The sequence below is a fragment of the Protopterus annectens genome, chromosome 4.part0, assembly GCF_019279795.1.
Source record: "Protopterus annectens isolate FY-2018-M chromosome 4.part0, PAN1.0, whole genome shotgun sequence".
Classification (NCBI taxonomy): domain Eukaryota; kingdom Metazoa; phylum Chordata; order Ceratodontiformes; family Protopteridae; genus Protopterus; species Protopterus annectens.
The window spans coordinates 1958797605-1958869693 of record NC_056733.1 but is presented as its reverse complement, the minus strand read 5'-3'; positions in this window follow the sequence as shown (position 1 = coordinate 1958869693).

Here is a 72089-nt window from a genome sequence, read left to right as displayed (position 1 = left end):
TGCATTTTGTATCATTGTCCTTTAAATGTATGAGAATATTAAATGACAACAATATACAGTTTTCAACAAAGGCAAGGGAGTTTGGATATTAGTGAACAGAAACTGAGAAATATGTGCTGCTCACTTCCATTTCAAAGCTTGATACAATTACTTCTACACTTTGTAAGTGTAATACTGGATGACACACCCACTGCAGGTAAGGGAGTCTGAATTGTTATGTATTTCTTCTCCCTCCCACTAACCATTCACAGCTGCAATCCATTAGCATCAAACATACCTACACTATGTTTACATCTACTACACAAATCCAAATGTTTTGGGATTCACCAATTCTAATGAGTTCACACCTCATTTTTATTTTCACTGTACATGAGTCTACAGTATAACAATGTAACTGTGTAGCTAGGGAACTTGAAGCTGAGAGGATTTGAGTATTTGTAAAATACAGAGGATTGACATTCCTTTAGATTTGTCTGCACAGAAGGCTTCTGATGTGTCGAAGGTATGCTTGTATTTTTCAGGTACATTTTAGATTTGTTCACATGTTATGATGAGAACTGTTAAAATATATGCATTAGGGAATTAAACTGTTATCTGTATACATTTTTTATACTTCAACTCTTGGCACAGGCATTTTTGCCATGCATTGACTTTCACAGATAGACAGAATTATTAACTGTCATTCCAAACGATATTGTTAAAACTGATTACCTTACACTTTTTTTCTATATCATTCCATGGCAGTGTCAAGTACTATATTGTCAATGACACGGGGGTGTAATGCTTCTAAGATGGCCCATAGAAACTGCCAGGGGAGTGCTGGGCACAGTGAGAGGTGCATAGCAATGGTATACAATTTACTTTTGTGTTGTACATGTGTACACATTTTATGAAAATTATGTGGAAAGCATTCATAACAAGTGAATTATGTGTTAATCACTGGATTCTCCAAACTGCCATTTTCATGTTTTTTTTTTTTTTTTGGGTGAGGGAGCCAAGTACTAATTGTATGTTTACACATCCCAAGTTGGGATTCAAGAATTTTGCTCTTGCAATTGTGTAGTCATCCTGGTATTTCCATGGGTGTATGGGGAAACATGTATGTACTCAGTGGCATGTTGTTGCATAGCATTCATGAACTGATGTAGGATCCTGGATGCTGATGCTTGTGATATCCCCAGCATATACCATGTTGGCCTCTGAAAGGTTCCTGTAGCTAAAACTCTAAGTGCTACACATACCTTATTCTCCACAGGTATTGGTTCTCCTTGGTTTGCCCTTGCTCTGATTTGTGGATGACAGAGGTTGCAGATTTCCTATAGTGTGTCCCTATCCACCCAGTAGCACTCTCCAATTTCCACATCATGCAGATGGTGGTAAGTTAATAGGGGTCTAAGTACCCCTCTCCTTCTTGGCCATGATCTATTTGCAGCAGACGCAGCACCATATATTTGTGCCTGTTGCACAAACATATGCATAACAACAACTGCAGCCCCTAACAGTGTTTCTTTGTAAAGTACCTCCTATGGCTGTATTCCAATAGGTTGTGAAATTCGCAGAGCAAACCTACACTGAGTCTACACAATTGCTTTATAGCTCCTCCATCTTGAATTGGTCGATTAGCATAATGTGCAGCTGCTTATGCTGTAATTAAACTGTCACAATGTTTACCAAGTTTGCACTGAGCTACACACTGATTAGAGCTGCTTACTGAATACAAAACAGTGTGTTGCCATGTGTGCATCATGATGTGATGCACACACGGTCTTCGCTTACAGTGTAGGTTTTATTGAATCTGCACCAAAGTTAGAGATGACTACACAATTGACTAAAATGGTGCTTGGTAACCAATGATCAGACCAAAATCATAATACTGCAAACTTGCTGGTTACAGGCCTAAAAAACGTGCTGTATAGCATGAAATCAGCTTTGTGAAAATAAACTGCTATTCCATCAGGGAGTATACAAAGTCAAAACGATCTCTACAGAGAGAACATCAGTCTGAAGCAAAAATCTTTGCTAGTACTATTGAACTGTTTTTAGTGACTATAGTGATTGTAAATGCAGTCTAAGCTGTGAAGTAGGGCAACAGTTAACTTTGGTCTAAGAAGCTTTGGGTAAAGTGCATAGCAGTTGCACTGAAAGTGGATACTCATGTAGGATATAACATTATGGCAGAATCTGCTTTTAAACTGCTAATTTTATGTAGTAACTATACATGTCTGCATACATCTTATTGTTACATTATAGTCATAAACTCAAACCTTTTTAATCAAATGTTGTTGGAATCTATACAAAAATAAGCAACGCTAACTTCTGCTCCACAGTGACACTAAAAGGCCAGTTACATCAAATAAATAGTATTGCAGTTATATGTGTGTTATACATCACATGTTAAAGTGAATTTAGTGTAGTTCAGATGCAAAAAGAGTTAATATGTAACATAACATACAATGAAAATACAATGATTGTATACAGTCTTGATAATAGAAGTAGACTGAGACTGGATGCATGAATGTTATTGGAAAAAACATGGGAGGAACCAAAGAACAGTTGAGAAGGCAACCTTCATAAACGTTTGAATAATGCAGAAGTTAGTACAGAACAAAGGCAGTCCAAAGAGGAGTGTAAAGAGAGCATATTTCAGCAAATGGTGTATAAAATCATGTGTTTAGCAGCAAGCTACTCAGTGTGGCAAATGAAACCAATGAAAGTGTTACTATTCTTAGCACTTCTTTTCAAATCCAGAAACATAAGTCACAGACAACAGTGTGTACTGCACAAATGATATTCTGAAGTACTGTGGTCTGACTGTAGGCTTAAGTTGTGTGCTGGCAGAATATCATAGAAAGATTTTGCTTGAGGGAGCTCCTGTGATTTAAGCTCCTAGAAGGGTGCATGCTGTGCTTAACATTAGAACAGAGAAAGATTAATAGGAGTTCAAAGTCAAATAGATAGAAACTCAAGGGTGGATCAACATTTATGGCAGTACTTTTAGAGATCCCTACATGGGCATGGTATACTACACAAATTGTGCTATACTGTAGAACTAATACATCACTTTGCATTTGGCATGGTAGTATAATGCACACAAGGAATAAGGTTTGATTCTGACCACTGGTTACTGACTAGGCTTAAAATGACCTCTCTGGGAAGTTACCCAAGTATTTTCCTATGAACCAATGCATAATACATATACATCTCTCTTGTATCTAGGACTTTATTTTTGTCATGTTCTCTTTGTTCACTTAGTGAATATAGTTCCACTACATTCTTTGCACATATGTTACTCATTCAGCAGGGTATCTGTCACTGTACAGAGTTGTCAGTCTGTGTCCTTCCATCTATCACAACTCATCCTTTTCCATTCGGTTTGACAAAATTAATGGTCAGCTCCACTGAACTAGAAACCAAAACTTATAACATTAAGCTATGATATTAGGCAAGATGAGAAGGTCTTAGATGAACCACAAAACGGAACTTGCCACGTTGTGTCGTATAGAAATCTGTGCAACAGTGTTACAAAGTGTCAACATGTGCAGCATATGAAGATGCTGAAAAAAAAAAAAAAAAAAGTGTGGCACAGTGACTGCTAAGCCAAGGAATCACTCACTCTGCTTTTTGTGTTGTATCTTTGTATACTACTTGGTGTTACCTTTACCTGAAGATGGGTCATAGAAGAGAAACAATATTCTGACACTGAAGCATGTGGCCAAATCACAAAAGGTGCAATGCATAGTTTCTAAATCTAAAGCAGGCAGGCATAACTAAAACAGACAATTCTCCATGACAATTAATAATGAATTAAGGAACACATGCATATGTAATATTGTATAACATAGCCAATACATCTTAGAAAGAACCAGATTCCTGAAGATTCTCAGGAGAGTTCTAAAGAAGAGGTTTTAGGGAGTTATGTTTAAAGTATTACTGTAGGAGAAAGTGCCTTCACTAAAGTTGGGCAGGTAACATGGAATCAACTAAAAATACAACCAGCAGCAGTTCAAATAGAAATATCCAAAAAAACGACAGCAGGAATCAGATCCACAGTTAAAATTTATTAAACTGACTTAACGCCTCAGCCACAATAGCCTTCAAAGAGTACATGAACATGGAATCAACTACTTGCAGAAATATCTTCTGAAATAACATTGTATGGCTTCAAGATTAAACTGAAGGAATATCTACTACAACAAACTGTCGGCAATTGCTTTTGCAACAAGGCTTGTCAACTTACTGTAGGTGAAACATTTAAAAGTAGTACATATAAGTATCATTCTGATAATAGAACTCCACCTGCAAATAATAAAAATTAAGTATATAAATACAGGATGAAGGCAGTCTAGGAGGTGTCCCTGGAACCTGAGCTAAGAGTTATCTTGCAGTGAAGATGGTGGTGGTCTTGACCAGCCAGTATGATAATGTGTTGAAGGGAAAAGAATGTTATCTGCAAGTATTACTAACCAACTTTGTGGGGAAAATGTCTGATCTCTGTGAAGGAATATTGAAAACATGTTGCCTGATGAAAAGGAAACTTTGAACTTCACTTTTAAAAAAATGTAATTTCACTGCTGACTTGCTGAATGTTATGCATTCACATTTACAATACCATTTGCTAGAAAATTGTTTCTTGAAAGATACAAGAAGTGCATTTGTGACTGGATTTCTTTTCTGTGACTCCCCTTATGTTTTAAGAGAGTACTTATAAATAAACTGCATTTTAAAACAAAAAAAATTGTTTTAGACATGGCTTTAGTCCATGCAAGTGCAGCAAATACTTCAGCTTACATAGCACAGTGCAGGCGTTGTGTATTTTGAATCCAAAGGAAGGCAGCAGTCTGTCAGACTGTAGATGATGCTGTCTATAACATAAAAGGGTACTATATTAGTAGAAGACAGGCCATAATCCTAATTTGAACAGAAATGCAACAATATACTTTAGGGTGATTCTGACACCCGTGCCATGGCCCAGCAATCAAGGAGCCTCAATCCTCACCACTAACACCAGAGAGGGCATCTCATATATGAGAAAAGGATAACAAATGCACACAGTAAAGTGCAATTTCCCTTAAGAGCACACAGAGATCACAGTCAGTCTGGGGCTGGTCGCTCCCTTGCTCTCCAGGTCCCCGATGAGACTCTCCCACTGGCACAGTTATAGGGTCCAGATCTCAGCTTAGTGGGCAAGTTAAAACCTCTAGCACCCTCTCTGTCCAACCAGTGCTTTGTGTGTCTGCCCAAGTAGCTGGCACACACAATCACACACATGCACTTTGAGAAGAGTTTATACAACCACACAGACACTCCTGGGGAAGGCTCGCACAGTTTCTCCAGCTGTGCCCCTTTCTCACATACTATACAGTAGTTCCACTTGCCACCACCCACTAATATTTATCAGCTACTCAAAGGCCCTTAAAAGGTGTTCAATTACTACTGTGCAATATCATTATCCAGTTGGTTATTGTGACTAAACAGTCAAGGCTTATTAGAGTGACTTGGTACAGGACTCTTATATACATGCAATGTACTCTTAGAGCTTAACGTATCTCTACACAAAACAACCACAGCTGAAAGGTTTTAAAATATTTAATAAATAATTAAAAGCACAAGACTATACTTTCTACTACACAGTGCTAGTCAAGAGTTCAGAGATCACAGAGAAATACTTAAAATAATTCAGTAGTACAGTTCTGACATCACAGAAAAACACTTAGTCTAATCATTCTAGTTTCTAGCAAATTCTAGAAGAAAACACAAGTCTAAGATAACTTATGTAAGAAAACAGGCAGTGCTCTGAGTTGGATAGTCAAGATAAAAATGCTTGACTTAGCTTTCTTTACAGCAGAGGTCAATGTTGCTACATTGTTTTGAGTTTAACATTTCACAATATAATCTTTCATTTAAGAAAACAAGCCTGTAATTCAACATTTATATTTACAAATGACAGAATTATGTACCAAATTCTATTTGACTAGGCTGGCAGCCTTCACCCATCTTTGCTAGTCTTCACATCCCTTCCCACCCCCCCCCCCCCCGGAGAACTCAAGCTACTTTTTCAAGTGACCCTTGAGAAATGCTGCTTGAGAGAGTCAGGTCTATCTGAGTATACGTACCCTATTCCTTATCTTGAGAGCCCATCTGCATTGGCATTGCTACTTCCACTGCGATGCTGCACTTACATATATGTTTGCAACCCTAGGCTCCATCTTAGCAACTTGGCATTTTGCTGGCTGGCTTTGTTTAACCATTTTTGGGAGTTGCAATCTGTCATAACAGTGAATTTCCTTCCATACACATAAGGCTGAAGTTTCTGCAGTGCCCATACCATGGCTAGACATTCCTTTTCTACAGCTGCATAGCATTCCTCCCTGGGTTGTAGCCTATGACTGAGATAAACCACTGGGTGCTCTTCCCCCTCTGAAGAAATCTGGCTAAGTACAGCCCCTATCCCATGGTTTGAAGCATCCACCTGCACAACAAATTCTTTGCTGTAATCTGGACTGGCTAATACAGGGGGTCCTCCCAAAGCTTCTTTAAGCTTCTGGAATTCCTGCTCACATGCTGGGATCCACACTATCTTATATGGCTTGTTCTTCCTCGTCAGGTCCATGAGGGGGGCAGCTATGGTGCTATAACTGGGAACAAACTTTCTGTAGTACCTGGCTGTCCCTAAAAATGCCCTCACCTGCTTTTTGGTAACAGGTGCATGCCATGCCTGAATGGAAGATTCTGGCCTTATCTTACCACTCCCCACTCTATGTCCTAGGTAGGAGACCTCTGCCATACCCACCTGACATTCGCTGGCCTTAATTGTCAACTCTGCCCTCTGTAGTCTGCCCAGCACCTCCCTGACATGCTGAAGGTGCTCTGGCCAGGAATGGCTGTAGATGGCAATACCATCTAGGTAAGCAAGGGCAAACCCTACTGCTCATGCTAGGATATAATCTACCAGCCTCTGGAAAATTGCTGGGGCATTCTTAATCCCAAAGGGCATCTTTGTGAACTCATACAAGCTAAAAGGAGTCACTAAGGCTGACTTATCTCTAGCACTGGGAGTCAAGGGCACCTGCCAGTAACCCTTGGAAAGATCAGTGGTTGTACAATACTTAGCCCCACCCAGCTGCTCTAGGGCCTCCTCTGTCCTAGGCATGGGCTAAGCATCTGACTCTGTGTGACTATTTAATCTCCTGTAGTCCACACAAAACCTGGTGCTGCCATCCTTCTTTGGTATCAGCACCACTGGGGACACCCAGGGACTGTTGAACTCTTGAATTACCTCTAGTTCCAACTTCTCCTGTACCTCCTCCCTCAGTGTCTGTTTGACTCTCTCAGGCACTCTATAAGGGGCCTGCATAATAGGCCTTTGGGGTCATGTGTCCACCTGGTGCTGCACCAGGTGGGTACACCCTGGTTTCCCAGTGAACATGTCCCCAAATTATTGCAACACTGCTCAGATTTCATGAACCTGCGTAGAGATAGCTGCTGGGACATTGCTACCCCTTCCACTGAGGTGTCAGCTCAAGCCTCACTTAGGAGATTAGTCCCCAGGTCTCCCTCAGACTCCTCCTGCAGTCCACTGCAAATGCTCAGCACAAGGGCCTCCCGATCATGGTAAGGTTTCATCATGTTAACATGGTACAATTTGTGTCCCTGCCATCTGCCTAGCAGTTCCACCATGTAGTTAACATTACTTACCTTTCTTACCACCTTGTAGGGACCCTCTCAAGCTGCTTGTAGCTTGTTGTCTCTGACAGGAATGAGAACCATTACCTGCTGCCCCACAGCATACTCTCTAGCTCAAGCATTCCTGTCATACCACACCTTTTTCTGTTGTTGGGCTTCTGCCAGGTTCTCCTGGGCCAAGCCCATGAGTTTCCTGAGCCTTGTCCTGAGGTTTAGGATGTATGCCACAACAGACTTCTTGTGAGACTCACACTCACGTTTCCACTCATCTCAGATTAAATCTAGAGGTCCTCTCACCCTACGCACATACAGCAACTCAAAGGGTGAAAAACCTGTGTATTCCTAGGGAACCTCTCTTAAGCAAACAACAGATGGGACAAATATTTGTCCCACTCCCTCTTAAACTGATCTGCAAATTCCCGTAGCATGGACTTGATTGTAGAGTTTAACCTCTCAACAAGACCATTAGTCTGGGGATGGTAGGGGGTGGTCTTCACGTGCTTCAAACCACAGGACTTTCACAGACAAGCCAGCAGGTCTGACATGAAATTGGAACCTCTGTCAGTCAGTATTTCTTTTGGGAAACTTACCCTGCTGAAAACCACTAACAAAGCATTTTCCACCTTCTCTGCCTCAATGGAGGACAAAACCACAACCTCAGGGTATCATGTAGCATAATCCACTACCACTAGGATATACTTTTTCCCTGTGGAACTTGGGGTAATCAGAGGCCCCACAATATCCATAGCTACCCTCTGAAATTGCTTCTCAATCACAGGCAAAGGCATCAAAGGAGCTCTCGCATTGTCTCCTGCCTTGCCTACCTTTTGGCACTGCTCACAGGTCCTGCAGTACCCTGTTACATCTCTGGAAATTCCAGGCCAATATAAGTTCTGCATTATATGCCTCTTTGTATGTTTTATGCCCATATGACCTGCACAGGGAATATTAATGGATATGGCTAGAAGCACCAGATGGTAGACTCTAGGCACTACCAACTGCTGTACTCCCTCACCTTCTATCCCTCCTTCAAGGGTCCATTTTCTGTATAGTAATCTTTGTCCCAGTATACAGATTCCCCCTTTCCTTGAGAATCAGGTGCCTCCCTAGCTACCTGCCTCAGGCCTTGCAATGTAGGGTGTGAGAGCTGAGCCTGTCTCAACTCTCTCCTTGTAACCCTTTCCAGCTCCCTTTCCACAGGAAGTCTGTCATCCTCTGACAGTGGTACCTCACTGTCAGCCTGGGTACTACTACTCACCTCTACCTTTACAGTCACTCTGTCCAAGGGGCCATCAGTATCCACAAGCAGCTGTGGCTCACATTCAATCTCACTGCTACAGAGTAGCTCCCTCCCTGAAGTAACCATCTCAGCAGCCTGGCTGCAAGTATGCAGTCTGTCTGGGTCTCTCCCAGGCTACCAGACCCACATGCTTGTCTCCTAGCCTGACTGTGTGTAACTGCATATGCACATGGTACTGCCTCATCCAAATCCTTCCATCTCAGGACATCTGCAGGATGGTAGTTTAGTACCCCTGTTGTCTCAAGACAACATATTATTCGTATTTTGTCTTTCCCACTTACTGGCTCCCTCACCTTTTGTTCCCCACTTTGCCTCTGTGGACACCTGTATGCCACATGGCCCCCACTGGTTGCATTCAAAACATTTAACCCTAGCTCCTGGACATGTATCTGGACTAGTGGCTTCCCTTGCTACTGGCAGATTCTGTTTGGGCAGTCTGTGCTGCCCACCATGGGTTCCTTTAGACCCATGAGCAGTACTGGGGGTCCCCTTCCTTTGCAGGGCTGCCCTGCTTGCCAGGTATAGGTCTTCCTTCTTCCCCAACTCATCTGAAGTAGCACATTGTCTATCAGCTAACCAGATCCTCATGTCCTCAGGCAAAGTGCTAAGGGCTTGTTCCCTCACCAAAAGGTCTGCCAGTCCTTCAAAAGTGGTGATCTGGCATCCACTCACCCACTTATGGAAATAAGTGCTCCATTCAGCAACATATTCACACACACTTTCATCTGCCTTGCTTCTATGCTCACAAAACTTTTTCTTATACGTTTCAGGTGTTAGCTTAAAAAACTCAAATAGACAATTTTTTACAGCAGTATAATCAAAGCATGCAATGTCAGACATTTTAGATAATACAGTTACAGCATTACCATGGAGTAAGGAGGTCAGGAACCGTACCCAGAGCCCTTGGTCAACCTCATACTGTATACATACCCTCTCAAACATATGAATGAAACTATCAAAATGATCCCCCTCTTTCAACTGTGGAAGAAATTTACTGACCTTTTATGCTTCTGGGGTCCAGTTACTCATTTCCCCATTACCTCCATGACTCTGGCAAAGAGTCAGCATCACCTTTTCATGCTGCCTCTGCCTCTCTTTTTCTTTGGCTTTCAGGTGTAGCAGTTTCTCATTCTCCTCACTCTCTAGATGCCTCAGTCTCTCAGCTGCTTCTAATTCCACATGCCTGGCCTCCAACTCAAGCTTCTTTAGCTCCAGCTGGATTTTTAAGTCCACAACAGAAAGGTTGAGCTGTCCATTCTCCAAGGTTATTATATCTTCACTGCCAGTCTGATCATCCTCCTGGTTGCTGTTTCTGATGCAGCTGTAACCAAGGCTGCAATCAGGTTTGTCTTAGGTTTCCATACACCAGTCCTTTAGGCTGGCATATCTCTGCCAGCTGGCTCCTTGTCAGCTTACCATACTCCTATGCTGACATGCTGCCTAGTCACTCTGACTAACTAAGCTAACAAAAGAAATAAAACAATTATGATCTGAACTCTGAGTATTCACTGTGTGGCTGTTTTAGAGTACAAAACACCTTTAAAGCTCACTGTACACAAGCTACAGGATTCACTCTACCCACACCACTACAAGCCAATTAGTATTTGCCAACTAATTAATATGTGATGTGGATATCCCACCACTGCCACCACTTAATATGTGATGCCCGTGCCCTGGCCCAGCAATCAAGGAGCCTCAATCCTCACCACTAACACCAAAGAGGGCATCTCATATATGAGGAAATGATAACAAATACACACAGTAAAGTGCAGTTTCCCTTAAGAGCACACAGAGATCACAGTCAGTCCGGGGCTGGTCACTGCCTTGCTCTCCAGGTCCCCAATGAGACTCCCCAATGGCACAGCTATAGGGTCCAGATCTCAGCTTAGTGGGCAAGCTAAAACCTCTAGCAACCTATCTGTCCAACCAGTGCTTTGTGTCCCTGCCCAAGTAGCTGACACACACACACACACACACACACACACACACACACACACACACACACACACACACACACACACACATGCACTTTGAGAAGAGTTTATACAACCACACAGACACTCCTGGGGAAGGCTCGCACAGTTTCTCCAGCTGTGCCCCTTTCTCACAGACTATACAGTAGTTCCACTTGCCACCACTCACTAATATTTATCAGCTACTCAAAGGCCCTTAAAAGGTTGTCCAATTACTACTGTGCAATATTATTATTCAATTGGTAGTTGTGACTAAACAGCCAATGCTTATTAGAGTGACTTGGTACAGGATCCTTATATACATGCAATGTACTCTTAGAGCTTAACATCTCTACAGAAAACAGCCACAGTTGAAAGGTTTTAAAATATTTAATAATAAATAATTAAAAGCACAAGACAATACTTTCTACTACACGGTGCTAGTCAAGAGTTCAGAGATCACACAGAAATACTTAAAATAATTCAGTAGTACAGTTCTGACATCACAGAAAAACACTTAGTCTAATCTTTCTAGTTTCTAGCTATTTCTAGAAGAAAACACAAGTCTAAGATAACTTATGTAAGAAAACAGGCAGTGCTGTGAGTTGGATAGGCAAGACAAAAATGATTGACTTAGCTGTCTTTACAGCAGAGGGCAATGTTGCTACATTGTTTTGAGTTCAACATTTCACAGCATATTCTTTCATTTAAGAAAACAAGCCTCTAATTCATCATTTATATTTACAAATGACAGAATTATGTACCAAATTCTGTTTAACTAGGCTGGCAGCCTTTACCCATCTCTACCAGTCTTCTCAGTGATTTAGAGGCATTCATCTTTTTGAAGCCATCATTAATACGCATAATGTATGTCAAATGTGCATTAAAGTACCTTATTTTCAAACAAACTTTCAGTGTAGAAATATGTGTTGCAATTCTGCGATGGACTATGATAGAACATCTGCATTTTTGGTATGTTGAAATATATATCAAAGCAAGGAAAATTTAACAGTCAGTGCACAGTTACTTCAAGTTGCATTGCAGTGCACTTATATGTGCTGCGCCAGATGTGAATTATTAACAGCATTGCATCTCAGATCACAGATGTACTCAGAGAATGCAGCAAGGGTAGACTTAGAACAAAAGATGCATTAAAAGGGGATGCGGCTTCAGATGTTGGACCACTACTGCTACTACCATTGGTATACTTGTTGTCAGATACCAGAACTACACATGTTTTGTAGAAAATGTGGGGCATCACATTCCTCTGGGTAGAACACTCACAGATTAGTGATTCCTATGACAGGAACTTATACTGGAAACTCCTATATAAGGGAAATGTTCTGTTTGCTCTCTCTGTCTATACAGTGACAGTTCCTAGATACAAAATAGCACAGCAGGAATGCTGCTGTGCATTTTTACAGTGAGGTACATCATTGATGCAGTGAAAGCAGGCCCGTACTTAGTTCTTTCTGGAGGAATATACTGGTAACTGGATTATTCTGACTCACTGGTATATTGTACCTAAGTAAACACACATGGTCAAGCAGCTAAGAAAGGATGCAGGTGAGCTGACAAATTAGATGACAAGGAGTCTGGTTCTAATGCAGATTTTAAAAGGCATTGATTTATTCTGTTTACATGGATCAGAATGTACCCCAAGCTAGAATGATAAGTGAGAGAGGAGGTTGCCATTGTTAATATGGTTAGTGGCCATACGTATGTAGTTCAGACCTGCTATACATGTCTCACTGACTTGCAGGGCCACATTAGGAACCATTAATAGGTTAACATGATTGTCACTGTAGACTGTGAAGCCAGTGGCACTGTGCCAAGTCAAATACTTTACTCTCTTGACAAATGAAATATTCCTGGCTTCTGATGATGAGCTCACCCAGCTGGGTATCATACCTTGAGAAGCATGAGGTTGCTGATTCCAGTATCAGTGGTGATAAATCAGTATTGTATCTGGTTAAGTAGGTTTCAGTATTGCCAAATCAATTTCAGAGTTCACATCAGGTGACAGTCAGCCGATCAAAAAAGTGTTTAAAGTGAGTATAAGGTGGCACTAAGTCATGTTAGTATGGAACAATAATAATATGGGTAATTTTGCATGAATGTGTTTAATAGATATTTCATCAGATACTTTGGCCATTTCAGTGAGGTGGCAAGTGACACAGCTACATTCTCCAACTATCTTGCATTCTGCACATCAGGTCACTGCTGAGATGGTCACTGCTGAGATGTTCACTACAGGAAAGTTTATAGTAAGATAATGATAGACTTGTTAAGGCAAGTGGTTCTTAGACCAAAGATATGTGTGTAGATGCAAAACATATGTACTGCCTTCTAAGACTGGGCTCTTTATTTTATTTAAGTCTGCTGACTTCAATGACTCAGTTTTCCCATACAAACAGGAGCATCTGGAATACAGTGTAGACATGTCTGAAATGGCTAATATGTTTAGCAAGTTCTGCTATTCTCTGTGACACCTGCATTTAATGTAATATGATGACTTTCAGTCATCAAATTCAGCCTAAGAACACAGCCTCATAGAGAGTGGATTCAGTGCCTGTCTGCCTGAAGGAAGGTACATGACCGGCTGAAATTCTTTGAACTCAGTAAATTCAGTTTCCCTTCATGGCAAGGACAGGAAGTGAAACGGAAAATATCCATCCATTCTAGCATCTTTTTTTAGGCATCTTCAAATTCTTGAAAAACAATTATTGAAAAATACAGAAAATGAAAAAAAAAGTATAAGTGGAGAGAGAAGGGAAGTAGAAGGATGGGTGTTTTAGTGACCATAGACTCAGTCACCAAACAGGCTAAGAGCCTTGTTAAGGGAGGCATGAGACACTAGGTAACAGTTGCACTAGTCTTTGGCTTAGACTTAGTAATACATGGGAGGATGCAACCAAGATTATCATCTAAAAAGAAGAATGAACACGTGAAGTGCATATAATCAGCAATAATTTATGAGGGACAGTTGATGTTATTGAAAACATGATCAGATAGGAGTCAGAGAGATGCAAGAGATAGGTGTTTCAGAAGTGCTACCTTAGTGAGCATAACGATAAAACAGACCAAATTGTAATATAATGACTTCCTGTAGCAATAGGCAGGGAAGAGAGGTTTAGGAGGTTGCCCATCTCTGTGCTAAGGACACGTTACATATTGAACAAAAAGCTCAGTTTTTGGACTGATTGAAAATGTGCATTTCAGTGATGCAACAAAAAAAATTAGGAAAGTCTTATCACATAAGAAGACAGGGGTAGGTTAGTTACTTAGACAGTGGACAGAAGGAAAAACATTAACACAGAGCTTAGTAGATGTGCTTGAAAGATTTACTTTTGTACACAATAAATCCACAAAAGTTTCAAATTACCAAGATAAATTGCTTGCAGAATCATTACTGGAGAAAACAATGCAAATAAAATCAACTTTTTTGATTTTTAACCAATTAAATGAACTTAGTACCCCAGCTAACTGCCTTTTGGAAGTTACAAACATAATTGCATTTAAAACAGTCCATATAAATGAAAGGAATGCTTTAAAAAGTAATCTCTTATGTTAACAATGCCATACTCCGATCATTTTTTAAAACTGTGAAAATACTAACCTAGGATTTCCACCATTTCAGATGCCTCAAATAAGTCTTTTTTTTTTTTTTTTATAGAAACATACCCCCAGATTCAGTAAATGTCCATGCAGGAGCTTATTCCTGCATGGAAGGGACCATTCCCATGCAGCATGGCAGCACCCCATGCATATTCATGAAGGTGTGCTGCCATGCTTTAATATGGACATGGCTCAGTGTACAAGTGCAGGGGGTGTGTCTGAGAGGAGCACTCACAATACACATGCTCCTGAAAACCAGCAATTTAAAATAGAGCAAGAGTGCTTGTAACACCTCCAACCCATCAGGGTAAGAAATCTGGACAAAGCCATAAGTGACAATCGTCTCTACAAATCCAGAAAGTTGATAGAATAGCAGGTTTAACATTAGTATGAATTTTCGCTAGGGTATGAAGTACATAATGCACACCTCCCAACCCATCAGAGTAAGAAATGTGGAAAAGCCATAAGGGACAATTGTCCCTACAAACCCAGAAAGTTGATAGAATAAAAGGTTTAGCATTAGCGTGGATATTCTGAATGGTACAATATAGAAAACACAACAAATACATATTTTTTTCACATATGCAATAAAGTTTCTGTAGCTGCATGCTTGTGCCGGTTGCTTAGCTATGCTTAGCACAGCTGAAATGGCACAATAAATTAAATAGCAATAGACATCCAACATATATGTAAGTGCAATAGTTTAGTGGTTAGAGCATATGCCTTGCATGTAGTCATTCACAGTCCGAGCTTCACCAAAGCCATTTCCATGTTGTATGTGTAAACATTACAATTTTAATTTATTTGTATATTTATGTAGGCAGTAACTTATATTTCTCAGCCAGAGTAGTGTATTAGGCCCAGATGTCAGGTGTCAGTGTAATAAAGTAGTGAAAGCCCCATATAAACACAAATGCCCCATGCAATATAGTCACACAGGAATAAGTGTAATTACAGCACATTGGGGGATGTCAGGGAAGGTAAACAAGTTTATATTATGTAATGAATAATGAATCAATCCCATACAGGTGGTAGTCCAATAAAATAAAACATAAGCAATGCTAAACATTGCACAGGTATGCTGACCGGATGTAAACATTGTGTACATATGAATACTAAGCAATGAGTGGATTTGCCCATTGGTAAGCAGTGTTGAGCCTGCCCCTTTAAGCACCTTAGCTAAGCAGGTTTGCCCATAGGTTAGCTTAGCTCAGCATATTAAAAACTGTCCAGTCACGGAAAAGTGTGGGAAATCGGTTGTATTTAAACCCCACAGGTGGGAATACAGCTCATAACTGGTTGTAGCTCTCTACTGTAGCCAGTATGGCAGGTGTTGGAGAGGGCATGCGCTTTCGGGTGCAGCGCTGTGGCATACACGAGTCCAAGGTCATGGTAGGACTCCTGGTAAAAAAACATCATATGAGACTGCTGCAGGACTAGTACTAGGGCTCCCAATATAAAGCATAAGACTGGGAAAGTCTCGCCCATGATCTCACCACTGCCACTGGTATCCCTCAGACTGGTAAGCAGGTCCGGCACCACTATGCCGACTTGAAACAGAGGAAGAGGGAGCTCTTGGAACAGTGGGTCCAAGAAGCAAAATAGAGTTGTGATGTCCCAGCAGTGTGTAAGTATTCATAGCAATAACTGTTTACCAAAGTCCAGCCTGTGTATGTGATAGATAGGTATGACTAAATGTTGCTCTATTTTCATTACAGCTTCAGCTGAGTGGGCTGCGAATCAGGAAGCCCATGTCAGTAGGTTGCAAAGGCTGCATTGTGAGGCTGGTTAGTAAAACTCCTGCTTGTAGTAGTCATACCAAATAAATATAAAGGAGTAGAACGTCACCTGGCAGTATAGAAAATATGTATGGTTTGTACTGAATAATACAGACAATATGACAGTAATAGTCCCATATAGGTCATATTTAAATAAAACTGTAACTGCCTGGCAATAAAGTTCTAAATCCTGGACTGGTTGTGTTTACTCTGGTATTGTATGGCATGACATTTTGCACTCACCAAGATCGGATATCTGAATAGTAATGCTGTGTTAACCACTGTTTCCCACACTGTGCTACATAAAAAACATGTCTAGGAATGTATGTATACAAATGTTGTCATTACAAGGTCAGATTGTACAAGCAAAATAGACTTAGACAGAAAATATTGAAGGAAGAGACAACAGTTTCTCAATAGCTCACTCTGATGAAACACAAATGGTTGTATTTTTAGCAGACATAGCCATGGATGGAATCCCAGGAGTGGTAGTAAGCTGTATGCATAATTTTAACTAGGATTTTGTGAATATGTTTAGAAACAGGTAGTGTTAAAAAACATTCCCCCCACAGGCCTTCCAGGTATGAGAACTGCAAATGCCGGGTAATACATTTCTAAATCCTGGACTGGGTGTGTTTACTCTGGCATTGTATGGCTTGACATGTTGCATTCACCAAGATCTGATGTCTGAATAGTAACGTTGTATTAACCACTGTTTCTCATACTGTGCTACATAAAAAACATGTCTAGGAATGTCTGTATAAGAATATTGTAATTACAAGGTCAGATTGTATGACCAAGAGAGACTTAGACAGAATACACTGAAGGAAGAGATAGCAATTTCTTAATAGCTCACTCTGATGAAACACAAATTGTTGTATTTTTAGCAGACACAGCCATGGTTGGAATCCTAGGAGTGGTAGTAAGCTGTATGTATAATTTTAACTAGGATTTTGTGAATATGTGTAGAAACAGTCAGGTAGTGTTAACAAACATTGCCACCTCCCCCCCCCCCCCCCGCACAGCTCTTACATGTAAGAGAAGTAGAAAGTAGCTAGAAGACAGTTGAATTTTACACTGTGTACAAACATAACACTGCCCAATCCAAGGCCATAGACTATTGTAATAATACCTGTAGAGTAATGATTAGAGAAATGATCATTAAAGTTGTGAGTACTGCAAGGATATACAAGTCGTTAATTGACATCTCTCTCTCCCCCCACCATATCTGCAACAATAATTTAAACACACAAATCAATGTGTATGTTTTACACCAAACCTACTGTTGGGGCATATGTCCTATTGTTCAAAAAATATTGAAATGTGTTTCTATTAATGTTCCATGTTGAAATACTATCATTGGTGGCCTGTTGCTATCAATGTATCCTGCATGCTGTTGTAATGGCCACTGTGGTTCCATATATGCATGTGTTCTGTTTGCTATAAAACTGTTCCAAATCTGTTGTTTTGGGTTAATAGGAATATGTATGCATGCCATTATAACTAATCCTGGATTGTGTTGCCTAATACTAACCCACATATGTTCTAAAACTGCAACACCATAGCACATTTGGGAAGGCCAGTTCCAGCGGACCCACCTCTCCCACCTCATCTGGCCATGGCACCAGGCCCCAGCATATCTGGGACCCACCCTGGGACCTCCTTGTTCACTGGTCCTGCACCACCTTTGGGTAGAACTGCCTCAGGGGATGGGGCTCATCCCCCCCTGAGAGTGGGCACTGACAGGATACCATCACCTGAAACCAGATTCAGGGACCGTTGCATAGTGAGCTCCAAAAGGAGATTGGAGATCTGCTATGCCAGCTTGAGGGCCGTGTGGCACAATTAGAAGGTCAGCCTGCCCCTCTTGCTCAGCCCCCAGCACAGCCACCTTTAGGCCTGTGAAGTTGCAGTGGTGACTGCTCATGGGTGAGGATCTCAGTCCCACTGTTTCCATTTGGGGGGCTCATGGTCTTCTTATTTCCAAACACCCCTCTCCGTCTAAGGTGTTTACCCCACACATGTGTCATATACCACCCCTGTATGATGTCTTGTCTGTCTTGTCTGTCTTCCTACCTAACTTACCTCTCCAAATATACCTACAATCCTTCCCCAACATCCCACTCTCACCTTAAAAAAAAGGGCAATCTGTTCCCAAAAACAAATTTCACCCCATACATAGCTGTCCATTTCGCACACAATATCCACTGGACACATGTAATCACGTCTAATTTGCTTCACAACACATTATTGTTGTCCTCATCCCTCTCTCAGGGGTTTGAGTGTCCAAATATACCTCCAAATTCAGTAAATATGCACAGCTGTTGCTACACCTGTCCTGCACATCCCTAGCTACTTTCCCTATTGTCATTCCCTCTGCATGCCCCCTTTATCACCACTTTCCTATCACCCCCTTTTTTCATTTCTTTTAAAGAAATTAGTACAGGGGGTAAGTGGGAGTAAGCTGTTTTAAACAGTAGTAAGTGGGATTAAGCCTGTTTGCTCAGCGCTTAGCAATGCCTGCACAGATTAACACTTTTAATAATACTGATTTTAAAAACATAGGTCTCTATTTCAAACACATTTGTTTTTATCTTAATAAAGGTTTTAAGGAAATAGTTTGACAACACGGTAATGCATCTGCACAAAGGCATATTATCCATGTTTTTAAAATCTGTATTATTGTTCTTAACCAGGATGTTAATTGTTTAATTCAATTAATAATGGCTGTGTGATTTTTGATAGTATAATATGGTTAGTATGTGTTCATAGGTTCATAGGTTCATAGGTAGGTACTAGGCTAATGGCCCTAGGGCCCATACAAGCCTAGCCAAAAAAAGTACTCTGGCTTTCGCCACCCAAGAAAATTATTTTCCTGTGCCCCTGTCGAGCAGAGCCACAGAAGTGATCCTCGGGGTGAATTTCCCATTTCCCATCCAATCATCAAGATTTTTCTTGAAGAGTGCTAATTAGGAGCTCTGTTTGACATAGATAGGTAGTATGTTCCAGAGTATGGGAAGTCTCTGGGACAGGAATCTATCCCTCCAGCATGTTCTGTTTATTGTGGTGACAAGGTTTAGTTCCCTAGAGCGTGTAGCTCGGAGGGATTGGGATTTCTTTAAGTGGAGCATGTCCAACAGCTCTGGGTTTGACGTAGCTTTGTATGTTAGGCAGAGATCGCCCCTGAGTAGGCGATATGTGATGGAGTAAAGCTGTAGTTTTTTGAGACGGTCTACATGGGCATCTGTTTGAGGCCAGTAATCCTCTTTGTGAGGTATTTCTGTGGTCTTTCCAGTTGTTGTAGATGTCTTGTGAGATATATACCAAAAGGGGTGTTGTACTCTATAATGGGTCTAATGAGTGATGAGTAGAGGGGAACAATGACCTCTTTTTTTCTGGATGAGAATCCTTTTGTGATGAGATGAGCCATGTAGAAGGATTTCCTGACCACTGTGGTGATGTGATTATCAAAGGAGAGACTACTGTCCACCTGTGTGCCAAGGTCTCTTATCACATTTTCGGCATTAAGTAGACTACCAGCTATGTGGTAGTTCATGGGTACAGAGTTTTTACCAAAGCAGATGACAATACACTTTTTGGCATTGAGCTTCAGGCCATGGCTTTGACACCAGGTATCTGTCTCAGTGAGGCCCTTTTGTAGTTTGTCCACATCGTTAGGAGTTTCGATTATGGCTCCTAGTTTGCAGTCATCTGCAAACTTTGTTAGCCAAAGACCTTCTGTGTTGGCCTGCACTTCAGAAAAGTAGATACCAAACAGGAGAGGACCCAGGACTGAACTCTGTGGTACTCCACTTGTCACTGGTCTGATGTCGGATTTGGAATCTGCTACTTTCACAGTATGGGTTCTGTCCGTGAGCCAGTTGGCAACCCATCTTGTGACATAGGGATTTATACCTAGTTGAGTGAGCTTATCTAAAATTCCAGAGTGGGGGATGGTGTTGAAAACCTTGGCGAGATCTAGATAAGCTGTGTGAACCATTTTACCCTCATCTATGGCTTTGGTGACTGCTTCAAAGAATTCAATCAGGTTTAGGAGACATGATCTGCCTTTTACAAATCCAAACTGGGTAGGGTCCAAAGCTTAGAAATTATCAATGTCTTTGTTTATGAGTTCCACGATGATACGTTCCATGGCCTTGCAGACCAGACTCGTCAGGCTAATGGGGCGGTAGTTCCCGGGGTCCGTCGTGGCTCCCCCTTTGGGGAGTGGGATAACTGTCGCGGTGCACCATTCAGTGGGTACAAAGCCTGAGGTGAGGCTATGATTGAACATGGTACTTAGGTAGGATGCCAGTTCATTCTGTAGTTCGTGTAGAACGCAGCCTGGGATATTGTCAGGTCCCATGGATGGTGTGTTCTTGGCTTTGGAGAGTGTGTTTTTTACCTGTGCAGCCATGGTTATAGGAACTTTGCATTCTTCCGGTATAGAGATGGGCCCTCTAGGGGGTGAGAGGGGAGGGTAAAGTTAGCACTGAACCTATCTGCTAGGATGTTGGCAATATCAGTTGGTTCTGTATATTTAGTGCCATTGTGCTGTAACTCATAGCAGATCTGAGTGTTCCCATTTAGATTCTTGACATAGCTATAGAATGCTTTGTGGTTGTCTTTAGAGTCAGTGGCAATTTTGTTTTCCTAACTAGCTTTGGAGGATTTTATGAGGGATTGCAGCTTCTTACTGAGGTTGACCAGGGAGTTCCTCCAGTCATGGGATTTTACTGTTTTTTGCAACAGTTTCTTTCTTCTGTTGTAGAGTTTGTTTATGGCAGAGGACCACCAGATTGGCTTCCTTTTTTTGGAGGATAATATCTTGGTTCTATTAGGGATTGCTTGATCCATGCACTCGTGTAAGTGCTTATAAAGTGCATTTATGTAGGATTCGGCAGTCATACCTCTATTGTCCGTCTGCATGGGTGTCATGAAGTTTGCCACTTCTGTCTTAAGAAGTGTGAAGTTGGCTTTGGAGAAGTTTTTTAGAATGGTTTCCCTAATTGGGGGTGGGGGTGGGATGTGGATGTCTAGGCTGACTAGCTTGTGGTCGTATCTGACCAACGAGGAATTGACCTCTGGTGTGGAACACCGGTTTCCCATGTTGTTAATGACCAGGTCTAGGATACTGCTGCCCCTGGTGGGGGTGTGAATAAGTTGATCCAAGGTGTTGGAATTTATGAATTCTAGAAAACATTGAGCAAAAGAGTTGGTACATGAGTAGTTTTCCCAGTTAATGGTAGGGTAGTTGAAATAGCCCATTATTAGGTTGTTGGGTTGTACCCTAATACTTTCCAGTTTATCAAGAAATGAGGAGTATGAATCCTGGGGCATGGTGGGGGGTCTGTAGCAAGCTAAAATTTGGATTGTGGTCTTGCCCAGAGTTAGTTGCACTTGGATAATCTTGGATGCATTATGCTGTGCAACTAGCCTAGAGGTGTGGATATCCTTAATGAATATGGACATGCCTCCGCCTTTAGTGCTTCTTTCTGGGTTAGGTGGCCGAAAGGTGTGGTATGAATTGAAGCCTGGTAATGCAGGGGTGCTCTCTGGAGCTTTGAACCAGGTCTCTGTCACTGCACAGATGTCAATGTTCTCCATTTTAAGGAGTACCTCGAGTGAATCCATTTTGAGGTTTAGACTTCTAGCATTGAGTAGCATTACCCTCAGATTTTGCTTGCTTGTACCTGTTACGTGGTGAATTTGTCATTTGAACCTTGCATAAAAAAGGCACTATAGGGGTGGCAAGAGCCTTAGCCAGTATCCAGAATCCTAAGGGTGACAGGTGCAGGCCATCTCTGGCAAAGCATCGCGGACTGTCGATCATGTCATCCCAGGCAGACAAATATTGGATCCCCTTAGAATGACACCAGAAGCTTAGCCAATTGTTGAAGTCAATCATTTTGTCCTTGTACTGTGGTATCATTCTGGGTGATGGCAGGATGCTACTCAGGGTTAGGGTCATACCTGCCTGGGATACAAGATCGGAGAGCTCCTCCATGTCTCTTTTCATGTAGTCCAGGGAGGTACATCTCAGATCATTCACACCAACATGGACAAATGACAGTGTCATATTTGTACTTATTGTGGAGTGACCTGAGTGCATGCGTTATGTGGCAGATCCTGGCACCTGAGAGGGATCTGACAGTAATTTCTCCTTGTTTAGTCTAGTGAGTGGAACATCAGTGTGCCTGACTATAGAGTCACCTATGACTAGAGTGTTGGGTACGTTGTTATGTCTTATGGGCTGTAGTTGAGTGGCACACTGAGTTTGTGGGCTATGTGTCATTTGTGTTGTGTTGGGGGTGGAGTTTGCTTGCGTTTATGCTTTGGATGTCCCTGATGCTTGGGCAGGTTTTTATTGAGAGCCTCCGCGAATGTAGGTGTGTGTTTTGTGTTTCTATGTCTGTGTTTTGGTGGTGTATGTTTTGAGGGACTATGTGATGAGTGTGGTATGGTGCAAGTGTTTACCTTCTCCTCTTGACTGCTAGTCCAGTCTTGGGTGAAGAGTGCTTTGCTTCCAGTTTGGCTATATAAGTGCATCTCTCACAGGTTGTAGTGTTGGGTGGTAGGAGGAGAGGGTTGTCTGTGTACATGAGGCAATTGCTGCATTGCCCCAAGATGCCCAGATTCATCAGGTAGACAGGAGAAATCACTGGGAGCTGACCCTTAGACATGCCTGGATAAGTGTTTATTTATTAAGTACTAAAAACTGCTTTCCACTAGACAAGTGAGGAAAGTTGAGTGATGTAGTAATTTGCAGCTTATGTAGTGCTTACAATGAGTTCTGAACAAGTGCTGAGTTCAAAGAAACAGATTTGAGTTCTGAAACTAGAAAACTGGCTAGTTATAAGAAACAAAACTAAGCTAGAAGGCTTCCCTCCAACACAGATAGGCTTGGGGGCTCAGAAGCCTACAAACAGTCTAGACCACTTAACAGGAAAGGCAGGAAACAAGCTTAATTTTTTTTTCTCTTTCCCAGATGCTCTCTTTGTACACAGTAGGAGTGCCTGAAATCAGAATATGATCTCACTGCACTCAGTTGAGTGAGCAAATGAGATGGGCCCAGAAGGAGTATCCAAACACAAATTTACAAGAGGGGCGAGCAGTTTCAAAGCCACTAAGATTAACACCAGAACAGAAACAGGGAGGGCGGCTGGGAAAACTAACTGAAGAACAGAGTCAAAACTTCCAGTTCAGTTAATAATCATGCAACACAGTTAAATCAATTTAAATACTGTATTATTTGAAAAAAAGTGCAGATAAAGGTACTTAAATTCTCTTATACATCCAGTTGAATACAGCTAGATTTTAGCCGGCCAAAGCTGAGGTTTTTAATCAGAAAATATTTCAAACTGTACCACTTAAATAGGCAAGGACAGGAAATCAAAGGATGTGGCTACCCCCACACCTGCAATTACTAACAAATAATAAAACTCAAGCCAGCACTAACTGAAGAACAGAGTCAAAACTTCCAGTTCAGTTAATAATCATGCAACACAGTTAAATCAATTTAAATACTGCATTATTTGAAAAAAAGTGCAGATAAAGGTACTTAAATTCTCTGTTAGTATTTTATACACTGATGAAGGGATTGTTTAAACTGAAGGATCTGTTTTATTAAACACTTGTTCAGTATCAGCGTTGCTTGGTTTGTTCCATACTTTATTCAGCATTTGTCTTTATGAACTAAGCTTTGTTCTGCAACTGTTTGGCTTTGGCTTTTTTGAGACTACCCATGTATACCCAGTTGTCCCATACGGTATACTCACACCCCTTGCTACTGTAATGACAGCACATAGAAGCACGTTATGTGCAGGAAATTAAATACACTTTTTAAAGATGTCATTACCCTGCTATTTTATTAGGCTGGAATGTGATCACTGGTTACCAGGGCTAAGCTATGTTTAACAGGTGTAAACATTGCTTAAATGTAAATGCTAAGCAGATTTGTGCACTGGTAAGCGAAGCCTACACGGGGTAAGTGCTTATTTGTTTAACTGTACGGTAGCACCACTTGCCGTTGGGTAAACTCGCACAAACACTCTCAAAGCTGCTCAAAACTGCCTTAATCACTCTTTTTCCAACAGTCCTTGTTCTGCCTAGCAACAAAATAAACAGCCCTTGCAGGTTTTGAACCCAGGGCCCTGCACACCATAGTCTATGCAATTTAACAATAAGCTACCTCAGCTGTATTGTTAAAGAATGTTTTCTCAAACATACGCTTTTTTACAGCCAGTTTACAATAGGTAAGAGGCAAGTGTGCAATTAGGAAGGATTGGTATCTATAAATAAATAAATATAAATATATATATATATATATATATATATATATATATATATATATATATATATATATATATGAATAGAAACATACATAGAAAGAGAGTGAGGTATGTAGGGAGATCCATATATGTGTGCATCAATATATAGATAAAGTAACAATAAATACTGAGGTGTACACACACACACACACACACACACACACACACATATATATATATATATATATATATATATATATATATATGTATGAATACAAGAAATGAATGAAAGTTCAATAGTTCAAATCCACAATCACCGAACACAGTTTAATGAAAGCACTTTCTCCAAAAAAGCACTTTCATTAAAGTGTGTTAAAAAAAATAAATAAATAAATCTACTTTTATGCAGGGGGGATTGCACTGCCCATGTGGGGGGCTGTGCCCCCCACCCCCCTACTTTAATATTCTTACTCTGAGATCGCACTACAGTGAGGAAAAGGGAATATTCCCTTATCTGCACCGTAATGCGATCTCATGAATATATGCTACGCGAAAGTGCTTCTTCAATGAAAAGCACTTTTGCGTAAGTATGCCTGGCCGATAGTGATTCGGTGATGTTGTCATTCGAGGATCAGTACAGATCCCATATATATATATATATATATATATATATATATATATATATATATATATATATATATATATATATATATATGTATGTATACATGTCCCACAATGCTCAAACAAACATATGCTGCTGGTAAACCACTCACAACTGGAGCAGCATGCACAGTTGGATACAAAAGCAGCCATGACACTCACTTCTGCCCCCCCCCAGTTGAAATAAATAAGTGAACAGTACACTACTATAAAATCATGATAGGCCATGCACAATGGCTAGACATACAACAATCTCTTAGCAAAACAAATAAAATGTCTGAACATAGCAATGAAAAATACAACCAGCCAGCAATTCACATATGTTTAGTATACTCTGATGTCTTGGCCAAAGACTTCAAGGAGTAAACATTACCAGAAATGTATGCCTTAATCACAACAAGCTATTTACACCTAATTACATAACTGAATACACAGCCTCCAATTACACTTCTCATTCAACCCCCTACAGGATAAAGTATCACAGTTAATATTAATATATTGAGTCTGTACATAACAATTGTCTTTTTATGCATGCTTCATCACACTGAGGAAGAGACATTTTCAGAAACAGTACCTTGAGACCCACTACTGTCCTCATGGTGTGATTTATTCAAATGTACAGCTATAGAACTGACATATTTCTTATCAGTAATACATCTGCCATGTCCTAACAGCCTAGTTTTAAAACATGTGTTACTGTCCCCCACATAAAATATGTTACAAGGCCATCTATGAGCATTCTCTATACACCTACCTCTTGAATGCACATACTTCAACATGTTTCCCAGCCATTCCCCTCAGCAGGAATTACAGCACTAAATAATGATAGACCAGTATACCTATCCACCTACTACTGTATGACATCTGGGCAAAGCCTGACATAATTGGTGGACAAAAGCCCAAATACACGGTCACACAAGAAATATTACTGTTATACACTGAGAAAGTTGCTGGTGTTGCAGGATTTGTTGTAACATAACTTTTCTGAGGGATATAAAGTCAGAAAAACAAATGGATGTTACCATCTACATAATGCAATCACCAGGGTATGTTACTGATTTGTCAAGGACAACACCTTTCTGGGGAACAGCCAATAGATAGCAGGCTAACGTGTAGCCATTGTGTGGATGGCCCTACAGTTGAGAGCTATACAGAGACAGAACTTTGTCAGACTGAAACCCATGCAGAAGTAGCATGTGCAGACAAACCCTGTTAAACTAGCAGTATTCAAAACATATAACAGCAATTCTCACATTCTGCTGCTAAGTCTTGAACCTTCCCAACCATTTAGTTGGCTTGTCTCCACATGTCTTGTTCTAAGAGGTAGTAGCTTGCACAACTCCAGGATGTCTTACTCACAAGTAAGGGAAAGGACCAATGCCCACATGGAGTACTCATTTATAGAAGTGTGTTGCCATGACATTGGCTACTGGAAGAACTACACAGCTGTTTTGCATGCAGTTAGCAAGTGGGGAACCCCAATAGGTGCACAGGCCCTTACCTGGTCATGAGCATTACCTACAAAAGCCATGCTGCTACCTATTCAAACCAGCTCTTTCCCTGTAGTGCACAGAGTGAGAGAGAGAGAGAGAGAGAGAGAGAAATAACAAATGAAACATAAAGTGGAAAAGGAATGAAAGAAAAAATGTAAGTGGAACATGTAAGCAAGTAATTGAATGTAGTACTTGGTCTGTAAGAACAGGAAATATGATATGGATGAATATATGTCCCAACAAGACATGCTGTACTAATGTCCTGCTAAACAGCTACTATGGCCATACCATCTGGCCCTCAGTGCAGTGGGAGATATCACAAACATACCTCTCAGCTGTACAGATCTTCACAGAATGTCCACATTTTACCATCATGTATTTTTGTGTGTTCCTCCTGAGATATGTGCTTTTCTGACAAATAGCTGAGGATTGAAGTCATCAGGTAATGACAAACACTTGAGTGTAAGACTCCACATCCTTAAGAATATTCACCATAATGCTAAATGTATCATTCTATTAACTTCCTATGTTTGTAACAGGTATATTTAAAGTTTGTCCCTATGTATCCAGTCATCATTTTAGGCATTGTCCTGATGTGATGCTCTGAGAGGTTGTGAGGTGGGATCACAGCTCAAGAGCCTGACTCACCTGGGAAAGGACAGCTCATATATGACCACCACAGGGGTGTCTGTCAAACAGTTGTGACTGTGCCTCTGCTAGGCCAGTTAATGGGATGTTTTCCATATCCATGTTATCTGTGATTATGAGTATGACACATGTTTGGCTTGTAAATCAAGACACCTATAGAATGTTTGTGCAAAGTACAGTACAGTTGCAGACATATGTTGAACTGCATGTGATATATTTAATTAATAACATTCAATTGTACAGTGTTCTGCTGGACAGTAATCACATTTGTGACTGATATCTGGAGACACATGCACATATACCTGTGTTATGTCAGCCAAACCATTGGCAGGTCTGTGAACAATGGCATTGTAACATAATAGCCTACTTATGACTGTTGGAAATGTTCCAGGTTATCACAGTGATGTCAAACCCTACTGTGCAATCAACGTACTAACGTATGGTGCAGCTATATTAATACAGTATCAATATTGATGTGCCCCTTGACACCCATTTATATGTGTCATTGTCCAGATATACTACTGTAGCAGGTTGAGAAGTATGATTGAGCAGCAAGACTGTAACTACAGTGTGCTATACTAACATACATCACAAATGTATACCATGTATCCCCTGAGCACATGTATGTATCCTTATGTCCAGCTGGAAGGTACAAAACTAAATCACATGGGTTTCTATCATTCAGGTACATAGGTTGTGCATTTTGCACGTGTGTAATATCAGTGTCAGTGCATGCAACAGACAGAAATGTGTACAGCTTCTGGTTGTTGCAGGGCCCTGACACTGATATGGATACTAGAGTAGGCATGATATTCAGCTATTAATCTGAGAAGTGTTCACCTGTGTTATGACCCTCTGTCCATGCCTACCACTACCAGCTATATCCACACCTATATACAGTGGATATCACAAGTATACACACCCCTGTTAGACTGCCAGGTATGTGTGCTGCATGACAATCAGACCACTGAAGATAATTTCATAATGTTTCTCATCTTTATGTGACCCCTAACCTGTACAAGTTCATTGAAGTACAATCAAAGGTGTTTCTAGGAAGGTGACCAACTATTGCCAACACCTTTCTGGGGAACAGCCAATAGATAGCAGGCTAACGTGTGGCCATTGTGTGGATGGCCCTACAGTTGAGAGCTATACAGAGACAGAACTTTGTCAGACTGAAACCCATGCAGAAGTAGCATGTGCAGCAATTCATGTGCCATGATGTTAGAGTCCAGACCAAGACGGAGGAATGGTGTTACCATCTGAAGAGGTGCACACACAACATATCAGTTTAAGGGTGTGCACACTCATTCAACTGGCTTATTGTACTGAGTATTATTTCCATATCTATTCATAGACCCGATTGTTATGTTTTCAATTGTATTGTGCAGGCTATAGGTCACACTACAGGTGGGAATTTGTATGAAATGAGGTATTGTGGTATCATGTTCCAATTGTACAAATACCAGGCATGTATCAGGGTTGTCTACCCTTTATATCTAGCTATATGGACACAGCAGTACCTGACCTATATATCCAGCCTCCACCAAGATTCATAGATTCATAGATTAGTACTAAGCTAACTGCCCTTGCGAGCCATTGTAAGCCTAGCCAATTATCCCTTGTGAGACTCAAACCCTGCACCTTGTGTTTGTAAGGCAAACACCTTAACCATTAGGCCACCCTCCCAACAAATAAGCAGCCCTTGCAGTTCTTGAACCCAGGAACCTGCACAACATAGTCACACCAATTTAACAGTAAGCCACCTCAGATAGGTCGAGCAATCCCCTTTTGGTGGAGAGCAGCAATACACAAAACACATAATAGGCTGCTACATTGGCTGTACAGGGAAACATAGGTGCAGGAAACAACTCTGAAGCAAGTCCTGCTATATCTGAGCAAGCAAGTAAGTTCAAAGGTGATGTCCTGTAAGGCTGACTATGACTATGAATCGGACATACCCACACCACCAAGGACAATTGCATTGGTGTCTCCACAGATGTTGTAAGTCTCAGATGAAACAACACAGTTCACCCTGTACTGGGGGTAAAGAACACCTCATACACACACACACCATGGATATAGGCAATGTGCATCACACAAGTTAGTTGGGAACATCGCCACCCTGTCCACCCCAGTTGTACATGGAGATTTGCACATCAACCACATTCCTCCCCTCAGCAATGGTGAGCATGTATATATTGCCTACTGATGGCAACAACAGCATATCTTCATGGGGCATAATAACATCAGTGTCTGCCTCCTACATGAACTCAGCCATGTGCTCAGAGGTCCATCACACACCACAGTCAGACATAGACCTGCCACCATCCACATGGAAGATGACCACTGTCAACCCTCTGCACAGAAATGAATGGAAGATAGAGGATTATGCAATCAAGTGTCCAACAATAGGGGGAATAAGATAGCTTAGGGACAGGTGTGTAATACAAGCTGCTATAGCCATGTTGGCTTGGAGGGTTCTGGTGTAGTCTAGATTATTTGCAAGTAATATCCACTGTTGATGTGCATTTTGACAACTGTATGAGGTCCTGTACCCTTTTCCTGTTTATGTCTTCCAGGTAACATGCAGAGTGCTCACCTACCAGCATTCTCTGTTGAGGAAACAAACATTATCACCCAATATGTGATTGGACATTATGCTCTGTCCTGTGGATGGAGAGCAGAAGATGTGTGGGAGAGGACTGCCCTGTGAAACATTGTGATACACAGGGTAAATGATGCCAGCCTGCACAGCAGAACTTATGAGCATGTGCAGCATCGGGCCACCCACCTCAAATGCCATGTCCATCAATGGGCTGCTGCTATTGCGAGGGACCGGCTAGCCACAGGTGGGGGCCCAGCCATCCAGCCCCCAGTGACATCCACCGAGGAACTCCTCACCACACTTGGTCCACACACCAAATGCACAAGCCATGACACTGAGGGAAGCATTGTGGAGGTGGGCTGCACACACACACTGGATGAGGAGTGTCCAGGTAAGGACCCAGTGGGAATTAATACACTAATGTATCAGACATACATGTATCGGTATTGTATCTACATGCATGTGTCAGGTCCAATTGCAGTTGGGGATAGGGTTTTCTAATGCATAGTTCATAGATTTTAGTTCATAGTTCATAGAAACAATTGCAGTTGTGGATGGGGTTTTCTAATGCACAGAGGTGCACATCTATGGTGAGGACAGGACATTGTGTTTTATTGCTGCTAGTACTGTAGATGTGCAGACATGCTCCATCCAACCTATACCAAGGCCACATGTGCATCTGCTGACAATAACTCTCTCTCACAACTACCTAGAACCCCCTGGTCTGCATATGGGACAGCAGCCTGAAGCTGGTGTTTATTGCATTGTTCTGTTATTGCCTGGCAATACTCAGGCATATGAAGCACATGCAATTTACCATGCACACAGCCATCAGTAATAGCTATAGTGCTTTATGTAATAGCTATATTGCTTGTTGTGCATGTTCACTTGTGCTAGGGTTAACTGTATTGCATCACAGTGGTTACCGCTGGTGCCTATCCGATGTGAATTCAACATTCCTGTACCATATCACACAACGTGTCAGTGCAAATATGTCTGGACAGAGGCCAGCAAATTGTGCTGGACAAACAACCTAAGGTAAGGTCATGCATTACACATTACTGGTATACAGTGGCTTTAATTTGTGTAAAATGCAAGGTGTTCCTGTTATATACTAATTAGGACCACAATATGACAGTCCACAGCTTTTTCAGCCTTTAATGTGACCCATAACAGGTACAGTTCACGTGTAAAACCAATCATATGTACTCATGTATTGCACCTACAAGACCGGCCACCTGTGAGGGTGGCAGTCATCCTATCAGCATTATGTTTCAGTCAGGTATGATACCTCATGCTGACATATGTGTCAGTACACTCACTGTGGCCTATTTGGCTATAATGTCACATACATGGCCATTGTTAAGGAACACAGACCACTTCTGACCACTTAAAGGTTTCAAACATATGGATATTCCAAACACATTTGTACAGAGGACTGTACAATGGTTTAACCTGCTGCATGTGAGGCAGATGCTGTTACCACACTATATAAAGTAATGGCAGCGGGAGGTGGTCACCAGACATGTATGGTATACACATCAAAATGGTATAAGCCACACATGATATGATCCTTGCACACACACACACACACACACACACACACACACACACACACACACACACACACACACACACACACCATTCCCATCATTAGGATTAGAACTCCTGCCTATCTAGTTATTCCCACTATAGTGCTATGCAGATATTAGACACCCCACAGAGCTTATACATTTCCACCTCTTCCAAAGGTACTTCTAAGGTGGATGATATCAACAGATCTACTAAATTGGAGTGAAGGGAAGTACACAGGTCAAAAATGATATGAGCCAGACAGTACATGATTCACACACACACACACACACACACACACACACACACACACACACACACACACACACACACACACACACACACACACACACACACACACACACACACACACTTGTCAATATTGGAATTAGAACTCCTGCCTATTTAGGTATTCCTACTATAGTGCTATGCAATTATGAGACACACCACAGGACTTATACATTTCTAACTCTACCAAAGGTAATTCTGAGGTGGATGACATCAACAGGTCTTCTAAATTGGAGTGAAGGGAAGTGAAAGGGTAGTACACAGGTCAAAAGTAAAAAATGGTATGAGCCAGACAGTACATGATTCTCACACACACTTTCAAGTATTGGGGTTAGAACTCCTGCCTATCTAGGTATGTCTACTATAGTGTTCCCCAGTTACCACACACGCTACAGAGCTGATTGAGCTTCTACATGGCTAAAGCTGCTGATAACTCCACAGCTGTGGTAAATTATTACAGGTGGCAGACAGTCTGCCTTCTTTTCCACCCATACATCATGCTAGTTCTTTCTGTCTTACACTTCAACTAGCATTATTTCTTGGCATTTCATCAGGTTATTGTATCACGAAGTGTGGCACAACTGTGAGCCATCAGCAGTACTTGTTCATCACAGATGTCGCCCTAGTACTAACTAGTTATGTCCATCCCTCCTGGCATGTTTGAAGGGTGGTTATCTGTGCTTTTACCCATTAACCTGGTGCACTTGTCTATTCTGGGGCACTGTTGCAACTGCTGCATGTACACAGACAACCCTCCCCTCTAAACTCCAAACACTCAGACCTGTGATGGTTACCCATATATCACCCAATGTGGACATATGCACTCTCCAGCAAAGACTGGACTAGCAGGTCAAAAGGATAAGATCAACACCTGCACCACACTATGTGGAACACGTATCTCACCATGACACCCACTTTGACAACCATGACACACAGTGAAAATCCACACACCCATCTTCCCGGAGGCACGCAATGGACATCTACCCAAATAGCAGAGACCAACAAAGCAGACACATACTCAGACACTGCGACATGGCACATGCCAAGGGACACATATTTAACCTACACAGTGTACCCCCAACCTAAGCCCCTAATGCTAACCTCTTTGCACAATACAGTGATCATGGGTAACTCAATACTGAGGCACACAAATCCCACTAACTATGTTAGATATGGAGCAGGTAACAGCCAAATATCAATCACATGCCAGCATCTTACACATGACACAGCCAGTCATGTCATTCCACAACATCTAGGAGTATCACTCCATATCCATGTGGGTGTGAGTGACTTGGGACACACCTCCCTGGACTACATGACAAGAGACATGGTTGAATTCTCTGATTATGTGGTTTAAAAAGGTGCGGCAGTAGCCCTGGGCAGTGCACCACTGTCACCCAGAATGATGCTGTGGTACTATCAACAGATGGTTGAATGCAACATTGGCTTATGTGTTGTGTGTCATTCTCAGGGGATCCAGGACCTCTCTGCTTAGGATGGCATGATTGATAGAACCCAATGACTTGCCACGGATGTCCTACATCTGTCACCGCTGGGTTGCCAGGTACTGGCTAAATGTCTTGCCACCCCTATGTTGCCTTATTAGGCAGTGTTCCTAATGTTATTACCACCATAACAGCTACACATGTATGCAATCTGAGGGTCATACTGCTCAACAGTGGACATCTGTCAGGATGCAGTCACTCATAGCAGTTGTTGGAGTGGAGGACACATATCTGCTGTAACAGAGAGGTGTTTCACAAGCAGCAGACAGCAGACCTGCAGTATCAGGCTATAACTGCATTCCACAGCTGTCAGCCCCCAAACATGGACCACACCACACCTCCACAGGTGGTGTCTCCATATTCATTATGGATAGGAACACCTCCAGACTAGTATCCCATCATAATGCATTGGAAATACTTCTGGTACAACTGCCTTGAGGTTAATAGTGCAATCCAGACCATAGCCTACTATGGGTCCACATATATGTCCCTAGACTGTCAATGCACATTCCTCAACACTCTGCCATCTCTGATGATCCAATGCAACACTGGCATAGTACAAGTCTTCAACTACCCCTCCATCACCCTAGGAATGTCGCCAATCACCTGTACAGTGGCTCAAAACTTCTGGGATTCATCATTTCAATTGCCCTAGACCAGCTCATACTGACCCATGGCAGACGATGCAACAACCATGACCTGTGTTGACCACTTACATATGAGACTGTTGCTCATCCCCAGATGTCAATCCCTGTATAGTGAGATTCACACAGGCTGTAATCGACATGGAACTCAACATGTCACAACCAACTGGTAAACCCTCTCCAAAGCTGACTTTGCAGCCATGAAAACAGGGGTGGATGTCTTCACTGCACCCATGGCAATGGGATGTAGCTGCATGACTGTGGAATCATACACACAGGCACTGTAGAAATAGGTACATGAATGCATGGTACTAGGCAGAGCCAACAGAACCCAGACACTGTCCTCCAAACACTGGGAGACAATGTGATGGTCCCCTGCCATTATTAAAGTGTAAATCAGAAGGAGGACACTATTGCAGGCAAAGGTAGTGTCCCATGACTGTTGAATGCCCTTATTAGGCTCAAATACAACTTTGGATCCCTCATGGAATCCCCGACAGGCATCTATGGCAGCAGGGATGCAGCAGACACTGATGACAGTCACAACAGTCTTGATAGTTACATCAACAACCTTCACAGCATTAAACACAAGTGCTGCGAGTTACAGCACAAAGCTAATACCTATCCTGAGACAACAGATATTGGCCACAGTCTTGGCAACACATTCAGTGTCAGCTTTCCCCTTCTTTCCCCCACAAGTGAAGTGCTGAGTGAATGTGTTTTCACATGCTGTATCCCAGTGCTGTTCTAGGCATCTTTATGTCACCAGGATGTGGCCCTGCAGCAAGGCCACAGGGTATGGCAGTGTGGTGACACATCCATGTCATAGGCAGGGTACAGTATGTGCACGATAATCCCAGGTCTGTAACATAGTGATGGCATATGCCTCACAGATTATAGGGCTGAAGGTTGTACATAGGTACATGTTGATGTACAACATCTGTTGTAGAATCGAGAATGATATATGTTCTGGTTTGGACACACCTCCAATTGCTAATAATCACAGCCACAGGGGATATTCATCAACCAAACACACTTGGATTACTATTCACACGCACACACACACGCACACGCACACGCACACACACACACACACACACACACACACACACACACACACACACACACACACACACACACTTGCCAGTACTGAGATCCATAGGTTCATTGCTTCATAGGTGTGTAGTAGGTGAATGGGCCTGAAGGCTCTACAAGGCTAGCCCAAGGGAAAACTCTGGCATCAGGCCACATGACAATATTCCCCAGTGTGGCTCAGGAGTATAGTCACTAGATTGGACCCCAGGGGTGGGCATTGTATTCCCCATCCACTCATCCGGGTTTCTATTGTGGGTGGCCAGTGATGTGCACTACTTCCCTCATATGTGATCTATATTCCATAACATGGACAGTGTCTAGGTTGTGCACATGCCCCACATGCATGTTCTTGGACATGTGGAAGTGTGCTTGAGGTCTCTGGGGCATGTTGTGTGGACAGATTGGTATCTTCTGATGTAGCATTCCTGACCTCATTTGGTGATACCTGGTTATGTAACTGAGGTAGTGATTGCACCTACATTGACAGTATGATACTGATATTCAATGGAGTTAGTGGCATCTGTCCATACATGGCATGTGTATAAGGCATGGTATTCCCTTTATGGGGTACATTTACAGACTCTACAGTTGTTGCAGGCGTCCAGTGGGGAACATGGCAAAAGGGCCACTGTACACATTGATTGGCCTACTGAGGGGTGTGAACAGGGTGCCATGTCCTTTTACTTGCTGGATAACACACAGTCAGGAGATGTAACACATCAAAGTACTTTCTGATGTTGTGGTCAACAGTTATGTAGTCTACTGCAATCATACCTTGGGTACTATCTGTGAGGCAATATGCAGGGGAACTACTGATATAGTGGATGTTGCCTAGCCAGGTGTGTTTGTGTATGATATGTGGGTGGAGAGTGGTCTCTGAGTAATAGAAGGGTTGCCTATATTGTTCATTAAACCATACTGTCATGTAGTCATTGCACATGGCACTAGACATTTAGGGCTGTGGATTGTCTACACCAACCTCTACTGTGTTTGACAACTGTTGGCCTTGTAATGTGAACATTGTAACATATACTATGTCCTCAACATAATAATTTAGCAAAATCCACCCCCCAGTGGATACTGTTAACACACACACACAGACTTGCAGTAGTGAGTTTCAATCCTCTAGGTAGCTATGTATTGCTACGACAGTGAACCCCATTTGTTTCATGCGCCATGGAGCTTATAGGATGGATGCTGTCCCAAGGTACTTCTAAAGTGAGGAACATCACCAGCCCTTGTAAATACTGGAATTGGGTGATGTAGTGGGTGAGAGATTCCAAAAAATATTTTACCTTACACACACATTTACATTTGCCAGAGGTGAGGTTCAAACTTCTATCTAACTATCTTTTCGGACCATTACGTTATGCATTTACCACATGCACCACTGGCCTTACATCATTTAGGGTTGCCAACATGTTCTTCTAAAATGGATTATATCTGCAGGACTGCTAAAATCAGGCACTGAGATGTGTACTGAGTGTAAATGGGGCCAAAATCTTTGAGATACAGACTTACATATGTAGACACACAAACACTTTCCAGGGATGAGATTCAATCTCATACCTATGCAGTTATTGTTTCTACATTGTTCCACATTTATCACACATGCCATGGAGCTTACATGTTGGAGAGCTGTGCAAAAGGTATCTTTGAAGGTAAGTGACATCAGCAGCAGTACTTAAAGAGGAGTAAGGGAAGTGTTGTAAGTACGAATGACCACAAAATCAGGTCTCTACAAGGATACACACACTTTCTCACACAAACACTCACATTTACACAGCTGCTAGAATCAGGATTGGAACACCTCCTTACTAGTTTGCTACACTATAGTATTACACACTTATTACAAGCACCATGGAGGTTATATGCTGGAGAGCTGTCCAAAGGTATCTTTGAAGGTGAGTGACATTAGCAGTAGTGCTGAAGGAGGGATACAGGAGATTTAGTGAGTGTGAATGGCCTCAACCACATTCATCTAGAAACACAGACACACACAAACACACGCACACACACACACACACACACACACACACACACACACACACACACACACACACACACACACACAACTTTACATTTGACAGGACTGAGATTACAACTGCTACATGGATACATAGTTGTACTGTAGTATTACACAGTTATCACAAGCACCACTGACACTATAGGGCTGAGGGCTAACCAAATGTTTTTCTACAGTGAATGACATCAGCACATCGTGTGCTATAGGCCAATGGGATGTGTACTGGGTGTGACAGGCCTCATAATGGGATTCTCTCTGCCTCTTTGTCTTTCTTTTCCCCATGTCTCTGTGTATGTATGTTTGACATATTATATTACATTGGCCTTAGATATGTGTGTGTATTCCTATCCAATGTATGAGTCTGAAGTATCAATGGTGTACACTTTGGTGTATGTGCACAGACAGCTGCAAATAACTGATATCTGTAGTCCACTGTGTTGTGAGACAGTGTCTTCATTTCTCTAAGTGTAAGAGCATGCCCAGTATGACCTTCTATATTGCGTGTGTGCATCCATTCCAGGGAGGGATGGACTCCACTTCAGGATTTTGTGTGCTACAGCTACACCTAGCAAACTGTTTCTGCAAGATATCTGTAGACAGGTTGCAAGTATGGAGACACAATGGACTTAACATACAGAAGATACTGTAACTATTGCTGTCTGTGCTGCTTGTGTGGCATGTTTGGTTATAGCATAGATATTCTGACATATGTACTGTTTTACACTGTGATGTGTCATGTCATGAATTACTGACAGTTACCATTCTTTGCTCACAGTTATTTACCAGGAAATACAAGATGAATGAAGCTGAGACCAATATTCTGAGGCATATAGACTACACATTCTGGCACACACCTGCCATTGTGGAGGGGTAGCTACAGGCAATAGACTGCTGGTTCAGTGTAAATGGTGCAGCCCCTTGTTAGTATTCTGGCTGGGGTCCACCTCCTTGTGCTTTTCTCAACTTCACGGAATGGCCATATCCTGCTGGCGCCATACCTCTCAGCTGTACACATACACCCAGGTTATCCAGATGCAGGACTCATATATCTGGTCACCTTACCTTCACATTGTGGTTTATAAGCAGTTTTGTTGCTATTCATTCATGGGTTTGCAGTCAGGAGTAGTATGGACAGACATTAGAATTTCAGACTTCACACACTCCATGACATCCATGTTTTTACACCCCCCCCCCCATTATTCTCTCCTCCAACTAACATTACGTAAGCAATATCTCAGAGGTATCCCTATAGTTGGGCCTTTATCCCAGTATTATTTATGGCCTGATCCACAGTCCTTGCAGGAGGACATGATGAGGCATGCTACTGGTATTTGTCAATGTGGCCTTGTATTTGTTTTCTGTTTACTGTTAGGTTGTTAGATGGGACCCCCTGACATTCCATAAATTGGCACTATGGGTGAGGCATGGGCCTTTGCCAGAAAAGTGTAGGCCATTTGAGACTGCTGCAGGCAATCTGTTACTGCATTTCTACATGGGATTGTGTGTGTGTGTGGGGGGGGGGATGCACACCTGCACACTTTAACATTTGAAATGACTGCACTGGTATTTCAGTTACTCTGTTGGCTTCCATTTCATATTGTCTTGTGACCTATCATGCAGTCAGGAGGCATATCAGTAGAGTACACATGTTAGATCTTAATAGCATATATATCAGTTTCAGACTTCTTACCCTTCAGAACTGAAATGCAACTGCCAGACCTGTTGTACTATGTCTGTGTAGGTCTGGTGGGGGGCTGTTCACCATTGCCATCATTTGGTGGCCTTAGCCCAGCCTTTCTTCATGGTCATCTACACCTGTCCTGCTGTGTGAGGCTGGTGGTGGATATGTGACCCTCATTGACATCCATGTGTGTGACCTATTGACACCCACAGTTCTTTGGGCCATCACATGTACTGCAGTGGGGCTTGTTACCTTGTGTAGTGCTTGCTAGTATGTTGACACCAGTATTTGTTATGGATTTCCTGCTGTCCCATATAGCTGTCAGCTGTCTGCTGCTATCCCATTCAGCCACCCAGTTCCCTTGCATGCTTGCATCCATATCATACATACAAGTATGAGAACACGCTACTCCATTCAGTAATTGATAGGAAGAGTGACTTACCTTGTTGTTGGAATAGTACTGAGGACAGTGCTGGAGGGCTGACTATGTTGGATGCACATAGAGCCTCCCCGTACATGGTAATGCTCAGGTAGTGTCATGTTTGGCATCCCTTTTACTGTGCGTGCAAGTCGGAGAGAGGTATCAGTCCCTGGGTCTCTACAGTGTTAATGTGTGTACTATGCATTGCCTCCTTGCCAAGGCCTGGGCATACTGTGCACACCACCTTCTGCCTACAGGGGCAGGCTCAGGATTTTCCTCCTCTGAGTCCCACTGTGCCTGTGCTGGCCTTGGCAATGGTGGGAGGCTGTGTGGCCCTGGCCCACCCTGTTCCTGCTGCAACTGTTTCTGCAGGATCATACTGTGTAGCATGGCACATACTATGAACATTTGTGTACATGTAGCTGGAGAGTACTGCAAGGCTCCACTGGATATGTCAAGGCAGCGGAACCGTGACTTGGGCATCCCAAACACATGCTCTACAGTGATCCTGGTTTGTGTGTATGCCTCATTACGGTGTTCTTGTTCAGGTGTGCGTGCATTTCTGATGGTTGTCATCAGCCAAAGCTCCAGTGCATAGCCAGCATCCCCCACTAGATGGCCATATGGGATCTCCCCCTGGCAAATGCCTGATACAGCTGTGAGAAATGCCAGATATGGGAGTCATGATAGATTCCAAGGCTGCCCGCACACACATTCATGATAATGCCCTGGGCATCACACATGACCTGACAGTTGATGGAGGGGAAGCCCTTGCGGTTTATGTAAACCCTGCCCCGGTCACTGGGTGGTGCTTTGATGTGGATGTGCATGCAGTCTACAGCACCAACTACCTCAAGGTCTTCTGCTATATGGTGGAAGAGACACATACATGTGGTCAGTGCCTCATGGGTGGTGGGGAAATATATGTGCTCATTGGCATGTTGTGTCATGGCATGCAGGAATTGGTGGAGTACACTGGAGGCTGATGCCTGTCAGACCCCCATGATATCCCCAGTTGGTCTTTGGAAGGTACCTGTAGCTATTATTCTTAAGCCTAGACATATCTTGGTATCCACTTGGATGGGTTCCCCTCTATTAGTTCTGTGAGTAAGGTGTGACCAGCACAGCTCAATGATTTGCTGTAGAATGTCTCTGTCCACCCAATAGCACTCCACTATCTTCATCTCATGTAGGCCCTGGTAGATTACTCTGGGTCTGTACACTCTTCTCCTCCTTCTCACTGTGAGTCATTTGTCAGCATTCTCCTCTTCACCACCCTCAGTCTCCAGCACATATTGATGGAGTAAAGCAGCAGCAGCCTCTAACATTTTTAGTTAGTTTTGCCAGTTAAAAATCCCCTGTCTGTGTACACCGGTGGTGTAGAGTTTGTGGGAAAAAAACAGTCTGTAGGGTGTTGCATAGTTTATATTAGTGTGCTGGGCTGCTGCATGTGTAATTGGCTGATTCTGATACATTCCACCTGCCAGCTATGCCAGTTCTCCTTGATTGCCTTCCTATTGCTGTTTCCCCTTCCAAGTTCCTCCCTATTTAAGCCCTGAGGCACATCGTGCATACTCAGTGCTCAACTCTAAACAGCGCTGCCATTTCCTCTCTCTTTTTTTTTTTTAAATCGGTGCACGCTGCACACACCCATTTAGGCTATCTACACACTGCTCAGGCACATCTGAGGCAACCCCTTCCTTAGCTGAACTTAGCTAAAGGCAAACCCAGGCCGTAGAGCTCCAATGAGCTTACAGCAAGCATGACATACCCCCTTATGAAGTCATTCCGCTCTTAGACTTGCACTGTTGTATTGCTGCACCTACATGGTTCGGTACAAGCTGACACTTTGAGGAAATCTGTGATTCAGTATAACTCCCCTCATTTGCACACCCCAGTTTGTAAGTCGTTAGTTACTGCACTTAGATGGACACTTTCCCCTTGACAACCAGTGCTCCCTGGTATTGTTTACATTCTGCATGCCATTGACTATAATGGCAAAATTCAGAATTATATTAAAATTGACTTTCTCATTTTTTTTTTTTTATTTTCAGCACGATGCCATTTGCTGCCCTAAGCTTAAACGGCCATGATTAGCCAAAAAAACAAGTTGAATTTTATAAAAAAATAAACTATTATTAATGCCAATGGCCTTATATTTGACCATTGGCATGTGTGTTTGACTGTAATATATGCTTTCCATGAGCTGTCCTGCCTCCTTTTGCTCAGATGGGGAAATGTATTCAGTTACTAACTGAATACATTTCTGTTCTGACACTGTTCCAGCATGGAGTCTGGCCAGCTTCATGGATCAAAAAATCACCTCATTTGCATGTCTTTTTACCAGCAAATGAGGTGATTTGCATCTCGCATGGCTTTCCATGCAGGAACAGTGTAGGGCCGCTCATGCACGTGAAAACAGCAATTTCCTGGATCACTCAGCGGCCATTTTCCATGCAGGAGCTCCTGCACTATTCCTGCATGGAAAACAGCCATCCTTGAATCCTGGGGATAATTTTTTACGGATAAACCATATCTGTGACCAGTACAAAAGACTGAATTTCACTCATTGGCCAAAATAAAAGTTCACTATTATAGAGTTACAGATTTTTAGTAGTTCTAGATCATGTTAAGGTTTTTCAGATACAAAATAATTATTTCATAACAACTATAGTAGGAAACATAATAAATATATATTTTTTGTTAAAACCACAGATCAGTTGTCTTTTTTCATTGTTTTGCAGGATGCAACAGCATAAATACAGACTGCCACAGATTAAGAGGAACAGGTGGTAACCCTATTCTAACCATGCTTCTTTCTGTTCTAAAATATAAAAAAATATCAAAATAGATATCAGTGCAATAAAACATAAGGAACAATCTGAAAAATTGCAAAATCTACAGAGTGCTTAGAAACAAAATGTTGAGCTGCTGAGCAAGCAAATGAACCATTTTGTCAAGTCTACTGTTGTTTGATTATTTACACTATAATTATTTTTCATATTTTATGTTATCATTAAAGCAAATCAGAAATGTTATTCTTCAGAAGTAGTACTTACCCTTAAGAGTCCATAAAGTAGAGCTAGAGTTCAGGAGCATGCAATAGACATAAAACATGAGTGAGTATTGAATAACTACTTTATCAGTCTTTGCAAAGGAACGGTGAGAAGTTGCTTTGCTGACATAGAGGTAGAGCAGAGTAGCAAGAACACTAAGCAGGTTACAGAATGGAGATACATTTGGTAGAATGGGAACTAGTTGCCTTAATAGGGGATTAGGTGCAGATATCATAAGAGCTGCCTGACAGGATCCCCAGAAATCCAGTGATTATCCTGACAAATTCACTGTTAGAGATCTTCAATAGCTCACTAGACAGCACACAACTAACTGAATAGTGCAAAACTTCAAAAATGGTTACCTTCTACAGGAGAGTTGAGAGGGGGAGATCAGGCAAATTCTAGGGAACTATGGGTCTAGAGGACAACCATAGAGATTATACTTAGTGAAAGTCTAGTTGCTTTCTTAGATGATGACGATCTCTTAAACAAAGCCAATTTATGAAGGGGCTATCAATCAATTTTGATCCTGTTCCATGATTTAGATACAATGAACCTGACAAGGGCTAGTCATAGCCTACCTTGAATTCATCAAGACAACTTACTTGGATGTGCACAGGTGGCAACTAATAAAATTATAAAGGTTTAGGGTACGTGATAGCCTGAAGTCAGAAGAAGTGCTCCAGTACAAAAGATCTTGATGGTAAAGGAGTTTGTGCAAATCAAGCTTATTTATTTATAAAATATTTTAATTTCAGTGAAATGTACTAAATTGTCACATTGAATTGAATGTTTTTTGACTTGTAGTTAGTGTACAAAGAAGAAAAGATACAAGGTATATTCACAAAGTCTGCTATTATTAGGTTTTGTATTTTCCTGAAGAAAATTAAGCCTAACGTTTTAGCTTTATTCTTTAACATTGTTATGTGAGAGTTTAAGTTGAGAAGAAAGCTAATCACTAGTTTGTAGAATGCACACACACACACACACACACACACACACACACACACACACACACACACACACACACACATCAGCATGCATTCTGTGTACAATATGAAGTATGAAACTCAAATGCTTGACATTACTGACTTACTATAATCCTTAGTAAGTTATCAGTTTTTACAATGGAATGGGCAAAAGTGTGATGCAAAATCATGAGCATTCTGCAAAACGTGTTCTCTTTTGTCTTGTTTTTACATTTCAAAATACAATACAATTGATACTGACTAAAGTGTTAATAATCACTACAAATTATGTGAACATGAATCATTAATAAATTACAGGTGAATTACTCTGCTGTACCTGCAAATTTACATGAACTTATGCACTAGGCACCACCCCAAAATCTTTTTTTTTTTTTTTTTTTGCAAGCAGATAATAACCATGCAGCTCTTTGCAGTTTGCCATCAAACTTGATCTAGTATCATAGAGGTTTGCTTCATTCATAATCTCTGTAAGGCGTAGGCTGATTACATAATGTTTGAATATTGAACCTTACTCCTATATATCTATTTAAAATATAACATTCAGATGATTTTAATTAATTTCATAACTATTAATATTTTATATTTTGAAACTAAAATGCCACTGTTCCCTAAACATCACAGTCATATTTATTTGGTAAATTAACTATTGCTTGGCCAGGGTCCATTCATTCATTCATTAACCTTGTCTAATCAAGGCAGTAGTGTTCACTAACACTCATGATGTAGAATTAAACTTTTAACATCTTTCCATAATAGAGCTTCTGTGTACTTATCAGAAATGTATGTCTGTTAACATTTATTGCTAAATCAGAATTCAGTATTAACAATTGTACTAACTGCAGCTAATGTCTGCTATGTCATCTAACCAGACAGCTATGCTATGCTTTTATATAATTGTAACAGATGAGTCACTTTTCCCCCAGTTTTATTGCAGCAGGGCATCAGTTGGCTTTGTCATTACAGAAGAAGATTACTCATTTTATTACTATTTTTTTCTCCAGTCTCTAGAAACACTTCTTTATATTCATTAGTTATGGGCATGTTCCATGTTCCAAATAGCTTGCATTAGTGTGTAACCATCTCAATGAAATACAGTTTCATTGCTGAACTAGTTAATAATTCAATATTAAATCTAGCTGTTATAAAACTTATTATCCAGTGTCATACTCTCCCCGGGATTCCTGAAGCTCGGCGCAAGGACGGCGGTAGGCTTGCGCTGACAGTGTGGCAAGAAGATGGCGCAGTAGCGCTAAATGCATATTAATGAAGGTGGGCTGCCGCCACATCCACGTGCACAGGAAAGGAGCGCGAGTGCATAGGGCATGTCGAAGTGCCGCACGGAGGTGTGGAAATGGCAGCTGTCGATGTGCAACCTAAAATGCTTGCATATAACAAGTTGCAAGATAGTAATCACATCTGTCAGTGTCCGTGGATACTGAAACGTATGCAAAGCATGCAAGAAAGTTCCTGCGAACACAAAGTGAAGAAGCAAACACAAATGCACGGTAGGAAATAACGGGTCCCTATCCCGCGAACAAATGACATGGAAGACCGTGTGGCTGTAGTCCAACGCAGTGTAGATAGCTATACCAAGTAGAATTGAAACGCATCATATGTTAGTGAGCCACCAGTAGGTACGTCCAGCCCAATGGTGAGGGTCACCAGCTGACCCATAATGTCAGGGAGGGTACACAGCTGGGCAGATGTGTCCATAATAAAATACACGACAAATGTAGATATCTAGCGACCGTATGTACGAATCATATCCCACAAGGCATGCAATAGTCACATACAAAAGGTATGTCCATATTTCACATACCAAATGTGATAGGAAATAGAATAAGCATGTAAACAAAACAGAAGGAGCATATAAACAGCTACAACAATAAGGAAACATGTAGGCTGAAAGGAACAGTATTATCCGTACCATCGACTGTGGGGACATGTTGTCCAGTACAGTCGGATATGTGTACGGAATATATCCCATCCTGGACATAGGAAAAGGTGGCATCCTACCCATGAGTAGAACAGGCTGCCAAAATCTGGAAATCAGCGGTACAAGCCAAACTTGTCAGGATGTGTCACAGTTGAATGGGTAGTACTCGGGTATACCAACCATGTAATGAAAGTTAAGTATGGGCATGTACCTATGTGCGTGAGGTATGGCATGTGGAAAGCAAACATAGCAGGGTAGTCCACACAACCATACAGGTACCTGACACATGTAGGGTATTCAATGTGTTACTCTGGCTGTGTCATGGGCCAACAACCAAAGCAGTGATGTATGGGGTGTGAGGAATCTGTGTGTGTGGGGGGATGTGTACTGGTACACTCCTCCAAGGCGATGCAGTGTCGTATGCAGAATAGGTGAACCGGAGGTGTATGAGGGAGCAGTGGGTGAAGCTGAAAGAAACACAAACACATGTATAAACAGCTGCAATACAACCAGACAGGCCATACTGTAGAATACAATCCCACAAACATATGAATATTGAAATGTGCGATACAAATGTATAGACATGTTACCGGCACATACCCACAGATTGGTCCTGATGGAACTGGCCATAACAAATGCAAAACACCTGGATGCATAATAGACTACCCAGCATTCCCTCCACATCACACAACCCGCTCATGTACCTGAACATCCACCAAATCCAGCCATACTTGGCCTAATGGTTTGGTGCAGCCACAGCTACACATAGTGACCACTACGCATATGTTGTAGGTAGTGTCACCCTAGGCAGTTGCAGGATTGCACACTATGTATCCCTTGCATGTAAAACCCCCGGCACACTTTCGTAACGCCAGAAAAATGTTCTCTTGTTGTGGATCGGTCCAATTTTTGGATATCCCTCATGGGATACGTAACCTGTGCAAACATTAGAATGGAAGACACGAAGTACAGTCCTGTAGATATCTGGACACAAGTTGGAATGTGCATTAGAGGTGCACGACACTGTCCAGACCTAAATGGTCATGCATAACCTACTACCCAGAATCAAACACCTGCCCGTGACGCACGTGTCCCGACACGAATAAGCAGGAGAATATGTTGCACACATTCACATAGTGGCACATAGTATAAGGGTGATGAAGGCACTGACGTAAACAGGATACCCCTGATCCACTGTGTGAGGGACAATTAATGTGTGTGTAGGTGTGACCTGACCAACAATGGCACAATGCCAAATGTCTTGTGACCTTAGGGAATAACTATGCACCATACTGCATGTAAAAGTTGCCTAAAGCGGTCACGTCAGGATAGAATAAACGTAATTCATACAAGAAACATGCAAACAACAAAAGTGCCAAAGGTATAAGGCTTACAGCTAGGAAACAAATAACTGTTCTAAACCTGCAGTGACCGTGGCTATGTGTTGGTCCAAACAATCTGGTGTCCGCAGTAGGGTTGTCATCTGTCCCGCTTTGCGAGGGATAGTCCAGCGTTGGACAGTTGTATCCTGACAAAAGACATTTTAAAAGGCAAATGTGCTGGGATTGTAGGACATAATTATGTCCCATATGTTATGTAATAGTAGCAGAAAATAATTACTGCAGTATCTATAATATCTAAATATTACAAGAAACAGAATAAGCAAATAAACCGCTACAACGATAGGCTTTTATGTAGGCAAATAAGTAAAGTTCTATCCATTGTACTGACCGTGGGTATGTGTCGGCTTGTAAAACCTGGTGTTTTCCGAAAATGTCCCATCTTAGCCATGTGAAAAGGTGCCAACCCTAGTCACCGGAATACAGCACAACCCATACATATGACAATGTCAATGATACCAATGGTCAGAGCATTCACACAATAATTGGCCAGACTCTTAAAACTCACAAAGCCAGTGCCCTTTGGGGGAAAGGTGTTAAATGAGAATGATTACTTACAACAATGAAGAGTACTAGACGCTTTTAACTGCAGACAATTAGTAGTATTACGAATCTGTCAACATGTTCCAAGTTAATAGTACTAATATGGTAGAACTGTCCGTGATTGTCCCTGAGTTGTCATAGCCTTGCCCCTGTCACTGTAGACACGAGTCCCCGAGTATCAGAGAGGTCCGTATACAGACGTACACCAACCAACTTTCCCAGATGTCCAGAATAATATTCATTGTATGTATAAATGAATGAAATAGTCAAATGGGAAGGGAAACCACCACCCCGAACCTGCATTATGTAGTGGAACCACTGCCCACCCTAAATTATGTAGCGCCAACCCAATAATGTGGTCAGAGGTGCCCAAACACCTGCGTCTGTAAACACAGGTAGAATGTTAAACTCTGGACTAACTCTGTCCATGTGCTATGTCTGATCTTTGAACAGCGTCAGGGCAGTGCTAGTAACCAGTCAGCTGAGCATAAACCAGGACCAGCACATGAAAACCCGGGCAATCAAAAAAGTGTATGTGCAAGGACTATAAGCGTAGAAGTTATGAATATCCTTGGAGTGAGTAGACTCGCAGCACGGGTCCAGAGCAGTAGGAAACAGGGAATGTCCTAATTGTAGTACTGCAGTTTTCCCAGCAGGAGAATGGATCCTGCTGTGTAAGGGAAGTGGTGAGGCGTATGTCAGAGTAGCTATGAACCATGGGTATACATATAAATGAGCCAGAACACCAATAGTGTAGTGGTTACAGCATCCACCCAATGTAAAGGCATTCCCGGTGCAAGTACGACTATAACACATATTAATTGTGTAATGAATGCCTCTGTGCTGTAAAGCCAACATTTATACATGTAAAGGTGACCGCGTTCGCATGGATCCATTAACCGGATTCCATCAAAGTGGTACTGTCATAAGGAATAAGGCACATGTAATCCTAAAGATGTGCCTGTAAACATATGTAACTCAGAATAAGTAGATGCAAGTGGGCCTGCGTGGGTGTACGCAGCTATTAGCATAGCAAATGTATGTTGTCTTCTACAGCTGTAACTTTCATATATATATATATAGTTAGATAGATGTGTGTATAGAGAAATATCCACAGACATAACATAAATATGCAATAATATAGCTACATATCTATCTACATATATATATATATATATATATATATATATATATATATATATATATGTGTTAGGAATGCTGAAAGACGAAAGCAAACCTAAGGGTTGTGAAGGGAATCCAGAGCAAGTTAGGAATTATGAAGTGCTCGCAGTGTATGTCACATAAAGCTGCACAAGTGTGGGTAGAGCACCACTCTCCACACCAGAGGCAGGGCTATACCAGTGGCCATAATATCGTTGAAGTGCTACGTCAACATTGTAAACAGATGGAATGTAGGACATGTTGCGACCACCTACACTTGTAAACCGCAAATCGTTCATAATCCATAACACCAGGAAAGGCATGTATATGCAAATATGAATGGATGGTGAGCCTGTGAATACACAAGGCGGTACAAAATGTGTGTAGGGCCCCAACGCTCATGAGAGGGCAATGTGTAAAGGTGTGTCATGGCTGCGATATCAGGTGTATAATGTCTGTTATGCAAGGAAACTCAACACGGGTGTGCAGGAGAAACCATGGATATGCAAATATAGACACAGGAGTGATAGGGTATGTTGCACCGGGTGCAATGGAGTGGCCCGTGGAGGTCAGCTAGTACGTAGCTGCAATTCACAGATAGAGCGTCGTTTGCGTGGAGACATGTGTGAATGGATGTATCGTTGTCGGACGTTGTGCATCAGGTCTGGCAGCCCGGCACGTAAAACCTATATGCCACCCATGAGCGGAACGGAGTTCTGCTGTGACAACCCCAAACTGAGAAAAGCAGAAAGACACAACTACATGAAGACAACAATTTGTCGACGTACAGTCACAGTAACACAAACACACATCCTATCAACAGTAATAATATGAATGTGTACAGAAACAAACACAGTAATAGCAGGAATAATAGGCTGCACATACAAGGAATAGGTGGAATGACACTATCACAACTCAGTTAGCAGCGGCATCCCAGACATGAAAAACTTGTGACATCTGTCCGCTGCATAACGTACAATATACTGAGCACAAGTTCACCGGAGTGAAGTGTCTGTGTCAGAATGGCTAAGGCAATAGTATGCTGTTGAAGCAGGGATAAAACCAATATGCATGTGTAAGTGTCCATGTCCGGGAAATGTATTTGTTAATGGACACACAGATGTATATATAGATAAAAACATATATATACACATAGCTATAATAATTTACATACACAATACGGATATATATATATATATATATATATATATATATATATATACACACACACACACACACACACACACACACACAAGGATATACTACGGATATATATAGATAGATATATATATATACACATACAACAGGTAGTGATATATACACATACACACAAAACAAACTATATGTCAGTGTAGATATACACATTCACATAAATAGGTTACTTCACAGCAATAAGGGGTAACATATTTACAGCTTGGGCATTTGTGACTGGGAGGTCCAATAAAGAAACGTTGTACCCCCCACATTGCCCAGCTAGGCTGGACAGACATACAGACAGGCAATACAGATCAATACACTGCCGCCGTCCAAAACACCGGTAGGAAAGGACCAGTGGGAGAGTTCTGCAAGGTCTACACTTTAATTATGGATAACAGTGTCCCTTGTGGGACCCCAAAAGTTCAGCTATGAAAGAATCTACTGACACTAATACGAGCAGGATGTAGGTGTACATGGAACAGTAGGTTGTGCAAGTGTGATAATACATGGGTTGACAAAACGTACGATATGTGTCCTGAGATGGGGAGAGTGGGCAATGTGTAGGGGTGTGCTCATACCCCAGCTGTGCTCACAGTAAGTATTTGTCACGAATGCTGTAGAGGGGTGCCAGGTATGTGGACCATGGGTATGCATTAATGGGCTTAAGTGTGCAGGTGCTGGTTGGCAGAGATGTAGTAAGCCCACCCAGTGGAAGTCATTAATATTCCCATGTGGGCATAGCATATGCCTACACCTCCCAAACCTGAAGAGCAGATCTACCGGATAGTTTGTAAACCATCGGGGAATACATAGAGACCTGCACAGTGCCGGGTACCCGATTAGCATGGACGTCCATAGTTATGTATCTGAATGTAACAAAGTCCAAATAAACACTGCCAGAACAACTGATATTAGGTGAACAGGTGGCGGAATACAGGTAATGACAGATGACAACATGTATGAGTCATAAGCAGCATGTACCTCAACAAATGTGAATGAATACATATGTTCTGTGACTGTGAATGTGTCTGGTTAATAGAACCAATCATCTAAATGTGTCCCGCAGGGTGTTAGGCATTGTTCCTGATATGGTGTTCAGTCACACCCATTGGTATGTGAGTTCTGCTACTGATGGAAAGTGCATAAGTTGCTGACCACCTCAGGTAGATGATAGCATAATAGAAGAGATTAAACACCCATACGCCTGCGAGGGACACACCCGTCTGGGCAGTTGTGTCTTGCAAAATGACAGTTATGGCACATGGCCTGTGCATACCTCTCAACTGTCCCAGCTTTTCACGAACATTCCTGATTTTAACTCAGATTTTAACCCTGTCCCTCTTAATCCCTCCTAAAACTAGTGACTTTTGGAGGAAAGGTATTGAATCACACTTAATGAATAATGACAATAATTAAATGTTATAAACATCTTTTACTTCAGAAAATCTGTATTAATTCATATGCTCTGATTCTGTCAATGTTTCAAGTTAATAGCACTAATATTTTAAAAGTGTCCCTGATTGTCCCTGAATTTTTCCTGACTTGTCCCTGATTCTGTTGATATTTGTCCCCAATTGGTTGAGAGGTCTGGGCCTGTGAGTTCGGGAATGGAGGCTATATAGTGTGTGTAGTGGAGTCAGACATCAATTTGTTGTATCAGTAACAGCTACATGTAATAGGAAACAGTATTATCAATTATAATGCTACATGAATAACCTTAACGTATGCAAACCGTGGAAGTCGTCTGTGTACTACTGGCTGTGGGTCAGACCTCTCAACCAATTGGGGACAAATTTCAACAGAATCACGGACAAGTCAAAAAAACACAAGGACAATCATGGACACATTTAAAATATTAGAGCTATTAAATGGAAACATTGACAGAATCAGAGCATATGAATTAATACACATTTTCTGAAGTAAAAGAAGTTTGTAACTTTTAATTATTGTCAGTATTCATTAAGTGTAATTCACCACCTTTCCTCCAAATGTCACTAGTTTTATGAGAGATTAAGAGGGACAGAGTTAAAATTTTATTCAAAATCAGGGATGGCCCTGAAGATCAGGGACAGTTGAGAGGTATGCTGTGGGTATGTGTTGCCTCGACACATGTGATAGCTCTACATATAGGGTCTATAGGTCTGCCACCAGTCTGAATGGCCAAAGTGGAACCTGCTCTGTAGAACTGTCAGATGAACCAGGGCAGAACATACTTACAGCCATGCACAGTACTGAAATATACATATCGGAGCAAATTAAAGCATAGTCTAGCAGCAGTATAGTTTCTTATGCTACTACATATGACATATCGACGTGTCAGGTATACAAGACCTGTAACAAGCAACCAGTACAGACACCTACAACATGAGAAGGTCCATTAATCAGGGCAGTTGCAATGGCTAGAGTATTGTCCATACCACTCAACTGTCCCTGAATGTCAGGTACGTCGCTGAATTTGACTGAAAGTCTAACTGTGTCATTCTTAATCCCTCCTAAATGTAGTGGCTGTTGAAAGAAAGGTGGTGAATTACACTTACTGACTAATGACAATAAGTAAGAGTTGTAAACAACTGTTACTTCAGAATATGTGTATTATGTCATATGCTCTGATTCTGTCAATGTGTCAAGTTAATAGCACTACTTTTGTAAAAGTGTCCCTGTTTTTCATGACCTGTCCCTGATTCTGCAGAAATGTGTCTTCGATTGGTGGAGAGTTCTGGTATTGTCACATGTGATGTGTGATGAGGGACTGTCCCATGAAAAGTGGGAAAGGTGTCACTCCTACAGTCTCCTGTCGTGCTATCTGAAAGGTGGTCAACGTGCAGTTGGTATGCAGTAGCATGACTCGGCAGACAGCTGCGTTAACAAACTCAAGTCACATGTCAGCATTGTAGAGTATTGGTTCCCATTATCAGGCAGATGTGAGCAGATCGTATGAGGAACATGCATATAATATGATTACGTCACTGGACAGGCCGCCGAGTCCGTACAGTCGAACGGCTGCAGTCGCAAAATGGTTACACATGCCCGATACTGTAGTCATGTAGTCCGATGTAATACGCATCACAAGGGATCGCACACACCCAGTGTGAGTGACAAATGTAAGCAGAAATGTTGGAGAGCGAGCGGCTGTAAGCGTGTTTGTCTACCAGTATACCAGTAGTGCCCTGTCAAAGAAATGTGGAGTGTAAACGTGTATAATTTGCTGTGACCAGAGGTCAGCAGTGCTTAACACTGTGCAAACCCAAGCACAACAGCTCCCATCTGCTGGACTGTGCCTTACCCAGTTTGTATCCAAAGGCATCGGCCTGTCCGCAAACAAAGAACCGCCCTATACACGTGATGGTAGAAGTACCCTGCGCACATAGCTCATGTGAATTAACAATAGACCATGGCATATGCACAGACAATAGACCGCAAACACCATACAGAGCGTGACATCCAGCAGTATAGCAATGTACTGGCAGATATGTCCGGACCACTGGTGTGTGCATGCCTGGCCATCCTGTCTTTCAGTGTGTGAGCATGCCCAGTATGACTGTTACGCATGTTGTAGACTGACAATACCGTCATGTGTGTGAGCATGCAAAGTATGGTCAACTGTATTGCATGTGTCACATGTCCAGATAATTAGTACCATGTTGCTGACCCCTCCATTTTACACAGACAGGTGACATGCTGTGTCTGCAGAGTAGCTAATGGTCATGTGGCATTGACAGTTGCTACATGTCTGTATAGCATGGGGGGACATGCAACCACAGTCCTACACAGCACCATGGGTGGTGCACATGACTCTCACATGTGTAGGTGTGATGGGAGGCACAGCCAACAGTTGTACACATCTACCACTACTGTACTGGTCTGCTGGGTACTCCATGTCAGTCTGTGGACCTACCTAAATTGCTGGTTGGAGGGATACCAGGGTACATCAGTTCCCAGCATTAATTAACAGCACAGTGGTGTTGGACGTCCTATTACACATCCTACATCAAACAGCCTGGCCTGCTGTCATCTATGTGTGTCATAGGGGGTTGGGATCAGTCATTGGGCATATCCACAGGCCATCGTATATCATTTGTCTGTATTAACCACATCTGTCCAGCTGCATGGAACATGTGTGGGCTGTACGGACAGACATAATGGTCAGCCCATAATCTGCAGTGGGTAGGACACCCTGTGTACTACAGGCTACCATTGTGACCCCCGTATGTGCTACAGAGGTCATGGTGCCACTATGGATGTGTACTGTCTGCTGCCCTAACATTTGGCCACCACAGTCACTTGTATGCTCACATACATACCAGATAAATGGGTAAGTACACAATCTAATACCACTGCCACTTGTTAGGTCAATAGACATACCCTGGTTGTGTTACGGACTTGAGGACGGTGCTGGAGTGCTGCATATGTCAGATGCACAGAGTGCACCTCCCATACATGGCCGAGCACAGGTACTGTCATGTTTGGCATCCATTGTACTGTGTGCGGGTCAGTGAGGGGAAATCTGTGGGTACCTACTGTGTCAGTGCATATGCCTTGTGTTGTCTCTTTGCCAAGGGCTGGTCATACTGTGCACGGGCTGTCGCCGACTGTGCCCTACTCAGGTAGTTCCTTCACCAAGTCACACTGTGCCTGTACAGGCCTTGGCAGTGGTGTTGGGCTGTGTGGCCCTGCCCCATGCTGTTCCTGCTGCAACTGTTACTGCAGGATAACATTGTGTAGCATAGCAAATATAACAATATGTATGCATGTAGCTTGTGACTACTGCTGAGCCCCAACAGATGTGTCCGGATACCAGAACTGTGAACCGAGCATCCCAAACACATGCACATTTATATGTTTTGCCTGTGCATCCACCTCAGTATGGTGTGAGTGTTCAGGTGTGTGTGCATCGCTGATGGGTGTTATAAGCCACTACACTAGTGTTTACCTAGCATCCCCCACTAGGAGACTGTAGGGGATGTCCACATAGGCATCGGTGTGCTACAGCTGTGTCAGACGCCATATATCGGACACATCACAGCTTCCAGGGCAGACAGCACACACATTCAATCTCTTGCCCTGGCCATCGCATAGGGCCTAGCTGTTGGAGGGTATGCCCCCGCACTGACTGTAGGCCCTACCCTGCTCCCCAGGTGGTGCTACATGTGCAGGCTATAGCACCCAGTACCCCAGGGTACTCATCCATGTGGTCGAACAGATTCATATTGCTGGTCCACTAATCACGTGTGTGGAGGACCTGTACATGCTCACTAGCATGTGTTGACATGGCATCTGTGAACTGGTGCGATATTCTGGATGCAGATGCCTGTGAGATACCCATGATATCCCCAGTTGTGCTGTGTGAGGTACCTGTGGCTAGTACACCTAGGACAACACATCCCATGGTATCCACTGTGATGCGTTCCCCTCGGCCTGTCTGATGTGTTAGGCACAGGTCAACAAGCTGCTGTAGGAGGTCTCTGTCCACCCCATAGTGCTCCAACATCCCCAGTCCATGTAGACCCTGGTAAGTCACCCTTGGTCTATAAAGTCTTATGTCACCCCAGTAAGGGTTGTTCGGCAGCATACACATCCGCACTGCCCCAGCCTCCTGCACATGTTGGTATATGTTGCCTGCTGCAGCCCGTGTCATTTGGTTGGACTGTGTCGTGAAATGTCCCTGCAGGTATACACCGGTGGTGTAGTGTGGATGAAACATGTGTGTATGCTGCTTGCTCGCATTAATGTACTGTTCATGTGTGGGCTGGCCATGTCATCAGTCGATTGTGCTGAGCAACACCTGTTTGTGCAGCCTGGACACCCTGACTACCCCACCACTGCTGTCATCCCTCCCAATGTCACGAGGCAGGTATAGACACACCCCTAGCTTAGGTTGCTAAGGCAGGAGCAGTCCCGAGGTGCAGTTCTGCAATGTACGTACAGTATGCCTGACCCCCCTCCTATGCTCTCAACTATATGCGAGACCTGCACCTGGCTGACTACACACATACACTCCAGGGACCAGCAGCACACCCTGGTGATAAATGTGATACACCATAGTCAACCTCATCTGCATAGTATAGTCTTCTAATGAATAGTTATATGACCCATACCAAACCTCCAACATATTAACCACTGCTCAGTGTCACTCAGATCCTCACACAACTGGCAACAGGTGCCTTACCATCACCATATTCGATGTCCCATGGTCTGCCCAGCAACAAAATCACCGGTGTCTACACGACTACAACCCGTGGCCCTGCACACCACAGATGATGTGCATTAACACCATGCCATGGCAGATATACACAGATCCCAGGTTATCACGTTCAGATCATCCGGCACAAATAGTCAATAGTGCTGATGTCCCCAGACATTTGTTCACATCTGTGTCCACCTCTACATCTACATATATCACATATATTATTTGTAGACATATATTCATGGACATATATATGTATATATACATACACACATATACATGTACACACATATGTAGATATGGCATTGATATCATAACAGCGAACCACATGACAGCAATGCATTAGACAGGAATGGAAACTACATGTGCCACCTGCATCATATAGTGTTGTTAATATCAAGGCACGTGTGTTATGTTGCGTCACACGGGTCAGACCATAGCAAGGGTAAGAGTAGGGCTGCTGACAGTTACTCACCAGACCTATTGGCGACTTTATGTGTTGACAACCCAGTGTCTTGGCAGAATATGTGGGCTGTGGACATTAAATAGGTCAGCAACAAAACAAACTGGACACATCCTGCAGCTAGCCACCTACAGATACCAACACATATGGTATAACTGCCAAACACGCACCTGCCATGCCCTGGAATCGAGCAGTTACCTGTCTAGTCTACCACACTACAGCATTATGCAGTAACAGAATGCGCTACCGAGTTCCGGCATCACGGCACTCCCACAGGCATACTTCTAGGTGGATGACATCATCCGCAAAGGCAAAGACGCCGATAGGGAATGTATGTGGTGTGAGGCATCTAAAAGCATTACTCTGTCCCTGGGCAGCTGGAAACACACACACACACACACACACACACACACACACACACAGGCGCACACTTGGCAGGGCTGGGAGTCGAACATACACCTAACTACCTTATCACACTACAGCATTACACAGTTACAAAATGCACTACCGAGATTACTGAACACAGCACTCCCAGAGGCATACTTCTAGGCAGATGACATCATCCGCAAAGGCAAAGACGCCGATAGGGAATGTATGTGGTGTGAGGCATCTAAAAGCATTACTCTGTCCCCAGGCAGCTGGAAACACACACACACAGGCACACACTTGGCAGGGCTGGGAGTCGAACATACACCTAACTACCTTATCACACTACAGCATTACGCAGTTACAGAATGCGCTACCGAGATTACTGAACACAGCACTCCCAGAGGCATACTTCTAGGTGGATGACATCATCCGTAAAGGCAAGGACGCCGATAGGGAATGTATAGAGAGTGAGCAGTCTGAAAGCATATTACTGTCCCAAGATAGACATAGACAAACACAAGGCAGTGGTGTGATCAGGGCAACTAAATATCTACGGAGCACTACAACAGCACTACATAGATACAGGATGCACCACAGATAGTACACCCTTCAAGACAGTCAACCAGTGTGTTCAATGTAGGCATCCATCGTGACGTTGAAAATGGACATCTGTTGCCTGGATGACCACCATCGCTATACAGGATGTCAATCGCCATGCCCATACACAGAGGCACATCACCAACACAAGGTGTCACTGGGCATGCCCACACGCTTAGTATCACACGTCCGTTTGGAATGTACTGTGTGTCCATCTACACAACAGCGTACTGGGCATGCTCACACACTTAGCAGTTGCAAAGGGCCGTCTTGCATGCACACGGATTCTAAACACAGAAGGGTGCAGTTTGGAATGTACTATTTGTCCATCTACACAATGGCGTACTGAGCATGCTCACACACTTAGCAGTTGCAAAGGGCTGTCTTGCATGCACATGGATTCTAAACATGGAAGGGTGCAGTTTGGAATGTACTGTGTGTCCATCTACACAATGGCGTACTGGGCATGCTCACACACTTAGCAGTTGCAAAGGGCCGTCTTGCATGCACACGGATTCTAAACATGGAAGGGCACAGTATGGTGTTACTGTCCCCACGTACATGAATGCCACTCACATGTACTGACCAGTACACACTCAGGAGCCATCACAGATGTCTCAGGTGCAGATCACAGAGGTACACACCGCAGTCTACAATGTAGCCCTCAGACATCACCATGTTGTTGGACCAGCAATACACAGCCATACATCACCACAACACCGTGTGACTCATGACCAGTGGACTGTACATAGGTCTACAGCAACTGTGCAGACTACACATGTACTGACAGGGTTCCATCATGTGTTATGCATTGCAATGATACCACTGTAATAACCAGGTCAGCTCTGCACATACCAGGGGCCCCTGGGTCTTACACAGCTGTGACAGATGACTGTCGCTGTACACCAAAGAACACGCATGTTTGGATATGACATACATGTAATCACAGTGGATATGTGCATGGACCACACACACAACATATATGTACATAGCATAGCTTTTGCTGTCCTCCGTGCAGACAAGTAGCTACAGCAGTCACACGCACGCAAATGGAAGGTGGTTCCATGGCTGTTGAATGCTAACAGTACATGAGGTAGCAATGTTGACCGAGAACACATTCCCTCTGTACTAGTTACCCATGACACCCATCATATCATACAACAGTCCATGTGTTATGTATGTCATCACACATGTCCACCAATTGCAATGCATACAAACATGGCTACATGACAGGCATGTAGGACCAATACACATGTACAATTTGTAGTGTGCATGCAGCTACCATGCATGTGCAGTAGCTGATGTATGTAACTCATCTTTGCCTAACTACAACATGCAATTGCAATGCAGCCCCATCATTGACACCTGTATATGGTGACATACTGACAGTACGGTAGGATGTACATCAGGTATGGATGGATGTGTCTACATAAAGTGGTGATCCACCTGTGCAGATGGATGTTTGCCGGGTACGGCTCACATGTATGTGACACGCCATCCTACCATTACATGTGCAAACAGTACGCTATGTTACTGTTACTTGACAGTGAAGACATAAAACCTACACAGCGGTGTTACTGACTGTATGTCACCTGACACCTGCAACACTTACATCCTCCCATGTGCATATAGCACCACAATTGTCGGACGTAGCGTTGGTACACATAATGCTGCCAATACTGTTGCATGTCTGTCAGAAGTGTCATCATATAGCAGGTGTATCATTCATAGTACTGCCATGTGTGTTTGCTTGTGTGACCATATATGCCACATATGGTGGGGATTACATCCCAATTGTTACACACCCATGTACACTGTTGTAGAGATCTGTACATACTGCAGTGTGGAAAGCATGCCGTAGGCAGGGGTGGTGTGTGTATCACATACATCAGCTGTCTGTATGTGTATGACATTTGTGGTCTCCACAGTGTGTGTGTGTGTGTGTGTGTGTGTGTGTGTGTGTGTGTGTGTGTGTGTGTGTGTGTGTGTGTATATATATGTATGGCTGTCTGGTGCATGGAGTGAGGGTGGGTGTATGATACCATACAGAACACACAGGATCCCTAACCCCTCATGGTGATGCAGTCTACTACCCTGTTGATGCCATCGGTCTCAGCCATACTGGCTACCTGTACATGTTCTTTCTCTGTGTCGCGTCATGTGGGTGCACAGTACTGTGTGGGTGATGACCACATAGGCAGGGTTCCTCACCTCAACACTATGGGGTGTGCGTTATAGTGTTGTTGACCCCGTGAGTGTGGGCATGTTCCTGTAATGTGACAGCGTATTACTGCTACACAGTGAGGCCTTATGCTATCAGGTGGCCTCTAACGTTATCATCGGCTGGACTGCTGTGTACAACCCCTGCACCATGTCAACATACCTGTGATGTGACCTGGTATGGATGTCACATCTCTAGCCACTGTAGCTTATTAAACTGTCCACGTGCTTCTGGATCAGTATATTTGTGGACATCTGTGGTATGTTAGCCTTTCCAACAGTCAGGTTGAGGCTATGTATAGCATGCTGATATTGCCATACATGCCTGTGAGTACTCCACAGTTAAACATGGTAGACTGCAAACACTGCTACCTGTATGCACATGCAAGTAGACCATAAGGAGGGAACCAGGGCATCATTACCAACATGCTGTTACTGTTTTTACCAAGACACATACTGTGAACATATAACAATGCATGCTAAATCTGTACTACATGGTATGTCTGGTGCGTGTTAACAGTACACAACTAATGTAATATACACTTCTCAATATTCTTACACAACTAATGTAATATACAATTCTCTCACTATTCTTACACAACAAATGTAATATACACTTCTCTCACTATTCTGTTCACCCTGTGCATCAGACCATTTGAGCATGTCCCTGCACTGATTGTGTGTATGACAGGGATGTGGCACAGGCTTCATCATATGCACAGGGTGATAATGTTTGCCAGGGACATAGGCTGCACCAATGGATGACATCATGTGTGTGGGTAAGGGCCGTGATATGACTGGACATGTCTGTTCAGTATGCATGTGGGTGTTGTGGTGCCCTACAGATATGTTTGCTGTGTGTGTGTATGTGTGCACACAGTTCTGCCTTTTGTGAGGCCTACACAGGGGTATTATTGACAGCTCCAAATTGTACAGACCAGGTTGTACAGCTCACTGTGTCCAGCCGCGGCCACGTGACCTGTGCCTGCCAGGGGTTGCATGGGCACTACCAGGTGGAGGTGTAGATTGGCTACTGTTCGACGACACATGTCCACTGGAACCGTGCCCCGTTGGGAATGTCCAGGGCCACATCCACATGGCCTGCTGTGTTCTGGTGTGGACAGCACAGCACCAGCTGCACTGCTACTGCTACCGGCACTATGGGAGTGGGCATGTGAGGTGGCACGCTCATGTTGACCTGCACTAAGTGGTGTAGCTGGCCTACGTCCACATGGCCTATGCCTCACTCCTGCCAGATGTTCCAGCACAGACAGCTCACGCTCGCGGATTGCCATGCCACGGTCAAGGATTCCAACCATGTCACCCAATCGCCTGTCCAGAACATCAGCAATCTGCTGTTGAGCATTTGCCAATACCTGGATTTTGTCATTTTAGGGTACAGATAGCAGCCCTCTGCAGCCTCTGCCCTTCTCTGTTCTGCCATTCAGCACGTGCCTGTGCCACCATTACAGTCTTGAACATGCGTCTGGTGATACCAGCTGCTGCGCTCTGTCCTGCAGGTGCATGCCTGCCAGAGGTCCTCCTATGAGCAGCACCGGCCACATGCCTGTGTGTCACATCTGCAGTCATTACACTAACATCATGGTGTGGAGACACACCTTCTGTAGCCACCACACGTTCCTGTTCCACACTAACAGACACTGACTGTCCTTCCTCTATGGCCACTGGTGATGCAGTATGTGTTGGCAGCAAAACTGTGTGCGGGGAAGAGGGGGACATAAGTGGGATGGCAACCATTGGCACAGATTCAGCCCCTGACAACCCTGCCTGTACCTCATGCATATGTTCATCACTGCTAGTATCTGTGGGGACACTAACATCAGATGAATCGCAGGAGGGTAACACACCTACAACACCTGTGAATGCAAAGAAACACTCTAAATTAAAATAGACACACACACACACACACACACACACACACACACACACACAAAACACAGACACACACACAGACACACACACAGACACACACAGACACACCATGCATGTGATTTGACAGATGGCATGCAGCATGCCTGTGATACAGCAGACGGCATGCAGCTCAGACATTAATAGTGTTAGTTAGCATACCTCCCTGGGGTGCACACTACAGCAAGCAGGTGTTATATCAGTAGCCATGCAGTTCACACAATCATGGTAGTATGCATGCATCCCCTTGATACACCATGTGGACCAGAACAGGATAACAGTACACATGGGTGACGTGACCTTGACATGTAATCTGCTGACGTGTACATTCACATGCATACATGTCTGACACAATGGTGTCCTGACACATGTACAGCATCATAATGGGCATCACATTGTGGTGTTGTCTGTATGCCCTACAGATAGAATCCATGTTTAGCAAATGTGCATGAGCATATAAGGGTAGTGTGTGCCATCTACATTGCTATACAGCGTGAAGTACAGACACTGTGCCATTGCATGGCATCATGAGGCATCTATATTCCTATACAGTGCATAATATGTACACATTGCATAGCCATAACTGCATGCATACCCATGCCATAACTGTGGATTGTGACCCACGATGCTGAGGTGTATACACACCAAACCATGCTGTGTCATGTGACAGGTCACTGGAGGACCTACAGATGACACCCCTGCACAACTACTACAGAGTTTTAGCTGCCTGGCAACCATGTCCACACATAGCAGACTTCTCAATTCACCATGTCCCACATGACATTGATATACCACACACACGAGGTGCACAGATAATGGTGATGTCCTACAGCAGCAAGGGAAATGTACAGTATCTGTGGCCTGATGTGGTGTCAATGTCTGTGGAAGCTGTACAGGTGACTACTGTCATGCTATGACAGTCGTGATGTTCAACACATCTTATATGGTAGACTTCACTGACACCTCCACTAGCTGTGCACAGGATTTTAGGATGTCCAGTTTACCACACCAACTGTACAATCAGTCAACTAAGGCTATAATTGGACCAGGTGTGGACAATGTGCAACAGAGTGTATACACATCACATTTACTGTGTGGCTACATGTGTCTGGCCATCCCCCATGGCCATGTGTGCACATGTGTTGGCCAAATGTGTGTGATGGCCATCTATCTCACATGTCTGTGTTGTTCCATATGACATACACCCATAGATGTCAGATATGTCACCATCCACAGGGCTATGCAGACAACAAGTTGTATGTGTGGTATGTGGGGTATGGGTTATGGGATAGTGTGACAATATTGCAGCCAGAACCCTACGTGTCTGGGACATGTCAGATGGCACATCACAATGTGTGCACCCATTGCAGGGGCATATAACACAATGGTGACTCCTGTGGGCTGCCTGTATCACAGCTCACTCTGTGGTACTGTTTGCGTACCACACGTGTTGTTCCAATGTATAGTACATATGCCTACATTGTACAACATCTCCACCGTTGTATGCACAGCTGTCCACACATGTAGCAATGACAAATACTGTGGTTTCATGTTGGTGTATCATTTCATTTGTATATATTGCACATGGGTGGCCAGTGTGAATGATGGGTGATGCAACCTGTATATCGTGACTGGAATGAACATCAAGTGTACAAGTGTTAACTGGCCACATGGTGAATAGATTTATGCTTTAACATGCCTGATACTGATGACAGTCTCACCTGCAACGGACTGATGTCTGTGTGGCATGCCAGAGGTACCTGTATAGGGGTGACACAGCAGTTTGAGCATTATCCATGACTGTATGACAGCCACAGGGTGCACTGTGCATGTTAACACATTCACCTGTACAATAGCATATAGTATGCACATGTGTGCATACACAGGGTAGCATACTGTAGTATGCAGCATGTGTGTCAACATATCTTGCATATGATGTTACATTACATAATGTACAGTGACACATTCAACTAAATGGGATATAATAGCCATATGTGCAGTACTGACTTACCAGGCAATTCCAGGCTCATTGGTTGGGAGACACCCACCTCCACGATGGCAGCTAGTGTTTGTGGATGCTGTTCTGAGGGTGTCCCCAGACTGGCCAGTAGCTCCTCGGTGTGTGTGAGTGGGGGCTGGGTTGGTGGCCCACCACCTGTTCCACCTTGTTCCCTGGTGATTGCAGTGGCACGCTGTTTTGCATGTCGTATCAGGTCCGTGCAGTGTCTGCGCACCTGCTGGTAGGTGCGGTTATGGCCACCCACATCATTCATCCTTCTGCGAAGATCCTGCCACAGGTCATCACGCTGCTGGGCATGCTGTGGCACATGGCTGAACAACACCTCGTAGTTCTCATGGAGGTATGGAGGTACGGGATGAGGACGTCATCCTCCTGGCGGCTGTACGGTGGCAGGCATGTATGAGGCATTACCTGTAAGACATAATGATGGTGACAGGTCACAGTATCAGAGATGTACAGAGATACTGCTGCACATACATTTCTAGTAAATCTAGTACATCTGCACAGTTATCTTTGCAAATCATCATGACACTGACATGACTGACATGTTTGTGTCACACACATGTAACACCCGTTATGCATTGGATATCATCACCATATATGTGTGTCACCTCATTACGTTGTTCATACTCCATGTGAATGCTGTCTTGATGTGGGCATTTCTGCTTGCCTGCACTGGTGTTCTTACCTATCATTACATGACTGGATGTGTCCACGGTAATGCTGCTGACCTTGATGCTGTGTATATGTCACATATCAACACATACACTGCCTTAATGGACTTGAGCAGTGACAATGCACACATACGCATGGAAACCTTTACATTCATGTGTTTTGCCATATACATCTACACGGCACTGTACAGCTGTTCAGCATCCTGCCACGGATCGCCTGTGTTGCACATGTGATAGATATGGGACAATGACAAGTCTGACGTAATTCGCAGGAATGGTTATCAACTATAGCATGTATGGGCAAGGTTTCCTAGCTGTATCTGACAGCCATTTTGCCACCACCAGGTGCATCAGTGCCACATTACTGATCCAGACAGTTGATACTACGTCTGCCATGTGGCCATCACACCATGTATGACAGAGATGACATGTGCAGCTTTGATGGACAGGGTTGCATGGTATGGCAGGAGTATGTCACATGTACAGCACAAGGATCTGTCCAGCATGTGGCGATCCTAGTAGTAGGATGGTGGCTGTCCATGACGTATGTCTTTCAGATCAGGATATGGACATGTAGCATGTCCAACATCATAGTGTAGCACATGTCTTTATGCAAGGTAGACAGCATGCTGCATAGTTGAGGTGAGGATTGTGAAGGCTGGTATCGCCCATCCACACATGGCCAATACCCCTTAAAGGTGATATGTGATCCAATATTGGTCACCTGAGTGCTGTGTATGCCTGTTCAATTATCTCCATGCTCATGGATGGCACCCTGTCATGACATGGGTACCTCGTATGACTACCTAAGTGGCCTGGAGACGTCACCAACTCAGGGAGGTGAACTGCACAGCACCATCCCTTACACAGTGTCCATAATGTTGACAGCAGCCTAGGTGGTAGTTAATGGGTACAGGGATATTCACCTAGCGGTGAAAATCCTGATATCATCCGTCAGAATGTGCACATATGTCACACACCTCACCCACAAAGTCCATTCTGTATGTTGTTCACAACAGTAAGACAGCTATTGTTCATAGGTTATGGCCATTCACATCCTTACATACACAGATGCCTCACATTTGTCTGTGTGGTATGGGCTACAATGAGGGTGGAGTACAACACATTAACCCTGTTTTGCTGTAGCTGGTACTGGTGTGATATGCACATGTCACTCTGGCACCTTTTGTAGTGTTGATTCTGTCAACAGTCCACTGGTAGAACACTCCTGTGACATACAAAGGTATATGTAGTCATACATCTGTACTGTCATGTACATCTGTACTGCCAACATCTACATTGATAATGGTTCATGGACTTGCAGACCATACTCAGCAGGGTTATAGTGCGGTGCCACCAATTATGACTATTGTCACCACTTGTGGGTTGATATTATCCAACACCTTATCTGTTTTGTATGTTCATGCTCAGCACTTGTTCAGAACTTGTGAGCACTTCATGAGCAACTGATGAATATAGCACCCATTCCACACCATTTCTCACAAGTACCCTGTCTGTCCTTACATTTCCAGCTTGCTTACAGTACAACAGCTGTTGTACACACATAACTCACATATCTTGTGAGACATGGTTGTATATACATGCATGTCCAACTGTCACGTACCAGTGTTATTGTCTGTCTATATGATGAATATGTCGTATATGTGGCAATAGAGCAATTGTCTCATGTACACAGTCAATGTTCACCTCCCAACATATGACACTACAGCCTGCGGGAGATGCACATATGCAGCCCTGCTTGGGGTAATGCTGTCACCAACCCTGACTGCACCTGACAATCATGTGGGGATGTGTAACATTCGCAACACACCCGACTCATCACATAGTCTCACAAGATCTCCACCACCACAGGCCACACATATGAGTACAACTTGTGCAGTACCTCTCCATACTCTATGTAGGCACCAAAGGCAGCCCCCATCACCAAACACAACAACAATAACTTATAGCCCATAGACTCATGTGTGCCCATCACATACAGCCGATAGGGTGATATAACATATACAACACACCTGTCATAGCTGACTCTGTAGGTGGTCACACTGATGTTCCACTCAGCAGGCTACATCTTGTTGTTGGGTAACTGGTTCTGCAACATAACCTATGCACCCATGCCACACCTCATCAGGTACGATTTGACTGTCATTCTCCATGTTAGAGTGACTGCCCTGAGATGCAACTTCACAGACTACGTGTGCAGGGACATGCAATAGCTCACCAGTCTTGTAGCCCTGAATGTATGGGCCAAGCCCTGGGGAGCATTATGCATTCATCCAGACCTGATTCCACTGCACAATGACTGACTGTGTCACTTCAACAGTTGCCTATGCTTCTGCTGTCATTCAACAGGCATCTGGTATCTGTCCGCTTTGACTGACATGGTCAACAAAACACGATGCTTTGGCACAGATGACCTGCACCTGTCAGCCCTGGGAGTACAGATAACATGTAAGGCTCTTGCTGCTTCTATACTGCCTGTCTTGCACAGTTTCCAATAACATTCACCACCAGAATGGGAACAGGCAAGCCAAACATGGGGTCATATGATGCAATGCTTGACATCTTCATCTCTGACGCACGCAGGCAAGGAACTCCTTATAATGGACCACTTCAGTATCTCTGCAGTGACTGGGACCTGCCTCTAGGCTCTGCAGAGCACACCTGCAATGACAGGTTATACACATACCATACCTTTCAGTCATGTAACCTGGACCGGCACACCTACGGCTGAGGTGTTCCCATATTCCACTATATTGTACACACATCCTGGCTAGTTACTTAGCACAATGCATCAGAGGTGCTCCATGTGCAACTAACTGTGGCCAGAACTGCTATACACATTGTAACAAGCTACAGATTCAACAACATACCCCATGGTTACCAGACCTCATTTCTTGGTGTACTAGACAGTAGGGCTCAGACAGGTACTACTGATGTGAGACTAACACTACCCCACATTTAACTGGGATAGCCATTCATGTACCGACACATTAGGTCAATGCTGTCCGGGATTCATAACCTCCACTCGGCTGGATCAACCCATGCACACCACCTCCAAGACCAACAATATCCTTGACATGGACACTACCAACATGTGACTGGTGTTCCACACCTGGGGTTATTCCCTCATTGATGGATTCCGAACATATGCTAATCACCCTTGTTATTCACATCCTGGCACCACATCCTTCACGGCATACAAAGTACAAGAGTACTACAACGCCTACTACAGACGTCTTATGACAGCAGTAGTTAACGTCATGACACCCATGCTGATGAACAATGCACATACAAACACTGAAACATACCCCAGTGCACTTCATTAGCACTTACACAACTGCATGGATCATGCTATTCCACACAGAGCCATGATGGTACCCACCAGATAACGGATGCCACTCTGGGGGTCCAGTTCCATGGACATAATTTACAACAACAGGTGGAGGCTGTTGCAAAGTGGAGTACAATCCCATGGGTGGGGTAGCTCACTGGTCAGCCTCAGTAGGGCTACAGGATCCCTCATCACATAGTCCAAAACTAGCTACGTAAACATTACTGTGACACATTCCAGGGTGTACCTCAAGGCATTATGGAGGTATGTCAGTAGTCAATGGCAATACCCACATCTGCTCTGACATACTACAGTTACTCAGGAACATTACAGAACCAGGTGATGTTGGCAACATGCTGGCGGATGGGTTCACTGCTAACATTACACCCTTTCACTCCCTACAGGGCTACAATCCATGCAGGAACATTGCGGTGTCCCTGCAGTCACACCTACACAGTACTAACTTGCACTCTATATGGCCTGGAACACTGGCCCGATGTGACCGTCCAACATCCCAGGCTGTGATTTACACAAACCTCTGAATGACATGTCTCCCCACTTGGCCACCATATTCAGTAATAGCCTTGTATCAGACATTCTGGCCCCTGAATGGCACACAGCGACAGTTATCCCACTTCACACAGGTGGTACCACTATGTATGAAGGGGACTATTGCCCTACACACCTGACTGGACTGTTCTGCAAGGCTATGGGCACATCACCATGGAAGTCATTCACAGAGACATTGGTGGGCTCCTGTCCTTTGCTACCACCCAGGTTGGACTTGTTAGGGCCATACCATGGCTCTTACACCTGGTGGACTCCTCTCATACAATTACCAGGGTAGTTGATGATGGTAAGGGTGTCCACACAGCCTACATTGTCCTCTCATTGCCTTTCAGCACTGTTCTCCATTCTGGTATTGACAACATACACATCCACCTGCACATCGACCCCTATGTCTCAGGATGTTATGCAAAGTGACTCACGGACAGGACACACACAATGAGGGTAGCATTTATAGAAACCAATTAACAATGGAGCCGTCTGATAAGGGACTATTGCAAACAAAACCTGTATTTCAGTTACAGTTGGCATACCACAGTCCTCGGTCATAGGGCCCCTCATGTTCGGTATATGCTTCCCTGAGGTACAGGCTAGCACAGAGGGACTTTCCCTGCCTAGCTTTACAGACAACTGCATACAAAGCACCATGATTGATCCACCAGCTGATACTGACTCCCTCCATAAGTGTGGCACTGTGACAGATACCTGATACCAATATCATGGCCTCAAGCTGCATGACACAAGGTACATGAATATCCCCTTTGCATTACACCATTCACCCACTGACTATCACATAGGTGGTAGTCCCCTACATACATGTCACATTGTACGTTATCGTAGTACACACGTATGTCGCACCCACTCCTGTGATAACCATATTGCCACTGTGGCATGGATATCCATCTACGTGGCCACACTTATCTGTACTGGGTTTGTAGCTGGAACATAGGCACCCATTGTACCTCTGAACTCCAGACGTATACACACATTCAAGGGTACAACACCTATGGCTTTACATACCACAACATTAACACGCCATGACGTTTATTGAGCTCTGACGGTTGAAGTATGTGGCAGAACTACAGACACCATGCCTGTACACATTTGCATACTACATACTCAGGGGTGACCTCTGCTGAACAGACAGGGCCCATGTCCACAACAATATTAATGGATATACTCCACATAAGCGACATAAGCAAAAGCCACTGTGAGCACCATGCTCATGGATATGTGCACACATGCAACAATGAGTGGGATGTGCTTGAGGGTTACATTCCCAAACCAGACACTAACCATGCTTTGGAACATGATTCCTATGTACATCACGCAGGGACACTCAGTAGCACTGTTCATGTGATACCTCACTTAGTGGATGGGAGACACATGTACGCCAGGGATCACTGCAGTGGCTGTACTGTGCAGAGGTGCAGGTAACACATGGCTCTGCTGTTCACAGACAGGAAACTACCCTAGAGAGGTGCCGCTGGTGTGAATACTGTAGTTGTGCTTACACATAGACTTGCCAGACTGCTTAGTACCCCACTATGAACCTGTGAAGCTATTACATGTCCTTTGTGCATGGTTAATTGAGTAGCCCTTCCATTTAGATGAGCTATCATGCAATTACAGTGTCCCGTGACTACAAGCCATATGTATCCTGTTATTGTATATTGTACATGCCAATAGACGATACCTTTGGTATGCATGATATGCCTGTTATGCTGTGTAGCATATCTGACATATCTACCTACAATACAGTACATTACACATATATTACATAGTATCCCATAATGCAAAGCATACTTGCACAGCAGGACCACCTTAGACATGTCATTGTCGTTATATGCCCATACACATGCCTACTGTGACAGTATATCAACATATACTATCCCCTGCTATGGCACGTACTTGTTGGACATACCCTACCACTGACAGTGGGTGGTATGGAATTGTTCTGTTTAAAGCCCTCATGTAGCATCCCTTGTGGTGTCTGTGATGTTTACCTTGTGGCCTACTGCAGGACACACAATTTCTACAAGCGTTACTATGCTCAGCAAGACATCACTACATAAATACGTTTTCCCACTTTATGCATTGCAAACACTTTTAATTAATACAAATCAGGCTATACATACACTAACATAATTAATACAAAACAGGCTATACATACACTTACATACCGAGTGTTCTACATACCTTGTTATCATTCCGGACTTTCGTAACTATCTCTCTTACACTGTTTAAATAGTTCTATGGTATGAGCATACGGTTTGAATGTCTGGCAAGTCATCCTTATATACGTTGATACCTGTAACATGTGGTTTCCTGCCGCCAATTGGTGTTCCTGAGTGACTTATTACTTGCACATCAGCTGTGCAGCCACTCCATTCACCAATTACATGGCAACAGTGGCGTATAATTGAATTCTCCACTTGGGCATTGCCCTTTTGCCCTACCTTTGGGGAGACGGCCTGTATTGTGTTTTGCTGTGTGTAATTGCAACTGCTATGTGTAGAGACACATATAGTTTGGATTCATGTCCCCCGTGGATTGTGTGTGATGGCTAGAGTATGTGGTTCTACATGTGACTGTACCTGTCATCCCAACCGTCTGATAAGGGACTATTGCAAACAAAACCTGTAACATCGCCGTTTGTTCCATTATACAACGGCTACAATTTCACATGGCACCTTTAAATGTGTCTCTCACAAGGTATGTTAACGCTTCTGCAGATGTAATTGACTGACTGGATGCTTGTGCTGTAATTACAGTCTGTATTGCTATAGTTTCTAGTGTGGGGGATGTAGGTGGGTGTATGTAGCATATACAGGTTTGTGGGGCTTGCATTTCTACATATTCCATATATGTGTGTGGGCTCCTACCCTAATTAAAGAGCTATCAGTTAGTAGACTTTTGTTACGGAATTATACATTGGGCCATTGTTAATTGGTTTCTATATAGTATGCAGGTGAGGTTGATACTTCCATACCTCCGGAATTACAGCGATATGTAAAGGGATGTTTCTAAATGACAGCTGTCCCATGTATTTCTGTCCCAGATATTTGCAGTCATTGCAGTTGTGTTGGTAACTGAACCTCTTTGGCATGGGTTGCCACCTTTTCAAATGGCCATTGTGGGACACTTGTGGGACGCACATTGGTTTTTACAGGCCGACACATACCCACAGTCAGTACGTAGGATAGCACATACTTTTATCCTCAATACATACTTATTGTTGTGGGACTTTGGCTACTTATCATATTGCATGTAATATTTACGTTTCTTACATACAGGCATAACTATTTAATGCAAGTATTACATAATATATGGGACATAATAATGTCCTACAATCTCGGACAGTTGCCCTTTGTAATGTTTTATGTCAGGACACAACTGCCCAGGGAGGGGCTGTCCCTCCTAATGTGGGACAGGTGGTAACCGTATGCCTACGGCTAGCTATACCCACACCTACCGTAATGATCTACCTCCAAGTTGGCACTAACAGACACATGATGCAGACACACACACACACATTACAGGCACACGGAAATGCACACGGCACCCTCAACACACACATACACAGACTACAGCAATCACAAACACAGTTGAACAGAGTACCTATGTGGACCACAACACAGGCAGCGGTAACTAAATGTCACTTCATATTGTGATAAAATTACTCGCGGTTCTAGTGTTCCGGTACTGTGTTCTTTCGGTCTTTCAGACTCGTGGTTACACGTGTCAGTATGTGACACATTCCATAGTTGGCAGTATCCTATTTATTTGTACCTCCAAGGTTTTATGAATGTCGTTGACCTGTCGGTATATTTGCAGATATCTGTGAATCCGTATATATCAACATATATCTCTCTATCACCCTTTCTATCTGTATTATATATATGTATATATATATATATATATCTATATATCTATATATATATATATATATATATATATATATATATATATATATATATATAAATAAATATATATATATATATATATATATATATATATATATATATATCTGACAGGGAAAGTGATAGGCAAACTACACCTTTCAATGTGTACTTGTCGGTGTATACTGTTTCCTGGACTCCACACGTTTGTGTCTGAACCTGTCACATTACACGCCTGCCGTAGGTACATCTTGGCTACCATAGTGTTAGGTGATTGTATACATGATT